Source organism: Sceloporus occidentalis, unplaced genomic scaffold (genome assembly GCF_023333645.1).
Source record: "Sceloporus occidentalis isolate IW3139 unplaced genomic scaffold, rSceOcc1.0.p SCAF_106, whole genome shotgun sequence".
Classification (NCBI taxonomy): domain Eukaryota; kingdom Metazoa; phylum Chordata; class Lepidosauria; order Squamata; family Phrynosomatidae; genus Sceloporus; species Sceloporus occidentalis.
Window position 1 is genome coordinate 2773887 of NW_028317086.1, and position 72089 is coordinate 2845975.

Genomic DNA, 72089 nt, shown 5'->3' on the forward strand with positions numbered 1-72089 from the left:
ATCTAACTTTATGCTTCACTAAAATCTAAAAACACATGTGCCAGCAGCTGCAGGTTAAGGATTGGTCTCAGTTCCCGGGGCATTTCACTCACATTTAAGGCTTTTTAAAAAGATTTTCTCTGGAATGTTGAAGTCCAGCTGGAGACTCAATGGGTGGATGTGTCCTTCAAATGTTTTTTGTAAAATACCTTTGTAATAGTATAGATGCCCTCAACATTTAAAACTTAGATAATACTGATACACATGAAAGGACAGGGTGAACCAGGCCATGATCCTTATGGTTAGGCAGGCCATGTGCTGGTTTTCGAAAACAGCTCATTATTATGTGCAACTGATAAGCTGACATCTTTTTTGAAGAAAAGTTCCTAGATTCTTTTTAATTCACATAATTCTCTTAGCTGTTTTGTATTTCATTCTACAATGGGTCACAGGTCAGTTCTGTAATGTGTAAGAATATGCATATGTAGTACATAAAGTACAAATGTACTACTCTGATGTAGGAGATGGAAGCCATTGACTGTTAATTATGTATTACCTGGAGCAGAACAGTCTAGTTCTGTCTTCACAGAACACTGATCAGTCAAATTCATATTTTTTCCTTCTTCACATGCAATTAGTTAATTAGCATTAGTACAGCCAGGAGAATGTATTTTCTTTCTTCAGAAACTAGAGGGCAAAAATGAAGGCAATTCCCTAAAACTCCTTCTGTTACAGGGAAGTATTTCCTACTAATTAAGTGCAGCACATAAGAATCTGGTTGCTACGACTTACAGGTTCCCAAGCACCTATTTAGAAAAAAGCTTTCTTAGAGAGCCACCAGTAGCTACACCTATTTTATCTTCACAGTATAAGCCGTGTAGAAGATAGTGGCCAAGTTAAAGGTGGTTAAAAAGAAAAAGGGACTCTGCTTCTCCTTGATGTTGAAGTTAATAATATATATGGTTTTGCTGTGCAAATTAGCCCAAACATGAATATGACCAACCATCAAATGCAACTTTTAAATGATCATTTATTGAAGGTAAAGAGTTAACAAAAACATAGTCACGTGAAAAAGACTGGACACCCTCTTTGAATTCTCGGTTTTACATATCAGGATGTAATAACAATCATCTGTTCCTTAGAAGGTCTAAACATTATGTAAAGACAACCTTGGATGAACACCACATGCCATTAAACCGTGTCATGAATTATTTTACAAAAAAATAAAGCCAGAATGGAGAAGCCATGTATGGAAATATAAGTGCACCTTATGATTCAATAGCTTGCTGAACCATCTTTAGCAGCAATAACTTGAATTGTTTTCTGTACAACTATCAGTCTGTCACATCGTTGTTAAGGAATTTTGGCCCACTCTTCCTTAATGTTGCTTCAGTTCCTTGAGGAGTGCAGGCATTTATTTATGCCCAGTTCTATTAAGGTCCTACCACAGCATTTCTGCTCATATAGGTCAATGCCTTTATTCCTTAATTTCTTAAGGTGTTTCTTCTTGATACCTTTTAGGCTACTTCACTTTGCAAGACAGGTTCTACTTAATTGATGTTTAGATTCAATGGGGCTGGTAGTAATCATGCCTGTGTGTTTCAAGTGAAATTCAACCCAATTATCAATTCAGTTTGGTTCATTGGTTGATTTAGGAAATAATGGGCAATTACTTTATCACACAAGGCCAAATAGGATTGGATTTTTTTCCTTCTATACACAAAATTTAAAAACTGCATTTTTTTTTTAAACAGGTTATTTGTCAAATATCAAAATTAATTTTATGATCAAAAACATTTAAGAGTGACAAATGTGCAAACAGAAGAAATTAGGAAGAGGGCAAATATTTTTTTCATAGCACTGTGTATACTATATATACACACACTACCTGTTACATCGAATATTATATAGAGCATTTTTTTTTTACTAAATAATCCTCTGCCAATTTGTCTAACGGGAGATCTCATGTATTTACAGAACTGTTAGCCCCCCAAATGAATAAAGATTGCTCATATTTGTTTTATTTGTGGCCTTTGTTACTATTGATAACTTTTTTACATAACCAGAATTAAAAGGATGTATATGCAATTATCTTCCATTCCACTGAATGCTATATTCTAATTATTACAAGGATTTGCTGGAGGATTCAAAAGGAAACTCTATTTAACGTTCAATAAACGAGTAACTGCCAGCAACTGATTGTGGTTACTGCCGGGTAATAAAAATAATATTCCAATCTAGAGCTAAAGTTAAAGGTATTTCTGTTTATCCAATACATACTTGTGTCAGGCATGCATGTTCTGCATTCATTTTCTGTAGATACACCTCTACTCTAAAAATGTATGGTGGGAATTGTAATCCCCGGGCAAATGACAGGAATGCAGAGAGTCTCTCTCCAACTGAACTACAACTCTTGCAATTCTCAGCAGGGTCTGGTCGATACAGGCTGTTTTAGAATTACAAGAGTTTCCTGAACCTTTCTTTCAATTTTTCTTCTTGCCAACTGCGTTCGTACACATGAATTATATGTGTGCTTTTTATGTATTATAAAAGTAGCTTAACTATTTGCATTAGCAAAATAAACTCATATTTTACTTCACTTTCCAAAAAATCTCCCCTTTGAACACATTATCTCCATTATGGCCTATGCAGTTTATTTGTAAATATCAGTGGATATGTAGGAGATTGATTTTGCTGGAGCTTGGCAAATGCAAATACAACCAATTTGTGACAAATTGGAAGAATTCCTCTCCAAGCTCTTACAGGGTAATGAAGAATGCTCATTTCTACTGAAAAACATGCTGCAGAGAATTATTGCTAAAGACAGGGGTTGAAAAGTGATCATAAAAGAGCATTTTTTTTCCAGCTTGAAACAGCTTTGCAAATAAGTATTTCTAGAGCATCTAGTTATTTTCTTTGGGAAATATACAGACACACATTATACACATAGACACGCACATATATTTACATAAACCTTATATACAACATATTCATGCACACACATGATTAAGCACTGCAGATGTTCATTCGTCAATTAATTTGTTAACGTGTTGCATCCAATTAGTTTAGGTATACTTAGAGCAAAGCCTTTCTTATCGTACTTTTCTATTTTCTTTGAGGTGAGACAAATAAAAAGGGAAAGAACCTACATCCATCATGTGTAGAAGGGCACATTAATTAGGACTAGGTCCATCATTTGGCCTCACAGGTGTGAGGATTAAACCCTTCATAGCTAAACCCACAGAGTACTGCAGATAGAAATCATTGTGCAAATGGCAGTCCTTCTCACCACAGGCGCCCAGTGATGAAAAGGATAAATGTGATTGCCTATTCATTTTGGATTTAAATACATGGCAAGCCTGCACTCATTTCATTTGCCCAGCACACACATTAAATAGAAGCAGGTCTCCATAGGAGCTCAAACTCTTTTTGAGGTTTGTTCTGATCAGTACGAGCCTTATTTAAGACAGACCTACACCGTGGAATGCCCGCTTTTGTTTGTCTCACTAAGTGGACTTTTTAGGTGGAGAAAAGTATTATTGATATATCCACTAGAGCAGAAAGATTTTCATACATGTGACAAGATGTATTCATTCACCTGGGCAGGAGAGATGAACATTTTTGTCCCCTCACTCCACTTTTACAATTCAAAGGGCCAACACCACTTAGCTTCGCTTCACTTAAGGTCTGAACTTAACATTAACAACTGTGCTGCACAGGGATAGACCAACACCCTCCAGACCCCCTGGGCCCAAACACCTACGCGTTGAAAAAATATTGGTGCTCAGTGAAACAGGTCCCTGGGGTAGCTTGGTACCCTCCAGCGTTGGTCTTTGCTCCATGACTGCATAGTGCTCCCCCACCTACTGCTTACTTCTAGATTAGTGTAAACATTCCATGTTACCATATGACATGGTGTAGAATACGTTCTACAAACATTTTAGCTATTTAAAAAAAACACACCTATTTTAAAAAGAAAATAAACAAAAAAAGTCTTATTATCACATCTCCCGGGACCTGACATTTTCCTGCTTATAACAAAAACATGACATAAAAAAAAGCAAACAAAATAATGCATTATGCTCTGAAATGTTTAAAATGAGAATATTTAAATGTCTCAGAAAAAAACTTTGGTGCATTTCTGGGTAGAAATCTTAGCTATTAAACTAATTCATAGTTAGAATATCAAATGTTCAGTACAGAACAATTCCAGTTTCAAAGCCACACAAATTATACAACCCTATTCCTAGAAAAATACTATATTAAATTCACTATGTATATAGGACTAACGTGTTATTATTTCAAAGTATGAAAGTCACTATTCTGCAACTGAGCTTTTAGCCACTAAAATAATGGATAAAACCTTTTCTGTTTGCTTAATTGTTATACCTGAAAAGGTCACTCAAATGGCATGCCATGAAAATTATAATGGCTGCTACATGCTATGCATATCCTGTTTTATTTATGAGGAAATGCACACCTATATTGTCACACCTAAGTCAGATCAAAAAGATTTAGGACGGTGAGATTTTTTTTTTTTAGTATCAATGTTTCTGGTGGAGGACTTACAAGAGGGTCAGAGAGGGCATTTGGCCCCCCGGGCTACACTAATTAAAAATGTGATTCTTAGACCTGGCTCTCAACTTTTTTGTGCAACTTTATATTGGTCTGTGTAGGTTTACCTCTTTTTGGCCTTGAGGAATCAAGCTGGCTTCCAAGATTTGTCTGTCTGGTCCCTAACTTCTTGGCAAATCTGCAAAGGGCTACTTTATTACTAGGCCACTTGGCTAAACCTGCCTCATGGCTGAATGTTACCGGCAGTCTTATAGTCAATGATGCAGGGAAGTCAGAAAAGGGGTTAAGGTAAGATCAGTAACTAGTTCCAGAACCAAAATTATTCATTAGACTGACCAGAAAATAAGCCTACCCCCATCAGCTGTATGCCAGCAGTGGTCACACTGTTGAGACCTCTGGATTCAGCAGGCAAATTCTCAAGCAACGTTCTGCATCCCTGCACTACTAGCTTGGAAGCTCCCACTACTTACATGGAGGATTGGAGTGAAGTGCCTTCCAGAAACTATTTTTATTTCTTTGTGCGTAGGGGTCTATGAAGAGAATCCAGAGGGTCTTAATCTAGCACTACAGAGCTCAGTCACTTTGTCGCAATTGCATGGTTTGAAATAACAGGCCATAAAGACAATTAATGAATCCACCCCAAGGAATTGTATGTATACCTTTATTTACATAGCTCCATCAAGTGATCTACCCAGCTCTTGTTTGTAAAGCACACATAGTTCATATTTTTTTTGCAGGGAAACATAAGCCAAACAGTCATTTAAATACCTTATCACACACACCAGGGAGATTCACAAGTAGGGTGACCCCATCGGCCATGTTTTCCATTACACACATTTTTACATATTGCTGACCAGCCCTGATAAAATGCTGCCCTGCAGTATGGGGAAATGTATAACCAACTAATTAGTTCCAATCCATAAGTCTATACATCCCACATACTGCAGGGCAGCATTTTATCTGGGGTCGCCAGCAATATGTAAAAAATGTTGTGTTCTGGAAAACATGGCCGATGTGGTCATCCTAATCACTAGAAACAATGTGACCAATCAGGTTAGTTACTCAGTAGGTACTTAGTCTTTGTTCCAATTTAATAACACTAAAATGAATCACTAGATAGTTAAAAATGTTTGTCCATACTGCACTACTTTGTCTCAGACATGAGAGATAATGTAGGGACTATGAGACTCTGTATATGACAGATGGAGCTGCCACACCTAATTATATCAGTAGCTTAGTGTGCAATCTGCCATGCTGTGTGCCATATACAAATACTTACACAAACAAATCCTGTCCAAAAATAGGAAGCAACAACCATATAGTAGGTCTGGTCAGACTGTAAGCTTCTGGTTTAATTCTTATTGCTAGGGGTCAGCATGCTTCCTGGGGTTCTTATTTTATTCCGCATACAGGACTTCTCTTGCCAGCACCAACCCTCTGGAACTCTTCCCTGTGCTGTCCAACTCTCACCAACTCTACCCTCCTTCAAAAGCTCCCTCAAAACTTCTCTTCAGGGAAGCCTACCACTGACATAAACATCAAAACTTCTCTCTCACCCACTTACAACCCTTATCTCACCCTACATTAACATCATTCACTACCACACAGTCCTCACCCCCCGTTTCTCACCTCTTATCCACCTAGATTGTAAGTTCCTGCGGGAACAGGGCCGTTCATTCCTCTTGTATCTGTATGTCAGTTGCTCTATTGTACTTGTTGTTGTCTGTAACATTTTCATCTTTGTACAGCGCTGCGGAATCTTGATGGTCACTGGAGCTAGCTGTCTTGAGTTGGCTTCCAGTGCTGTCTTCCAGACTCCCATTGAGTCCTGATGACTGTATAGCTCCAGGAATTCACAGATCCATGCGCGTGGCATTGAGTCTATATATACTGAATATATATTATATATATTTTCACACACAGTATATGTAAAGCTAAAGTATCTATAGACCTTATGGGTATTCCGAAAACGACGACTTAATTTTCTGTGCTAGTATTACATAAAAGTATTATGCAGGTCAGGTTAAAAAAACAGACATGAATCCTGAGATTAACAGCCATATGTTTATTTGCAGTGAGAATTTAGACTGCGTTTGCCCGTCTCATTACTCCAAGCAAAATTATTGGCAGTACAAATTCCCTCCTAGTTATGACACCCTCGACACTTTATACAGAAGTTTCTTAAGGTCCGATGTTGAAAGCACATCATTCAGTGCAAATGAAAACAGCATTACCTCAGAAAAGAGGTAACCAGTGTTCCTCAAAGGCCGCTTAACTGATGTAAACATTCATACAGCAAGATATATAAAACCAAGGAGAGCGCACACTGTCATATAACAGAAATGTTTCTTCCTAAAACATGTGCCTTAGTGCTAACCTGTTAAAACTCCAAATTATAAATGATTAAAATGTGGAAAAAAGAAACCATTTCACACACAATCTATCCACTGCTTGTTACATTTCAGTTTCAAAGGGAAAGACAGGCAATACTTGAAGTTGTTACTTTTTCACATTTTAATCTAACAAAGCAACATGCCGGCCCCTCGGGCTTAGAAGAGTTTACTCGCTCTCAAGAGCCACTGAATTTTTACACCTCAGTAATTCCCCTCTGCACCCCTATCCCTGACATGTTTATGACCCCTTGGGACACCCACATGACACAAACAGTCTAAATAAGGTCTTGCTCATGGATAATGATTGTGATGGTTAAAATGAGATCCCAGTGTGACACTGAACAATATACGCACCTGTAGGTTTCTTACTGCTCTCTAGGGGTCATTTAAATTGCTCGTGTCAGGTTCATCTCTGGCAAGTAATGTCTAATTCACTCCCTTTACACTTTCAAAACAGGAATAATAATAAGATTGCTTTTCGATGGAAAAAAATCAATTAGGAAGTGCGAGATATATATAATTTTAATAGAAACTGAAGAGTGATGAGAGTTCAGTCCACAACTAAAACTGAAATATATTGAAATGTTGTAATAGTAAATTTGTATAGATGCATTTTTCAAAATCTAAATGTTGTAGCTTAAAAGGAAACAAAAAGAAGTTACAAACGTATACACATACACTGATCAGCCATAGCATTAGGACGACTGACAGGTGAAGTGAATAACACTGATAATCTTGGGACACCTGACCATTACACCCACAGACTTTTATGAAATTGCATTCTACATACATAGACGTTAATGTGCAGTTTGTCCCCTCTTTACAGCCATAACAGCTTCCACTCTTCTGGTAGGCTTTCCACGAGAAAGTGGTTATGGAGTAGCAATGTGAGAATTTTTCCCCATTCATCCAGTAGAGCATTTGTGTTGTCATGTTGGACAAGATGGCCTGGCTCACAATCTCCGTTCCAGATGGTCAATACTTTTTGTCCATATAGCGTGCAATGGGGTTGAGGTCAGGGCTCTATGTGGGGCGGTCAAGTTAAAATCTTTATGGACCGTGATTTGTGCACTGGGCACAGTCACACTGGAATAGAAAAGGGCCTTCCACAAACTGTTCCCACAAAGTTGGAAGCATAACATTGTCCAAAATGTCTTGGTATGGTGAAGGGAACATACAAAGACATTTTGGACAATGCTATGCTTCCAACTTTGTGGAACATGCAAATTCGCAACCTTTGAATGCTTATTTTTTTGGGAAAAAAGCAAAATAAATAAATACTCAATTTCAGTAAGCTACAAACAAAGCTGCTTCAGGGCTATAAATAAAAATGCAGTTTAAGGTGGAAATATCATATATATATATATATATACACACACACATATATATATATATATATATATATATATATATATATATATATATATATATATAAATAAATAAATAAAAAACATGCCTCTCTTATACATTAGTGATATAAAGGTTTATCCATGGAAACAGCAATGATTTTTCTAAAGGCACAAATCATATTTTTCAGAATACCTTCCATGTCAGTATATCACAACTGCGACCACAACAGGGGATAGGAACATGCTGGCTCCTTCAACAATGTGGATTATGTGTCCATCACTTGACACAAAGCTATATAATATTGTAGTAACTACCCCAAAGTGGAAAGGAAAGGGTCAATAGACCATGCATCCATGCATCTCTTCATTGATTTGTGTTATTATGTAATTACCATTTCAGTGAGTATATGTCCCCTAATTCAAAATTGTGGCTCATTTGTCAAACAAAGAATAGTATTTCCTGATTGGATCCCCTAATTCAAAATTGTGGGTCATTTGTCAAAGAAGAATAGTATTTCCTGATTGGGAATCCAAGTCTTTCATGACTGATTAACTCAAATACTTACCTTTCAGCCAATTATTTATTGGCTGAAATCTAGAAGACAGAGGTACTCATATCATATTAAAGATTCCAATATTATTATTTAAAAAAAATCTGAAACTATGTCATATTAATGGAAAACATTGTGATGTATACATTTTTAACACTTAGGGGAAAAAATCTTATGTTATATTATTTCCATAAACAAAGACTCAGCCTATTCAGATGACAAACCTCAACCTTTCAAACTGGTCAACCTGTCCAAAGACACAGAGTCTCCCCATATTTCCTGCTGGGAAAAAATTAACCCTTGCTTGTATTTAATTTTAAGGATAGCCCTATGTCTGCCTGACGCATATTTAAAACTTTTTTTTAATGGAATATGAGTAGATTTGGGCAGTTTTAACTGCTGCAGAGATAACTAGACTTGGGCGCCAACCAACTCTTCGTGCTAGTCTTCGTGGGGGGAAAAAAAGAATCTCAGATCTGGTCCCTTTACCCCGTCCTTGAAGCTGCCTACGGCAGTCGGGACATGGTCACTGGTAAACCAGCGATTGCAGGGTTAACATTACAAAATTGCTCTCACAGAAGTGATCATGCAGCCTTTTCATGGAAATAATGCCCTGCTGTATGAGGAAAGGTTTTCCCTCAATGTAGGGCTAAAAGCTGGAGAAAGTGAAAGTAACCTGTATATCATAAGGGTTAAATACCCTCACCTCTACCACTTCTGCTGTTTAACTTATCTATTGCCCTCAGTAAAGTAAAACTTCCTTACATTGCATGTAAGCGCCTGACCCTCTAGATTTAGACTATGACCATCATATCTGAGAACTTTCCCTGTTTGGCCTGGAGAGTCTCCGGGTCAACACACGGATCCTCCGGGTCGTGGGAGCGGGATCCTGACAGGCCGTTTCCCCTTTAAATGGGGACATCAGTGAGCAGTCCTGACCACGCCCCACAAGGGTAGCTCCGGGTAGCCAGAGCCCTCAAGTTGCCAGGTATGATGACCTGGGAACCTTCTGGCTCCAGTTGCTTATGTAATATATGTTCCGATCCTTAACAGATCATTTTTAACCTGCAAATTATTCACCACTGTATATATTATATATTCCATTTATGAATATGATAAATGCTATGTAATAAATCAAAATAACCATATTGATAGCTTATATGAATACACAGCGCTCTTGGTATCATTATGCACAAAGTTCCTTTGTGTCTCTACAAATAAATACGGAGCGGATGTCTGTCTAGCCCAATAACTTACTTTCTTTTGGAACTCTACTTATTTTCTACATTCTAAGAATTCTATCCATGGACCTCCCATGAATTGTGTTGACATATTTTTGAAATGTGGGGTACCAGGAATTGCCTCTGATTAGGGCTGGGGTATGCACACCTACTTTGATATTGTCTAATAGATTGTAAGCTTGAAAGAACAAAGACATTTTCTCCTGCTGTGACAGTATGTGTTAATGTGCGCTAAAGTTACTGTCAGTTTTAAAGTTACTGGTAAATTTACCATCACCATTGAAATAGGGCTACCGAACCTGGTGGTGCTCCGTAAATAAAATGCATTAGTAATTTGCAACGACTTTAAATTCGTACCGCCTTAGACCAAACAAGATAATATGAAAGCACCCTAGGCAGACTGTATATATAATCTATTGTGAATTCAGACCTATAATACAATAAACAATTCCACATTTTATATATATATATATATTTTACAGCAGGTTGTAGCTATATAAGCTGTCCTTTAAAACAGAACTGAAAAGCTCAGGGGTGAAACTACTTCATTTCAATAGCCTTATACAGCTCACACTTGCTAACATTTCCCACTGCCTGTTTACACAGAGCAGAAGACCTTGCAAGTTAATATGGAACGACTGATTACGGTAATGATGACTAAATGCACCAATACGGCTGATGCAACGAGAGGGAGATACTTTGCAAATCTCATTTATATAATTGCAATTTGGAATTACAGTAAATGCGAGGTCTGGCATTACCCAGCGTCCTCACGCTGTGCAGTATGGCTTTTCCAGGACAAGACGAACGGCTTATCTTAATGCTATACTTCACTCATCTATACATACCATTAACTTTCAGTTAGTGCTTGGTTTGTTAGTTAACGTTTTCTCATTTCTGTTCTCCAATAACTCCTACAGTTTAAATGTAATTAATCCTTCTAGCTCATGCCCCAATTAGAAATAAAATGGATTGCAGAGGCGTGACAAGGCTTATGTGAGGTCTTTTGTAGGTAGACATATTCTAAACAGTATAGACCAGGTTCAAATGTTTCTATGTCCAACAATTGAAGAGTAAATGGTGCACCACATGTAAATCATGTAGTAACCGACTTCTCAAGTACAGAAAACTTGTCCATGTACATGCTGGTATATACGGTGTTGTCTACAGTGACCATTGCACTTAAAGAAAGCAGGCAGACAATCTAGTTGGAGACATTGAACTAGGCTTGTGTCACTGATCAGTTATTTCATGGATAATCTGCATTAGAAAAAGATAAAGTGTAGGCCTATAGCTAACAAACAGGATGTATGTTTGACAAAGAGGTAATTATATTTGTATATACATACGCACATAAATGTTACAAATGTGTATATATATTGGTTCCATGTCTCCAATGAGAATCTCCGCCTGCTTTTATTTTTAAGCACAACAGTCACTGTAGAGCACTTTAAATTTAATAATATTAGTAAAATGGCATTTAAAAATTCCCACAATATTCACCCAGCAGCTAAGAACTTCATAACAAAAAATTAAAAATAAAATAGAATGTATTTTTTCCCTCCATTCTGCTACTAATAAACATAACGGCCCATAACCCCCCCAAAAATATTGTGGATCTAATATATAATGTAAGCAGAAAGAATTTGTTGTTTTTTTTTAAACAAAATGCATAAAATTTGCATACGATGCAATTACAAAAGGCTTTTTTTATTTTATTTTTTTTTAATCAAGCATCTTTTGCCAAAATAATTTGAAATATAATGAGTAATGAGTATCTCAAAGCTACTGAAGTTAAAGCCAACCTCAAATCTAAAGGAATGGATGATAATTTAGGAAGGCAATAGCCATTAAACTAAGCAAGTATGCATGAACTGTAAAAAGTGATTCCTGTATATCGTTGCCTAGCCCTCAGCTGTTAGCAGGTGTGAATCAGTCAATTGTACAATTCATTTGTCTACCTAATTGCACTGAAGATAGGCTTTTACACTGCCTCTAACATCACGCTAAGCTTTTCTTTTTTTTTTCTTTTTTATTTTTTTAAAGCGTTATCCAACTAATTTATTCTGGTTAACTTCCTTTTGCAGTGCTGGTCTTTTTCATTTAACCAGCAACAATCCTCTAAGTAAGTAGCACTTCTGCTTGGTCTCAACTAGATTATCCCTTTTTCATTTAAAGGCTGTAATGATTTGCCATGCCCTTCCAATAGTCATTAAAACCTTTGGCTTGCGTATTGAATAACAGCAATTTCCTGACTCCAACGGGCTTGTTCTGTATGAAGGAAAGGAGAATGCTAATAAATTGCCAGGCAGAATCTCTTCTTCATTCAATGCTATGTGCTTTTCTTTTGCAGTAGAAATTGCAGTTAGGTGGTGAAACGGGTTTTCTGGAAGGCCCCCTACCTTCACCCTGAGTGAAAACAATAAGAAACAAGCCAAGCATTCCCTGCTACTGTGATTACAACATCCTTAAAAGTGATTATATGGCTGGTGTAATCAACTTCAATGAAAGCTGCTTGTCAGAGCTTCAATAATTACTCATTTCTGTTAACAGCTTGCATTCAACTTCGCACTCTGGGACAGAGGGGGGAAAATGTATTATCTTTTCAAATGAAAGAATCTGTTAAAGTTTGTGCTTGTAATAATGATGTTTGCTGTTGCTTAACAGAAAGGGGACATTAAAATGTTGTACATCCAACTTTTTTTTCTGGTCTTTTATTGCCTATCTGGAGTTTCTAAAATAAAAACAAAAGTTCATACAAGGTTCAACTTTTTTTTTTTAGTTTTTTTTTACCGTGAATAAGCAAAAGGATTTTATTCCCTGGAAAGACACAACTGCAATGGAAGCAAGGTTAGTGATTTTCTGCTATAACCCGCTATTAATTGAGAATAGCCAGAATCTCACCATAAAGTTATCCAGGTCTGTGTCATCAGCACCACTTTTTTTTTTTTTAAAGACTCTGGGGAAAATAGGAAAGTGGCTTTACACTAACCTCTCCCACCTATATGTTTTCCTTCTAATTTCTAACCATGGACCACCCTTACGACCATGCCAGTCCCTGACATTAAATTGCGTTCATGCGATCGCATGCATGTATGCTGCTGCATCCAGCCATGGACCACACAGTGAAGGAATGGATCTGGTTTGCAAGATGGCCAGGTCGGCACATTGTGATATTAAGACAAACCATCTCTGTATATGGTTTGTCAGGCTGTAATATCCTTCTTTATATCAATTATATTTTATTAATATAATGGGTAAAGAAAAGGGAAACAAGGTAAGGAAGTCTGTGTGGCGAGTTACTTATTGAAACATCTCAATCAGTAGAAACAAGAGATTTAATGTTAAGCTGCGTGTTCCAACAGAACACATCTACAAACGCAATTTGATTTCAAGAACGGCAAGGAGACTGTTCATGTTCTGTACTAGGTGCACAGCTCTGGAATGTCCTCTCTCCACCTCAGGACAACAGAAGACCACTGTTCTGTGGTGGAATGTGTTTTTGTCTCACACGTGGGGGAAATCGCGTTAGCAGAGAGGTAGATAGGAGGGTCTATTAAAGGCCAAAGAAGACCTACAAATCAGTGTTTTATTCCAGTGGTGGGGCCCTGCTATTCTTCTCCGTATTGGTCCAATTTTTGTACGACTTCTTGTCAGCACAGATCTTTCTTTTAATGTCAAATCACAGAAGAAGAATAATATGTTACTAATAATCTTAGTGGATACTGAATTTTTGCAGCTGCCTTCATCCACACATCTCTAATTTAAACTACATTCTTCTCATGGAAAGGGGAGTGCCTTAAATAATAAGGTTCCGTCACTCAGCGTTTTACCTTTCACGGTCTGTTAAGTGTAGATGTTTGCTTGCTAAGAATTATTAAAGTCTACTGTTAAATAACTCTGAGCACTAACGAGCCTTACTAGATACGCATCAATGAGTTCAATGTTAGGTGGTAAATGTACAGTATGACATGAATATACTTTCATCTTACAAATTGAATGCCCTCGTGGTATTTAGTTAAGACATAATCTGCAAAATAAAGCTTGTATTTTAACAGGATCCTGCATTCATCTGTGTAGAACGGGTGTTCTATGCTGTGATAGCTCATGCCATGTCACTAAAGTAAAAGAAGATATCAGCATTTTCCGGTAAATGTCAAATAATGCACAAAATAGGCTTACGTTAACCACAAAGTTATTAGAAGAAATAAAACTTATTCTAGAGCAGTAGAAAGACATCACCTGGTACTTTGTCTTATGCGGACTACAACTCTCTGCAATCCAAGCTGAATTGAGGAATAAACAAACTGTCACGGCAGTAGAGCAGGAATATGTATCAACGGGCTTTGGGGCAGATCTCTATTCCTCTTTAGTAAGGAAACAGTGCCCGTTTCTTCTCTTGGTATCCAACTTTTACAGGTGCTAACTAGATCTTGCGTATGATATTCTGTAGCACAAAAAGCCACAAACATGTATATAAACAGCAGGAAATGTGGTAATACATTAAAATGTGGAACTACATTATTCTTCCAAAAATATTATAGAACTACATAAATATTAACATACAAAGCCCTGATACAAACACTGGCTGGTGTGCTTAGGTTTTGTTTACCCCTATAACAGAGGGTCATCCAGCGACCTACCCAAGCAGGCTGGCCCTCAGCTCTCCCCCTTTTTGCACCTTTTAAAATAATGGGCCAATGGATCAAGTAGCCTAGATTACATTCAGTGGCGTCGCTACAGGGGGGTAAGGGGGGGGTAATCCTTGCCCCCCCCGTTGCCCCCCTGCCGAATTTGGAATAAAGTCGCAATGCGACTTTAAATCCCGGGTTTTTGGGGGTTTTTTTTATGCGGAGGAGAGAGAGGGTGCTGCCCGCGTAAGATCGGCAACCAGGGCAACCGATCTTACGCGGGCCACACCTCGAGTCCTGCTACTTACCTGTGGGAAGGTCTTCTGTACTGCATAGAGGAAGCGGAACCTAGCAGAGTTCACATGACTCTGCTCCAGTCCTGCTTCCTCTGTGCAGTACCAGAGAACGCAGAGGGAGGCCGCGCCCTCTGCTGAAGTCTGTGAGCGGCATCGAGGAGCTGCAGTGCAGGTAAGGGGGTGGGGAGGGTGTTTGAATGAGTATGGGTGATTGAGGTAATTAATCTGTGAATGAATGAGTATATGAATGAATGAGTGTGTGTGATAGCATGGATGTGTAAGTGCTGGAACCTAGGCATGATGGGACTGTGATTGCTGTTAGCAATCACACTCCTATCATGCCAAGTCAGCCAGTACATGCTGAAACCTAGCTAGCTACCCCCCTTGTGTATTGATGCTGTCAGCAGTATGGGGTCTACACATCACTTACAGCCACCCTGTACCAGCATGTACTGGCTGACCTGGCATGATAGGAGTGTGAATGCTAACAGCAATCACAGCAAGCACAGTCCCATCATGCCTAGGTACCAACATTTACTGGTTGCCTGGGTATGATAGGAGTATGATTGCTGTGTGGGCAGTGTGGGCGCCAGGGCTGGCTTTGGGGTGTGCAACCTATGATCTATGCCTGTAACTTAGGGGGTTTTAAATATACCTTTTAATGACGTGTTTTTATGCGTATTCCAATTGATCTATACCTGCAAAGCTGGGTTTTTGCGTTATTCTGTATTTCCATATCTATATATTTCCATACATTATTTATGTATACCTGCAAATACAGTGTTTGTATGTCTTATTCAGTTGATTAATACCTGCAATGCTGTTGCCATGTATTTATTTGATCTATACCTGCAATGCTACGTTTCATATACTATTGTATACCTGCAAATACAGGATTTGTATGTCTGATTCTGTTTATTTGATATATACCTACAGTGCTGAGATCACAAGGGAATTTCAGTTGATCTATACATGCAAAGCTTGGTTTGTGTGTTAATGTGTTGATCTTTACCTGCTATCGGCAACTCGGGCTAATATTAATATATATGGGGAGCAGGGGCATCAATACAAAAGTATCTAAAGTAACCAATTTTGTTTATCAGTGTAGCAGAGCCTGTCCTCGGGTGTGTGTGTATAGGTGTTGGTGTGGCAGAGCCTGTCCTCGGGTGTGTGTGTGTATAGGTGTTGTTGTGGCAGAGCCTGTCCGGGTGTGTGTGTGTATAGGTGTTGTTGTGGCAGAGCCTGTCCTGGTGTGTGTTTGGGTGTTGGTGTGGCAGAGCCTGTCCTGGTGTGTGTGTTTGGTTGTCAGCGTGGCAGAGCCTGTCCTAGGGTGTGTGTTTGGGTGTCAGTGTGTCAGAGCCTGTCCTGGTGTGTGTGTGTGTTTGGTTGTCGGTGTGGCAGAGCCTGTCCTGGTGTGTGTGTGTGTGTGTGTGTTTGGTTGTCGGTGTGGCAGAGCCTGTCCTGGTGTGTGTGTGTGTGTCTGGGTGTCGGTGTGACAGAGCCTGTCCTGGTGTGTGTGTTTGGTCATCTGTTTCCTGGCACAACTTACAGTAGGAATTATTTAATTTATATTTATCCAGAGATAAAATGCCCTCCTGAAGTTGTAGTGACTTCAGGGGACAAAACGTTCAAGGCCCTGAAATCATTTAGTGGAAAAGTTATTTATTGTGTTATAATATTTATTTCAAGGATTAGTCGCACTCAATTGTGGCTTCAGGCTTCCCATGTTGAATGATCAAGTATTATTTTAGCCCAATAACAAAAGTATAATTCCATAGCACATTACTTTTGGAAATTATGAATGCCCCCCCAGTTTGACTGTGGTATCTTGTGTGCCCCCCCTATATATTGTTTCTAGAGTCGCCACTGATTACATTATAAGACCAAGACTCCCGAGAAGTCTTCAAAATGTTCCAGGTATGTTAATCATAGATTATAGCAATAGGGGTGCCCTCCCATGGGCCACTGATTACAATAAAATACACACTGCTTGGGGCACTCAAAGTTTAAGGTAAACTAATATCCATGACTTACTGTTGAAGCTATAAACTTCATCCAAAATATGAAAATGAACACAAATCCAATAAACACAAATCCTTGCCAACGCTGTGTGCCTCTTCATAACTGTAGTGGTTTTATGTCACATGTGGGCAGAGTAATGCCATCATTTTGTGTCTCCATTTTTTTTAAAAGGTCTTTGGTTGGCAGAGGACGCTAGGAACTTTAACCTTCGTTAGCTCAATGGGAGTTGAGAGTTTTCATTCAACGTATCTTAAAGCAAAAGTTTTGCTGCTCGACTTTGAATTGAAAGACGTGAGTAAAATGGCCAACTGCTATATCAACATTTTGTTGTTGTTTAATTTGAGTAATTTGTACTGATTTAGGAAATGTTTGCCAAATTCCTGTTTTAGAGGAGCAAAGTACTCCGCTTTATGCCTTTTGTTTATGCGAAACAAAACCGCAAAAGGAATTCCCAGCTAACCAAACATCTGACTTAATTGCAAGCTTGTCAAACACAACTACTTCAAATACAGTGTGAAGTCTTCGACTGTAGCTTGCCTGCAGTTTGGAAATTTTTAACGGAGTAGCTCTCGCAAGCTCGGATCAGAGGAGAAAAAAAATTGCATAGAAAGAAAATGTATTTTTTTTTTTTAAACCAGTGTGTGAATTTACAGCTGTTTCTCATGTCTTCATTGATAATGACCTCTCTTGGGTCCGCCTTAGAATTTTGCACTGTTTACCTGCTCACTTTGTCTGGATATTATCCCTTGAGGCTCCTCCTCTATCTCTGATCATGGACAGCTTGGTGAGCATCTTTGTGAGGTTCAACACAAGATGCTTCGAGCTGCTGCCCATCTTTAATAATAACTGGCAGGGATTCCCTTTTGTGTACAACAATGTGGAAGTCGAACCCACATGGTGTGCGGCAGACGCCACATAATTGCCTTTTGTTAACGAGTATTAAAAAACAACAACAGACTCACAAAGGATACTTTGCAACTTAGCATTTGTTGCCCTAAATGCTATTTTTAGCTTGAATAATAATAAAAACAACATGGTGCAAGGCAGAAAATATATTTACAAGAACCCCATTTATATAGATTGTGTACAACTTGGAGGCGTTGAAGGTCAGTAATTTATAAATAACAGTGGTATTTTAGTGGAATGATTGAGAAGGATCTATAGTTTGTGTTAAATGTTTAATATCTCTTTAGGTTTGTTTCAGGGAAGAAGCAATAAAAATGGATATTGTTTAACTCTTAATGCTTGCCCCAAATGACAACAATGATTTCTGTAAATTATATGTATTTGCAACTTAAGTAAAAAATAATTCTGGCAATTGGTTGATGCCAGAAGAGGGCCCTGCAGGCAACCAATATAGCCATTCGCACGGCCCTTTAACTCCTGACGGCGAACCTATGGATTTCTGCTCCTGTTAACCCCTGCGATGACAGGAGTGGAAATCCATAGGTTCACTGTCAGGAATTAAAGACCTTTAACTCTTGGAGCAGAGAGACAGGCCAAGTTCCCCATCAGGAGATAAAGGGCCATGCAAGAGACTCTATTGGTCGCCTGTAGGGGCCTCATTGGTTGATGGCAGAGGAGGCCCCTGTAGTCGCTCCCACAGACTTTAAAAAGTGACTAATAGAGTTGCTCATACAGACATTTAAAATCCCGGGGCCAAAGCTGCTGTGTAGTGCATACTGCGTTAACCCCGTATTAACCCCTTCTACAAAAAACGTCAAAAAACGAAGAACGAACACGAAGAATGTACACAAATATAGGCCCGAACCGAACACAGAAATGGGCGAATATTCGTGGAGTACGAAGATCCCCCCCCACGAAGACGAACGTGAAGACAAAGAGTTGGACGGCGTCCAAGTCTAGTTGTTACCCACATATGTCGTGCAAACTGCATGGGAAAATCATAAATCCATTGTGATACACTGTCCAAGGTCTGCCTTTGATTTAATCCTTATTATCAGCTTTAGCAGTCACAATGGATGCTGCACACTCACATTATTCATATAAAAACACACACAAATAAGCCCACAAATTTGTAAAAATGTTTGTTTTTGGACATGCATTTACCATTTTCTGTATGCTTTTTACTATGTAAATGATATATTAGAACATTATTTAGAAAATAAAAAAATATGACAGGTAGATAACAATGCAACCCAATTCATAAAATCAAAAGAAAAACATATGCCTTACAATCTGGAAAATAAATGGTAGGTCCTCCCAGTGCGCTATCATTACAATTGCCAGCAGATTTCATGTCACATGGATGGCAACTTGTTTTGATCTTCTGTTATTCTCCTATCCCAAAAGGCTGTACTCTCCTCTGAATTGAGCACTTACTACATCAGTTAAGATGATTATGTACGCATGGGAAAAATACGAGAGGAGCCTTTAATTTAAACCACAAGTGCATCTTTTGCAATTAAGACAAATTCCCTTTTCAATTAATTTACCCACAGATTTTGCTACCTTTTGAAGTTCAGGTTACGTGCAAAAAGAAAGTGGATCTTCTTCCAGATGTAAAAGGAGGGCAGATGGCAATATTGCAAACTCCCCCAAGACCATCCTTATTTCAAACCCTCTTGCAGTCATCTGGTCCCAAAGGGTACTGAAAGAATTGTAGCTTCTTTTTTTTTTTGTTATACACCTGTATTCAACCTTACCCTTTCAGGTTAACCTTTTGAGGGATGCTACACAATATTCTGGCAAGCAAAGTGTTAAAGGTCTAGCATATAGCTTCATTCCAAACCAACCATTAAAACCAAGATGATCCAGAGATATAAAATGATTATTCTTTAAGTTTAAAATGCAACGTAGAACATTTTACTCAAGTGTTAGAGCAATTTATTTTAGTCTAAACAAAGTAAAATATCTTTGGCTCTGACTCAAACCATTTTTAAAGCACATTAGTGAGCCCAACAATCTGCAGCTATTGAATCAGTAACCAGACTTCCAGACTTCTTCATATTTATTTTAGGATTTAATTTAAGTACAAAGTGCTGATTGCTCCCGGTCACAGACAAGAGCAAGTTGGTGATATCTTTTCAATGTATGGTTTCCATAGTGCATTAACCCTTTTGTTGCCAAGGAGGAAAAGCAATTCCAAGGATTGGTCTCCAACTCTGAAAATAGATTTAATTATACACAGTTGGGGAATACTGTGCATATGCTTGCTATTTGATAAAAAAAAAATAGAATGATGCAATATTGCGATTAGGGTGTATCACATGTAATCTTTCATAGTGGCTTCACAGATCAACAGAGAACTTAAAGGGGGATCACTTTATCCAAATGCTACATTTCCATACACTTAAATTCTATATCTATAACGTGGGGAAGAGTACCTTAACTTTTATACTTTTTGTCACAATCTACACGGTTATCCCTTCCCTATTCGCTTAGCTCTGCCTGGTTGTTAAAAAGGCTACCAACTAACATCAATTTAAGTGCAGGGTGAGGAGTAGGGAGAATACTTTAGGACCAGAAATGTATTGGATAATGCTAGCCCTGCCACCCTGAGGCTCAGGTACAGGGCCGGCCCAAAGCAAAATGCCGCCTGGGGCGAATTTTAAAATGCCCCCCCCCCTTATCTACCCTTCCTCTCCCTCCGTCCCTAAAGCCCCCCCCCCGGGTACTTACCTTTCGGCAGTCTTGTGGCGAGTCTCCCTGTTCGGTCTCGGTGCCGGCTTGTAATGCTGAGCGCCGGAAATCTTCCGGCACTCAGCATTACAAGCTGGCACCGAGACCGAACAGGGAGACTCGCCGCAGAGGAGAGAGAGAGGGGCGCCGAGCGGGTACTGACAGCTTGGTAAACGAAAACCACTCGGCGCCCCTTTCTCTCTCTTTCGCTTTAAAAAAAAAGAAAAAAAAAAAAAAGAAAAAAAGGGCTTGGGGTGGCCCCTTCAAAAGTGCCGCCTGGAGCGGTTGCCCCACTCGGCTCCATTGTCGGGCCGACCCTGCTCAGGTACACTAGACAGAGACAGTATCAGTATTACTCAAAGATTTTTTTTTTTTGCCCTGCCTCTGTTATCTCCACAGTGGTCAATCAAGAGCTTAGCATGTGAATAAGCTTTTGTATAAACCATTGAAATAGTATGTTTAATGCTGTACAGAATTAGTGACATTATAGTTTAAAGCATCTTGAGCACCTGTACAACTTGTACAATGGTATATTTAAAGTGTATTTGGATATCTCATTATCAATTACATTTATTCTGTGGATTTAGCCACGCTAATTATCATTTCACTTACTTCCTGGTAAGCTTTAGTTGAGCAAAGGTCAAGTGGGACTGATCTAAAGGTTTGCTCTCTGCAGAGAAGATATTAGAAAATTGCCCATTTGTAGATATGTTATCAGTAGGATTTTACTGCTTGTCTACCAAGGAACACACAGGATGAGCCATGGCAAATGTTATCAACAGTGCGTTAACATAGTACTTGGAAAGCATTAAGGATGCCCTATGAGAGGGGCTCTGTGTGGTCTTTGTACAATGTGATAAATTTTTTTTAAATCTTAACGGGATGGAATCCAACAATAAGGCCCTAACAACATTGTTTTAATAATGCTGGAGCAGGGGAAATAAATATCTGCGTGAAGCACTCCACCTGTTACAGTACCACAAAGTAAGCACCTCTGATGGTAAAGTACCAGGAGACATAAGAAGAGATACACAGGGAGCTGTAGTATTTGCTCGGATGCGGAGTGTAGTTGACACACGTTGCCATCATTAGCACCACTGCCTATAATCGCAGTATTTCTTATAGTCTACTAGATTAAGAATAAACATTTTACTAAAGAGTTCTGAAATGGATCTAATTTCAGTGAATTTTTAACACACAGCCACTTTCCCCAAGGCAAGCCACATGGTTCCAGCAGAATTTTAAAGACTCCACATAAGCCAATTGGGCATGAGGAACACACCAAGTGCCCTGCCTCAGTTATTTCCATGGTGGACAAGAAAAAGCTTAGCATATGAATAAGCTTTTATATAAACCATCAAAATATAAGACTATTAACATGTACGAATAATGCTGTACAGAATTAGTGACATTACAGTTTAAAGTATCTTGAGTATCTGTATCAAGGTCCAAACATTCACGATCAATAAGACAGTCCTAACTGTCAGGCACCAAAGATTTCTATATGATGAAAAAATAAACAGAACATTATATAGAATCACATCCAGAGGGGAGTAAGCATGTACCATAGTGTTTATGGCTGTATTCTGGCCTAGGTCGACTAGGCAGCAATTGAGCGAACAGGCTCCCTGTAGAACCACTGCTCGATGAGAAATGAGAAGGTTAAATGGGAAATCATAGCGTTAAAGGGCCAGTTGGGGAGATCAGTGGAGGACTGTGGATTATCATCACATCCTCTATAGTTTATTTTTGCTTTTGTGGTTCAAAGGCAGAGCATCAAGGACAAGACGTCATAGCCCAGTGCTCTGCAGCAAGGACTGCAACGTGGAGGGATCGGCTGCTAAAGCTACCCTGGTCTAGAGAAGATCTGAAGGTGAATAAGCCACTGCATATCATACATGTTAATTTTAAGGTCCATAGGGATGGAAACCGTGTAAAACAACACCAATGATTATTAGTATACTAAATGACCCCATGCAAGAATAAGCAGTAACAAACAAAAATAGAGCAATCTTAAATAGCACTCAGAATCAAATAATATAGAATACCTAATGGTAATTTAACCTAACATATTAGGTAAATATTGCTTGAGTCATTGTACAGATTTACAATTATTATTCACATAAATTGATCCCAGAATGGGGAGAAAAATCTTCACGTCTGACATTTACTCTACTAAATACACAATGAACAACATATGGTACACAAGGCTACACTATCCCTAAGGACAAAATAAACTTACAAAGAACAAATATCCTGCAAGTGGAGACCTTCGCTTATTAATAAATTATACAGCTGGACTTATATTTTAACAATAACACATTTTCAGTCTGTTCGGGAAAGAATATAAGATTGAGCGAACCAACATTTTTTGTGATCTTTGTTGTAAAGGTATTTGTAAGAAGCTCAGATCTCAAAGCAAACAGTAGAAACCTTCCATTGTTCTATGAAAATATATTTTTTAAAAAAGGAAACTAGACCATAGATTTCCCTTTAGAAACAGAAAATGCTAACAACTACAACAGCATGGTAATTATTAATATAGGCCCATTTCTATAGAAGCAGTCAAAATTTTCCCAGTTATATGCAAATTTTCTTCAGCAGTGACGGAGGATTCTGGGATATGTAACAACCAGGAGATTAGGCATCACTGGACACTAATTGTTATTTAACCTAATTGTAAACTAGACGTAGATTCAGACTAAATCTGTTTGAAATTGCCCCATTCCCCTGCTGTTGCCCCAGCCCTAATGGAAATATGTACCAAATGTGCACTGCATAGTACTTTTTTTGTTAATACAAGGAATTTGAAATTCCATTTGCTTGTGTGTCAACTGGCATGTTTAAAATAGCTGTGTTTTTTTTCCTAAAAACAAAATCCATACATATAATAATTTCAAAAAAAGGAGACCCACCCCTTCACTGGAGAAATAATCCCACAAATGCAGAAGGCAATCTAAATTCCATTACCATTTAAAACACTTGAATATGTTTCTTTGTGGCTTATTAACATTTAACAGTTATATTTTTGAATACAGTAACAAGGTCAGTTATGCATCTGGTTTTCAAAATTCTTTTTGGCAGATTCAACAGTTCACGCCTTAAAACCTTTTCATAACACTCAAGGGAGAATTGGATTGAACAAACTACCTTTTGTATTCTGAAAGTTAACATTTTAAATTAATGCCTCTTCTCAAATTATGGAGTCAGCAAGCTGCCCTTTCTAGTCCATTACATTTTTACTAGAATTTGGAATTAATTAACATGGCTTTTTTTCTAGCCAAGGTCCTGTATGAAAATGTTTGGCATTTTAAAAACGTTACTATACATTTTAGAATGTCTGATAGAAAGATGCTGTTCTTCTAACATCACAACAGGTCATTGGTGTAGCTTGGATAACAGAAGCGTGGCACACGTTAACTCTATAAAATGCTTTTACACACACAGCAGTCTTTAGGACAGATGGCTGACCATGGAGACTTCAGTGATAGACACATCTGTAACAGGATCCATGAAACTCAAACTCAAAGCATTTCATAAGCATTGAAATAAAAAATCTTGTCAAAAAGGATCTTTCACTTTCCCTACCTTGGGGGCAGACAGCCTTCTTAGGCGTTCAAGTCACCTGGTGTCTTACTGCATAATGGGCCAGTTATAAGGGGGATCTACCCAACCCATCTATTTACACTATGAAGGCTATGCTGGCTGAGCACAGCTTCCATAGACTGCCTTAAAAGGTGCTGCATCCCTTTAAGATGTTGGAATATGACATCTTATCTTGGCACTCTGTGTCTTAAAGGCACCTTTTAATGTATTCTGGTTGCCAACCGCGTAGGGGGCAACTAAGAGTGCTGCCCTAGGTCAGCCCCAAAAGGTAAATACACCACTGCTTACAGGTCAATATACTTAAGTAATGGTACTTATTTAAAAAGTAAAAAACCCAAAATAAAGGTGTCATTCAAGAATACATTGATAGAACCGCTCATTAAACAAAAATAACCAATCTGTCAATTTAATCAAATAAAAACATTAACTTTTTAAACACTATCTGTTTCTTGCCTGATTTTGTATCACATGGAAATTAACATATTCCCTGAGGAATTCTGAATGAAGCAACAATTCTCACTATTAAAGAATAAATCCTGGGAATAGTTTGGGTATGGAAATATACTATGTTTGACATTTCAAATGTTGCATTCGGTCACAGTTGAACACCACCTTTAACCACTTTAGTGTCAACCATGTGATACATGGTTGGCAAAAAATGTCCAGACCCCCAACTACCTCCATACATCTGGCTCTCCTCCATTCATAATCAATAGAATCAATAGAACTTAATATTGATATCAAGCTCAGTCATACAATACACTCCTCCATCTTCCCAACATAAACTGAAGCCCAAGCAAACGTGAAAACTTTTGTTAAAAGCCCTCAAAGCCTGCAATACGCTCCTCCATCTTTCCAACAACACCCGCCCCTGTGTTGTCCTAATATATAGACAGTTAATCACCTGATCTATTTAAACATGCCAGTAGAGGGCACCAACTCTTTGGATCCCTTTGATACCCATTACTCCCCATTAAACCATTCCAAATCTTTTCCCTCTCCATTTCTCCACCTTCACGGCTACCCCAGTACCTCAATAAACCTTTATATGTGAGCCCTGCCTGTGTTTGCTCTGCTACTTCTGCTCACCACATATTCTCCTCTATTCCTATTACTGTCAACCAACATGCGCAACCTAAACAATCTTATTCCTATCATCATTATTATTATCTTTTATTTATATAGCGCCAACAGTTTATGCAGCGCTTAATACAATACATAAATTCAAGGGGTATGACAAGACGAGAATTGACAGACTAAGACAAACTGATACATTTGGTGGAGAGAGCCCTGCTCGCAAGCTTACATCTCCAACCATAAAGTCCCTGTGACGGAAGCCTCCATCACTGGGGCCACTGGAGAAGCCTGACTGCCAGCCTCCTCCCTATTGACTATGGGCCCTGGGTTTGTAGAGACTTCTGTGGCTACCCCCAGCAGTATCATCTCATCACTGGCTGAGGGGATTATCTCCGGCAGACAGCCAGGATCTGCCACCAGGGAGTGACCACCATTCTTTGATGTTTAATGTTGTATAAATCAGTCTCCCCCCTATTGTATTGTTAATCCCGTTACTGCCCCTGTTGTCTCTGAGAGGCAGATTAAGGGGGAGGTTTGTGTCCCAATATCTTGTTTTATGTTAATGTGTGTTTTGCTGGATATATCCAGCTCTGTGTGTCTAAAATAAATGAGTCTTCGTTTGGTTTTACCCTACACTGAGTTTCGGCTAGTGACTGGGGAACCGGGGAAAGTGTGTTTTCCCAGGCTAAGGGAGCACAAGACAGCGGAGGTAGTCGGTCGGACTAGCCAGCTCCGTGACAGTCCCTCCCGTCTTTCAGATTTCTCCTGCTCTCCCTTCCCTCGGTCTGACCACCACTAACCTTTTCTCCAGTGCTAAACCATAACAAAACAAAGTTGTAGCACTCACCTCATATTTGTAGGCCATTACCAGATAATACCCTTACCCAACTGTCAGCCTCACTAGAGCCTCTCTTACCTTCCATTTTTACCCTTTCCTGCACTTTTTATTACAATACTCTTGCCTCCTTTCTCAACAGCATAGCTCCAATTACTATATGTTACCCCTGACAATTGAAACGCCAACCGTGGCATACCAAAACCACACGGTTTCTTCAGAAGTGCTACTGCACGGCTGAACACAACTTCAGAAAATCCAAATCCAGCGAAGACTTCACTCATTATAAATTCATGCTCTGCACCTACAACTCTGTCTTCTCCATAACCAAACAGCTCTACTTCTCTATTCTCACATCCTCCCTTTCTTCCAACCCGTTTTTCTACTTTCAACTCCCTTCTCTGTCCCTCCATACCCACACTCTCACTGCCCAAGATCTTGCTACCAACTTCAAAGACAAGATCGAAACTATTAGAAAAGACCCCTCTTCTTTACAACCCCCCCTACACCACCTACCACCACCCTCTCCACCCGTCCCATACTAACTGCCCTTTCCCCTACAATTGAAGAGATAGCCACTCTTCTTTCTTCCTCTCACCCAACAACCTATCCCCCCTTGACCCCATCACACCTCACAAAGTCTCTATGTCCATCCCTTGGTGCATCACTTACCCACTTATTTAATCTTCCTCTATCATCTGGAACTGTACCAACAGCCTTCAAGCATGCGCTAATCACACCCATTCTAAAAAATCCTTCCTCAGATCCCATCTGTCTGACTAACTACCGCCCTATCTCTCTGCTTCCTTTTACCTTTAAGTTGCTTGAACGGATTGTGTACAATCGCCTTACTAACTTCCTATCCTCCAATTCCCTCCTTGACCCCCTACAGTCTGGGTTCAAACCCCTTCACTCTACTGAAACAGCTCTAACAGTCTCCAATGACTTGCTCTCTGCTGTTTTTGATACTGTTGATCACCAACTTCTTCTTGACTCACTTGCTTCTACAGGCATTTGAGATACAGCTCTCTGCAATATCTCCTCATATCTGTCAACTCATTTGGCCTCTAGTATCATCTATATGCATTTCCTCAAGATTGTAAGCCGACGAGCAGGGCTCTCTCCACCTAATGTATCGGTTTGTCTTAGTCTGTCAATTCTCATCTTGTCATACCCCCTGATTATATGTATTGTATTAAGCGCTGCATAAATTGTTGGCGCTATATTAATAAAAGATAATTTTTATGTTGTGTAGTGGGCTGTTGAACAGCTCCAGATCCAATCACGATAGCAATCATCCACTCCCTGCCCAATGGAAGTCTTGTATGTTAAACAAGAGATTATTCCTGCCAATGATTGGTTAGTGCTTTTTACTTCTCCCATTTTACAGGTAAACAATGCATATTAAGTTAAAAAGTCTGCCTTTAAAAGTCTCTTATGTTTGCCAGTAAAATGAAAAGCGGTGTTTACAAATTCCCTCGATAAAACAGATGATGACCATATGCCTGCCCATCGACCTACTTTCTTAGTATATCAATTGCAGTATGATGGTTGCATTGAAGATGTAGAAGGGACACTGCTTGAGTTGCCAACAGCTTTTTACACCGTGGAAACTAATCAAACAGGACCTAGCTATTAAATATAGATACATTGTGATCCACTGTGCTGAAAAGAGAATTTGCCTCAAGACTATTGGAATGTGCTGACCACGAGACAGTCCTAGATACACACTCAAAAATTAGGGGGTCAAGTGGTGCTTTGCAGCGCTGCAAGATTAGAAAATGTATGCCGTTGCAAGCAGACAGCTGGGTGCCCATCCCTTGTGAACACTGCAGTTTTTTGCTCGCCTCATTAGAAACACTGACCTTGGTTTTTTTTCCCAGATAATAGTTTCCAATTCAGAACAGAAGTGGACAAGCTTCAAATAGATCGGTCTGGTCTGCTGTTTTCATTCAGATGTGTACAAATTACCCCAACATGCCCTTTTTTTTCTAGAAACCGTAAGGTCTGAAAGAAAGTCTTGTTATATTGCTGCCACTTAAGGTTTCACTGAGCCTGCATTATCTACTCACAGTTTTAATGACTTCCTGCTGAGAGAGGCTCTGTAGAAGTCTTGGCAGCCAGGCTAAGAATAGCATTAAATGCAAGGTTATCTATGCATTACATTCAGTGTAACATGCAATTAACTCTCCTCTTCCATTTTCATTACACAATTATTCATTAATGTCAATTTAATTTTATGCATTGTTCTACATGACCGAAGGCTGATTACGGGCCTTTTCACTCCAATATCCCAAGTTAACTGGTGCCAGCCTCACTCAGGGCTGCCTAATTGCAATTTAGCCCAGACAATTCCTCCCATTTGTCCCCTCCAGTAATGGAACAGCAGATCACAGCCAGGTAAAATATTAAGGTGGAAATAAAAAATCAAACCCAAAACGCTCAGCAAGACAATTTCATGATTTTAAACAAAATAATGAAAAGAAAAAGGCGATTGTGAACCCTGAATGGTAACTGCGGTTTTTGTAAATTGACCTCTTTGTCCCACAGGGATTAGATTAATTATATAATACCCCCATTTCCCAAATATCCTTCACAGCAGTTTTTCCTGTTAATTTAGGGGGACGATAATCTACCTGTACAACAGAACATTCTAAAGTAGTAAATTTCCAAAGATCCAGGTATGTTATAATCCATGCCTTTTTTAAAGAAATTAGACAGAGAAATGCTTTTTAAAAAAAAAAAAAAAAAGTTTATTTTCTATTTATACATTTTATGATTAGATAGGTGTTCACAATTAAAAATTTATAGTACAAGTTTATAGTAAACTGAATAAACACCCATGCGAGCTATGATTGATAAATATTCCAATTAATATACAGTAACAACAAGAGACATAATTAAACTCATTTCGCTTAGTGGGCTCCGCTAGATTTTGTATTGAGGAGAGCTTGTGCTCCATCAATTGTGCTCCATCAATGCATTGTCCCAGAATGAGTCTGAGTGAAGGAGGTCTCAGCCAATCAGGAGAGACTTCTCAACTCTTATTGCCTGAGAGTTCAGAAGCTTCTCCTGACAGGCCGAGTCCCTCCTTCACACCAAGCTCAGTGTAAGCTGCAGCAAGCACCAGGTATGTGTGTGTGTGTGTGTGTGTGTGTATGCAACTGTTTGTCCGTTTGTCACTGTGTTTGTGTGACTGTGTTTGTGTGTAATGTCTGGTAATAGGAGTTAATTCTCCGAATCTGCTCATGCCTGGTAATAGATGGGTTAACACTCTGAATATATGTCTGTAATGATTGTATGTATGTCATTAAATCTGAAATCAACATGGTTTCCAAAGATTCCTAATAATTAATATATAATACTATATGTGAGATATATAATAAAAAATGTATTTTATGTGTACGGTGCGCATATGTAAATCGGTGTATATGGTATATATATTTATATACACGCCTGTGTGTGTGTGTGATCTCATCCGCTTCGTAGTTTGACTGTGAACGGCAGAAATAAAATGGTCACCCTATATACTGGAGCTATAGAAACGAATACACACATTCATGCACTCAAAAAATTTAGTTAAATACTCTTAAATGTTATTTAATGTGCACCTACCACATTCTCTCTACTAGTGTTTAGCAGCTAAAACCTTTTGCAAGCTTCTACTTCCTGTGCCACAGAGCATATTGAGGTATTGCTGTACCTCCTAACTTGACGATCAAATAAAAGTGATATACTTCATCACGTTAAGCATAGTTATAAGCTTAAAATAAAGTCTTCGCGTTAAGTAGAGATTCAGAAACTAATGAACAGGTTTTCAAGCGACGGAAAAAAACCTGCAGATATATGCGGGTCTGTTGCAGTGTACACAAATTGCATGATCCAAATTTAAACTACATTTAGGTTTTAGTCTTTAATTTATATGTTTCTAATAGTTTACGGCTTTCTAAAGTCTTCTTGATTCATGCTCTGTTTGCTTTCCCACTATGAGGTTTATAGCCATGGGACCTAATTTGCTGGTTTCATTATGTATGTTAGACAAAATCTGTATTACTAACAGTGCTCATTTTGAGTCTAAAAACTTTATGTATCAATTTAGGTCATTACTGTGAAACAAATGGTCACTCAGAAGTTTAACTCAAGTGGTCAAATTAAAAAAATAAATAAAAAAAAATTAACATTTTATTTCCAAGCTTGAAAAGAAGTTAACTCGATGCATTATTTTAATAATCGGGAAGGCTTGTGGTAAATGAAAGAGTATCATTATTTATCCATATTTATAAAGGCGAATTCTGGAGCCAAGTTCTACAAAAGGAGAAATCTGCATAAACATTCCATTGGTTTATAATAGCAATCCATTTACAAATTTTATTTGTACCTAACCTTTAAGATTTGACATTAAAAATAAGTTAAACATTTTGAGTTTGATTTAAAAAGAAAGGTCTTGGGTGTGTGGCATTAGTCTTAAGCGCTATATTAAAAATATGTGGTTCAATAAATTCCAGTGTGTATGCATATAGAAGTGCACCGAATTTAACCACAAAACCCAAAAAATAAAAATTGCTTAATAATGGAATACCCTATGCTAAGCACCTTGTAGATGCAGAAGACCTTTCATACATGATATGCAATTTATACTTCCAGCAGGTCAGGTAAAAAAGTCACACCTGACATGGCAATAAAACCCCCTACAACTTTGTTTTAACATTTATTATAAGATCTGGTAGATTTTTTTTAGGATAGATTTGCTGGTACATGAGTTGCTGGAGGCACCTTAAGCATTTGTGACAGACGTTTGCCTGATGCTCTGTTACTAAGAGAAGACCTCTATAAGCCTTGACATAGACACCAGGTGTTCAGGCAGTGCCAGATGAAAACGCTTCAGGGCCCATAGGTGCATGCACATATACCGGTCAGAGAGGAAGCTCCACCTTTTCCACAAGGCAGGAGCTGCCATGCTAGTACAGTGGACCCCAATGGACTACCCAACATTGCTAAGTGTCCACATCCAGGTAACTGTGATGCAGCTGGTGGAATGATTATACACTAAAGCATCAATGGTCCTCCACTTGCCTAATAGATTTTGAGGAGAGACCTATGCAGAATGCATAGCGAGGATGTGTTGGCATGTAAAAAAAAAATCCCAGCTAACATTCTCAGCCTTCATATAAATTAATGTGCCTATGAATGCTGGAGTGTAACATTAATTGGTGCTGAATACAGCAAAAAGGAAATTGCTTAGGTGAATACACAAAATTTTGAAAGGAGATCGAGTTTCACATAAGGTAGTATAAAACTGTTTATTGTAAAGATCTCATGTGTGCCATATTATGTATTAAAATGTAAACAATATATATGCAGTTCTTAATGCAGTCTTGGTTAATAGCCAAACTTACTTAGGTCTAATTTAAACCTATAGGGGGCTGTGGTTTTTGAAGCTCAATTCTATAGATAGCACATTTATTGGTAATGAGAGTAGCTACAAATGAAAACATCATTACTTAATATTCTGATGCCGTGTGAGAGTTGAAAGATTATTTCAATGCTGGTATCGGCCAAACCATTCAGAGCTGGCAATGTCTTCTTTCTTGATGAAGCTTTAGCATGCAGTCTACCGATAATCGGCCGTCCATTCTGTCTTGCACAAGTACCAGCAAAAAGTTCACTATAACAGCATAAGGCTAGGTTTCAACTTGGGTTTTTTTTTTTTTCAAAAACGCCCATAATAACGCCAATTCAGCCACACAGCGTTTTTTTAGTGAAAAACCGCTGCGGCCAGATGTTAGCTGTTCTTCAATAGGAAATCGCACAATGCCATATCCACTTGGCGTTTTTCTGTTTGGCGTTTTTTCAGTCCTCTTTGGCGTTTTACTGCTTTTTTGGGCTCTGTGGCAGTTTTTCAAAATCGTAGCATGTTGACACTCTGGTGTTTTTTGCAAGGAAATCTTGGCGTTTTTCTCCAATAGAAGTCTATGGGAGAGAAAAAACGCCATGAAAAAGCCATGTGGGTTTTGCCTTGGCGTTTTTTATGGCGTTTTTTCAGTTTACACAAAACAAAGTTCATATTGAACTTTACACCATTTGGAACAAACATGCCATTACAAACATGCCTTACAAACCACAGAAAAGAGAAAAAAAGGGTCCGCCAGGGCGTGTTTAAGTAGAACTCTACCAAGGAAATGACATCAGGAGAGGGCAGATACTTGCCATTTTTATCCTAATCTCTTTTAGCTGGGTGTCAATTCTAACGTGTAAAGGCTGGAAAAACTGCCTAAGGTCAAAAAAGCAATTTCCACAGAAAGGCTAAAACGCCAGGAAAAACTCTAGAAAAAACCCCCAAAACGCAGGAAAATGCAGTGGCAGTTTTCTTGGCGTTTTGTCATCAAGAAAATAACGCAGGACAAAAACCCAAGTGGAAACCTAGCCTATCCATGCTACAACGTGAAGAGTTCTATAAAATTATAATCTGCACAGAAGACAATGCAGTTGCATTTTTAAGTCAATACAATCTTCTGGATGCACCTTGTCATCAATGAGGCCGTGATATGCAAGGAAACAGAAAACATGGCAGAGGGTTCCAAACTTCATGTTCTGTTCTAACAGGAAAACACATTTTTCCATTATACGGATATAAGCAACACCAAATTACACTTCAACTGGAGTTTGTGCGAAATTTTAGAACTGGTTTTCTTTTTTGTAATGGAAATACCCATTAACAGTGATTCGTCATAAAATTAAATATAAAGCAATATTGTTCATTTTTTATGATACAGCTTGGCTAGACTGCTCGCTAAAGTAGCACGGAAGTTGTTGTTTAATCAAATGTTGGTTTGCTCTTGATCCATAAGGCTTTCTTCACTACAACAGCAATTTCACCATCTTGGTCATTACATGGGTTTTTTGTAGAGGAGTCTACAAGCACTAAAACAAGTCTATAATCCTTGCAGATTGTAAAAGCTATACTGTATATATCTACAACTGTTTTTAATGTACTTTCTGCTTACTCAGTTTGCTAGGTAGGGTATGAACTTTAACATTGTAGTTAAAAATTAAGTAACATGAACTACTTTTACAACCCAGTAGGTATATGGTTACTGCCTAGGCACTTAAGTCAATTATTCTGTGTGGTTTTGTATGTTAAGAATAGAAAATTATCCTTTTAAACCAGCACTACAAGAAGATTAGATAGATGTGTAAGCAAGTAGCACTTCCATCCATTAGGAAAATGACACTTGTAAGAGGGTGAAGATACTACTCTTGCAGAGAGACATTCACATTATTATAAAGAGGTGGCCATTGGCCAGGTTAATATAGAAGACACACAGGGAGAAAATAAAAATTGGAAACACTCACAGATCTGAAAATAGAAGGTTTACTGCCACAATATGCTTTTTTAGTTCATTTTAAAAGATCTACTTTCTAAAACCCTAGTCTATGGTATTATATATAAGCATCTGCGCAAGGATATCTGTGTCCATGATAAAGCTTCTAGAAGTCTATAGGTTGTGCTAATATGATTAACAATTTAGCAGTTTCAGCAAATAAATTATAATTAGTTTCCAACTTAGCTGCTGTTACAATCTCTTAAGTACAAGTAGACTTTGTAATTATAATGCTTTACAGTAGTGGTGGGTGAGCTGTAGTAGGAGTGGAGGTTGGGCCAAGCCAGACGCCCCCCCGATGCCTTTTCAGAGCTAGAGCCAAGGTATAATTACTCACAGATATCCTTGTGCAGATGCTTATATATAATACCATAGACTAGGGTTATAGAATGTAGATCTTTTCACTGTTCCTTTCGAATGGGCCCAATGATCCAAATATGGAAGGCGAAGAGCAGTTTTTAGGTAGTTCATCAATGATTCATCCTCCTTCCCTCCTGGTGAGTCTAGCTGTTGCATTGGGCACTAGCCTGCACTTGCACCAGCCTAACTATACTTTCCATTATGGCCTACAGTTAAAAGGAGTGCTAAGCCCTTTTAATGTCCCTTAAAATTGTAGTTTCTATAGCAAAATTTAATCATCAAGGCAGTAAAAGGTTAAAAAAAAACGTTTAAATTGCACTAACAAAACATATATATCTTTGTCTTCATACACCAGACATATTAAAATGCAGTCTTATATTCGCATTACAAAGTAAAATTGTCACAGGGAAATATCAAATTAGGTAAAAATATTCTGGTTCTCTACTATATTTAGATGCTGGCATTCATCACATATAATTAGCCATCAAAAATACACCAGTGTATCCTGAAATCCTGAATTCAAATTATTGGTTAAGGAAGCCAGTGTAAAGAAATGTAATGATTTCTGTTAGAATCGGGGTAAACCAGAAATGTTTTAGAAATAAAAAAAGCTATCCAACCCTACCTGGCCCGTGAAAAAGTAATTGCCACTTTAGTTACTAAATCAACTAATTGACCAAATGTAATTGATAATTGGGTACAATTTCACTAGACACACCCATGACTTGAGATAATATTTTGTGGACCGATGAGTCAAAAGTAAAAGCTTTCTGGAAGACATGGGTCCCATCAGGCATAAAGCTAAAACAGCATTCCACAATAAGAACATCAAACACAGTGGTGGTAGTAGGATGGCGTGGGGCTGCTTCAGGACCTGGACGATTTGCCATAGTTGATGGAACCATGCATTCTGCTTTCTACTAGACAATCCCAAAGAGGGATGTCCGCCCATCAGTTTGTGATCTATAGCACAAGCACAGTTGGGTTATGCAGCAGGGTAATAATCAGAAGCACACACGCAAATACAGCTCTGAATAGCTCAAAATAAACAAAATGGAGGTTTTGCGATGGCCTAGTCAAAGTTTAATCTGATTTAAATGCTGTGTCATGACCTTAAAAAAGCAGTTCAGGCTCAAAAACCCTCCAATTAAAACAATTCTGCCAAGAAGAGTGGGCCAAAGCTCCTAAACTACTCATTTCCTGTTATATTTGATCGCAACCTTTCCACCATCCCAGTAAAAAGGTATTAACATAGCTTAAAGACTCCATCACAATGAAGGTGAGGATTGGGTGGGCTCAGGCAGGGCCAAACACTTCCACTCTGATAAAATAGAGCTGCCCCAGAGGTCTGGTAACCAGCATATCTGGGAACTATCCAGGTTTGACCCGGAGATTGCTGGGTGAGAGCTGCTCCTCCGGTTCTCCGGGTCAAGACCCGAATCCTCCGGGTCGTGGGAGCGGGGTCTTGACACACCCCGCTCCCCGCCAATTTTTCCTTTAAATGGGGGTGTTTCCTGCTGACGCCAGTGTGCAGTCTTGCCCGCGTCCCGCAAGGGAAGGCTCTGAGTAGTCGGAGCCCATTAGTTCCCAGGTATGGTAATCTGCTGTGATACCTGGAGCCTCCTAAGCAAAAACAGAAAATCCCCAAGTCCAACAGAAAAAAGGATGGAACTGATATTGAGACATGAAATATAACAGAGGTTAGTGGGAATCATGTTTTTGGGACATTTTGAAGGCATGATTAAATGGGAGGGGGGTAAACACTAAATAAAAACATTCTTTAGACAGCTAACAGTTAAGAAAAAAAAAGACCCAAAGGCATTTGTGTACAATGGTCTTCACTTGCTTTAGGAGGAACATTAAGTCACCAGTAATCAGGTACTTCTAATCAAAACATAAAAGTACTTGACTTGCCATTTCCACGATGACATTTATTTTTTTTCTTAAATCACATCAAATTAAACAGGTTGAAGACAAGTTCACACTAAATGTAAAAATATCTGTCAAGTTCCTTTTTCCCCCCTTGTTTGCCTCTGAAAGTGGCGCTTTGATTGTCCATTAGAGAGTTGTTTACATTTCTCCAAAAGCTCCATTTAGTTTTCCTGACAAGGTGGAATAAGTGACTGGTTGTGATGGATAGAGGCACCTGTCCTAATGGCTGCTCAAACTGTGCCCACCAGTGCACGTTACATTGATAAATTGACAACAGTTGGGACATGCTCTGCTAGCAGCAAGAATGAGGCTACTAGGACAAACACAGGCGGTTAGGCAGTCTGTTTTAATATTCCTGGGAAAGGTATACAAGGTTTTAATCTAGCACTGCAACATCTGCAATGAGAAATTAGCATTCAAGCAAAATTTCTTTGTTAACCGTAAAAATGTTGGCGTATGTGTGGCTACTTGTAGCTTTTCTCCAAACAGATGACTAGTAGTGGTAATAATTCGGTTTTATAAAACGGATTCTTTTAAAACAACTCTGCCTACGACTGTTCATTATTCCTCCTCTTCAGGATTGCAGAAAAGAATCCAGATTCTCTGTTCTAGATGAATTAACAGTGGAATGCGAGATTTTCTGATGAATGTCCCAATTACACTAATTGTGAGTTTTAAACAAGACTTTAACTTCATCAGTTCTGTGTTGCTTTGATCAGATAAAAAAGATGTGTAAAGATCTGATTTCTTGTCACTCCCTTCTACCCCTATTATCCCCATTACTAATTTATTACAATTTTTATAATTAAGGCTTCAGAAACGGATATCTTAGATCTCAAAACTGATCGTGCTGTTCTGTATTTTGTTATTACGGTGCCAGATTAAAAGGTAATATGTCTCTTTTCAGCAGGCAGAATAGGTGATTTATTAGGATTGGATAATGCAAACTATAATGTTGAATCCGGCAACTGTGGTCAATGGGAAGTTCTGTGCAATGCTGCCTTATAAATTTAATTGATATGTGACTCACATTACAAACTTGGAAACCAGGTTCTCTATGGTTAAAAGAATGTAAATTACACAAAAATAAAAAGATGTTAAGGAATGATGATAAGACCTCTCCATGCCTAATGTCACTCATTTCATAAATCGCATTAGCTTAAGAGCAGTAGGTTTAAATATGTTAAGGAACAAGGAGTAATGAATAATAATTCAAATGTTGCCACATCAGACCTGTAGTCCACTAGCAGATAACACTGCTATTTAACAATATACAAATTAACAGTGTGAACAAAATAGAAGACAAAAAATTTACAAAAGTAGATGAGGGTCCCGCAATATGTACAGGGCTTCATATAGTTACTTATGTCATTAAAATAGAGTTACCTATTTCATTACATAATCTGGAAAATCACAAATCAATAACCATCTCTTATGTAGATTAACCAAACCATGTTAACAAATTTCTTTAAATGATTCTTTGCAGTTCCCTGGTATCAAACCAGGTTATTGATTTCAGTTCATGACACAACAAAATGGAAAAGAAAATAAGTAGATTACCGATTGCGGTCTACTTCTTTTTGCCATTCTCACATCCAGCGTAAGATCAAAAGGAAAAAAGTGATGCCAAATCTGTAAGTCAAATGCTTAAAACTAAGCATGGAGACTGTCTGCAGTTTTAAAAATACTCATCCCTTAGAAAATGAAATGTTAGATATTTTCACTTCATTACATCACATGACATGCAAAGCAAGCTCTTTCTTGCCTTTTTCCCTGTTACGAACCATTCATTACCCAATTACCCGTCCTATACACTACTGACATTATTTATGACTTCCAGGTTCAGTGCTGTGACAGAAATGCAAGACAAATATTCATGGAACTGAAGAGCACAAATTTAATTGGGACACTAGCAAATTAAATATCTAACTCTGCAACAAAGGCATTCCAAAACTCCCACCACATCTCAATGCATGACCTATACTGCAGTCCTCCCGAGATGTCCGAGTTCTGGTCTTTTGACTTTTAGGTCTATAGATCATAAAGACAAATGTGCTGGTGTGTCAGACCTTCTTAATTGCATACTATAATAGTAAGTTTTGAATCAGGATTGGACTTGTAAAACATGAAAGGCAGTTTGTTAATGGACAGTAAATGGTAAGGGTCTCTACCTATTTTAAGTCCCAAACATTCCGCCATGTTTTCCAGGACACATATACATTTTTACATATTGCGGACCAGCCCAGATAAAATCTCTAGGTGAAGCCCTTCCTCCCTGGGCCAGTTTCTTCTTGCGCCTGGTAAGGGGGCAACATTTGGTCCTGCCAACTACTACTCACCCACTTTTCTCCCATTCCCCACCTTATAAAAGCATTCTGTGAAAGTGACAGGGCTAACTACATGTGGTAGTGGGCTGCCCCCAGAAGGAGTAGCTGGTTCCGGGAAGTTCCCAGGTATGCTCAGTATTAGGCATATTTATACTTTGGGTAAAAATCTTGCCAGTAGGTTTCACTATTGACAGTACTGGAACAAAGTGTCCTTTTTGACTGAAATAAAGGTCTAAAACAATTTGTTAATTCATCTTAAGACCCTCCCATATGTATGGTCTGGTTCTGGTATAAACATCCTTAAACAGTGCTATCTATTTATACCAATGTTGAATTATATGCAATATCTTTTTTTCATTAAAGACATGCATGAACGAAAACCACAGCCTACTTTTAGAAAATGCAAAGAGGCTTCAGAACTAGAGAACATAGTGTATTTGGCCCTGCGTTGATCCTATGTTGAACTTTTGCCTCATTGACAGATGATATGCTTTGTAAGCAGTCACAGACCTTTAACAGATGATTCGGGTATTTCATCTGTTGTCCTGCATCTTGACCCTGTACCTAGTCAAAGAGCAGAAAGTGTCAGAAAACATGATCTCTTTCGTCTCTACCACAGCTGAGCTACCAGAAATCCAGAATTTGGACCATTTCTTAAATTAATCAATTTCAAAAACACTACAATGTAACAGTAAAATAGATTGGGCACATCTATACATTTTCCCATGCCCCAGTTAGTCTCCGTGTAATAGACTGCTTCTTTGCCTCTTTGATTTGCAAACAAAATGCAGCAATTAACAGATATCATATGCTAGTCCTTCACATGAGACAAAAAAAAATGTAGAAATCTATCTAGTTCACTGTAGCCTTAGAAATAGGGTGTCTAAAAGAGTTTGATTTAACTCTTTTCATACAAAAACGATAATTAACCAAACGACATGCCACTGAAATGGGTGGTGTCATGAAATCTAAAATGGGCAAAGCATTTTTACAATGCATTTAGGAACTATACTATATAACATTAGTAGCATGCCGGTATAACAGTCGTTTTCATTACAAAACTAGCCCTAATAATCTGCATAGAACAGCATTTTAAATCAAGAATACAATTTTTAAAGTTGGCTACTAAATTAAAGCTCCCCACCTCAGCTTCACTGTACGCTGCAAGGTGTTTTCACGTAGAACATTCTCTGGTGGACACCTAGGGCCAGAACAATGGCAGGTGGGTTCACACCAAAAACCATCATGCTAGGAGAGTGCAGGCCCAATGCCTGCGCACGCTCAATGGCACTGTCCCACCACTAACAACAATTATTATATTCCTTTGCATAGTTCTAGCATTGGATCCCATTATATCTTAAGAATTCTAAGAATCATGTTACCCTCTTGTGCTTTGTTTAATCTAAGTTTCCATAGTAGACTGTAACCTTCCAGAGAAATGTACAACTCAGGTTTAGTAAACAAAAAATAAAAAAAGGTGAATACAGAATATTTTAAATAAGAGCTAAGCCAGACTCGGCAGCAACAGAAGAAAATAGGAATTGTCTGAAAAACCAATGATTTGAGAAACAACAAAAACTAAAAAGTTCTGATTAAATTATCTGCCATGAAAATAAAAAAAATAAAAATATATGTATATATTATATATACATACACACACACACACATACATACATAAATCACACAGACAGGAGTGCTTTGGTTTCTAAAAAACATTTTTCATCCATAAAAATGTTCAGAAAGGGAGAAGACAGATATATGTCTTTTTAATACAGATCAACCTAGAGCCACATCTATAAAAAAGCTAAAAAACATTTAAACAATAGAGATTATAACATCATATCAGGAACCTCTGCATCGTTCTATGCTAGGGGGTGGTGATAAATAAAATATTCTGAATTGGTTTTGATCTGGAGGGAGCTAAAAATTGTTTGTGCTGAATTCAAAACAAACAAAATGGACTAGGTTTGACACTTTATTTATGCATTTAATTCGTTTACATGGAGAAAAGCAACAATGAGGTAACATCTAATTTTCACTAGCTGAGCAATCTGATCTTTAAAGGGCAATAATTTTACAAATACGGTTTAATGTTTAGACTTGTGTTATCATAAACACAGAACATACTGTGTGTGGACAGTCAGTCTGACTTATAGTACCTCGACTCAGCCTGCACAAGATAACCAAGAGTAATGGCTTTTGATAATCATGCCACAATATTAATATAACATGAACCACAAAAGCCTTTTGTGATGTAGGTTTAGTTAAGCCTGCAAACCTCATTGGAATATAAAAGAGACAAGTTATTGTTTATTAGTAGTTTCTGGAAATTCTGTACTGGAGCATAAACACATCTGTAGTCGCCCCCACCCAAAGTCCGGTTCAGAGACAAAAACTGCATAATTGCCAATACCAGAAGACCTCTACCTTTCTAAAATACCAAAAAAAAAAATTCCAAACATGTGCTATTATCTTCTAAAGGAGAATCTGCAGCATCAGCAATAAGAAGGGATTTAATCATGAAAGGTCGATCTGCAGAGTATACCCCCGATCGAGTTAAAAATGTACTCATGAATTGTGAAAAATTGTGATGATCTCTATTTTCTTTCACATCTTGGCTTGTGTTTGAGACTTCTTTTCTTAATTATGAAAGCAATTCAATTTTAAATAGTCTGTGGTGTGGCATACTTAGGCCTTGTAATAGTCTACTATGAGAGCAGATGGTAAGCAGAGCCGAGGGCCCACAGCTTGCAGTGGCATAGGGCAAGGTTGAATGAATAATTTGCCCGATGGGAAACTTGCCCCCACGTGGGACAACTCATGAAGTTACCGTACATTCACAACAGAGTGCACCAGGGTTGCCCTTAACTCGATACAGATACAACGAAAGTGACCTGAATTAATTATTTGTTTTATGCTTTACGAGCAGACATAACACACACACACACACATATATATATATATATATATATATATATATATATATATATCTTTGTGTTAACTAGAACCTAGACAAACATACATGCACAGAGTCCTGGTTGTTTACATTAAGTTAAAGATTGCTTTAGAATGCCAAGTGAAATATGTTGTAAAGTTAACATTAAAAACAAAAATAAAAAGCCCACTATACAAAATAGACTGCGTACAAACCGAATACTGTGCTTTTATCCTACGGCCAATAGGCAAGTCAAAAGCCGACCGTGACTACCAGGGGCCAACTTAATTGGGGGGGGGGGCTTGACGCTGGAGGAGCAGGGCCAGTTGGGAAAAGCATGGATCTTCCTATGCTTCAGTGCCCCCTCATGATGTGTGCAGTGATTGAATATGATGCCATGTAGGAACAGACCTTGCACTCCTAACATGGGAATCAAGAAGGCAGAAAAAGATATGGACAAAAAGATAAAAGATAGGGAGAAATTATAGTGGGAATAGAAAAAAGGTAGGGAGATGAGAAAAGAGACAGGAGAAAAAAAGAAAAAGAGGAGACATAATGATAAAAGGGGAGAGAGACTGTTTTGAGTTTGGGGGCATTTGTTTATGCACAGCTTTATTAAGGTCCAGCCACAGAATGTTAATCGGGTTGCCATATATATACCAATCTGCGTGTGCCAAACCCACCACTGGTGTTTATTGCCAAAAAGTTCTATTTTGGTTTCATCTGACTAAGACCTTGATCTCATTTGAGGTTCCAGTAGTGTCTGAAAAAAAATGAAGACAGTTGAGTTTGTTTTCAGACCAGAGTAAAGTGTTTGTACGTTAGGGTTTGTGTGTCTAAGGACAAGTAAGCATGCGGCTGCAAGAGCAAGCATAAGCCGGGATGTTTGTGTGTAAGGGTAAGTGTGAACATGGGTGTGCATGTATATGCGTGGGTATGCGTATCCATTACTATTGCTATTTTGGGCTTAAAGGGAATAGTTGATTCACGACCATGCCTATACCTGGTTAAAATGACTGTATTTGTGTTGGTGTACAGGGTTAAAATGCGTGTGTGTAAAATAAGAGTGTAGAGGGTGACAGTGTACAAGTTAAACTATGTATGTTTCAGTGTACAGAGTTAGACTATGTGTATCAGTGTATATGTTTGTGTGCGTGAGGTTACTGTACTGTACTGTTACTGTTAAAACATGTTACTGTAGAGTGGTACAAGGGCTATGTATGTGAGTGTACAAAGTTAAACTGTGTAGTGTCGCCTAATGGTGTTAAAATGAGAATGCGTTATTGGGGGTCTCAGTGTACAGTTTTTGAGTTTGTGTGTTTTTTTGATAATGTCAGTGTACACTGTAGCATGAATGTGTAAGTGTGCGAGCATGAGCATGGACTTTAGTGGCGTGAGAGGGAGTGTGTGTTAGGGAGTATGAGTAAATGAATGATTAAGAATATCTAAGCATGTTTGCGTGAGTGTGTGTGTACATATATGTGCCAATGTGTAAGTTGGGGGGGGGCGGCAGAAGGTGCCAGCCTTCCCCTGTGTGTTATAGTTAGTGTGTATGGGGTGTCCTCTCATAGTGTTAGTCTGATAGTTGTCAGTGTATGGTATTAGAGTGAATGTGTGTGTGTGGGGGGGGGGGGGGGGTGTCAGTATAAAGTGTTAACCTGGGTGGAGTGTCAATGCAATAATTTCCTAATTGTTTTGCTCCAGACAGCTTCTTCACTGCTTGATCCTGCTAAGTGTTAAAAATATTGCCATCTATGTAAAAGAATGGGGAAACGTCCAACAGAATATTCTTGCCTGGGGTGCCACTTGGTCAAGAACCAGCCTTGGACAAGCCTCAATTATTATTGCTGTGCTTGTTAATTGTCAGCCCCAGGATATTTTGCATTTTAATCGTTATGATGGCTACAGATCACAGATCATCAGGGTGTGTTTTCCCAAAAGAGGGGGGTAGCTAAAAACTCCCCGACTATGCAGGTGAGAATTATCTACAGTTATGAAGAACAATAAGGACTTGTGCAGATGGTTTGCCTGTGTTATCACCATTTAATGGATGCCTCGTAGGCAAAAATGCTTAAAAGTCATGTACAGAACCATTTTACAAATTGATTTCAGGTTGGAACAGCCACTAAAGTATTTCTTCTCTTGAGCAAAATAGATGCATGTTCCTATCTAGTGGTGACCTTTGTTTTGATAAACTTCTCTATCAGGGAAGTTGGCCAAGAAAATCGCTTTTCCTCCACAATGTAGGAGATAGGCCACTGCTAATTACTTCTTATGTTGAAAATGTGAGAAAGCCAAGTAAGGGCGGTGTGTAAGTCACCGTGCACGGAGTGCTCGTTTTCAGAGTAAAACTTCAGCTAAGCTAGTTTTTTTTTTGTTTTTTTTCCCTTTGCTTCAAAATTGGAACAGCAACATGGCAATGTACATTTGCAGTCCTTTCATAATAAATGGCATCTATAAACAGATAATGAAAACATAGGATAATTATATAAATATGTAATTATGTAATTATGTTTTCATTCCTCTTTGTATAGGTATATCAATGTTTTTCTTATTTGTGTTTTTGGATATCTTAATAAAGTCCCAATTTATATGGAAAAGCCCTGGCTCCTGGAGATCAGGAATAGAAGTATTCAGAGGGTGTCACAAACACCATTTAAACTATGAATAGGGCAGAAAGGAGCCTACTGATGAGCTTACAGTTTGTGTATGCTACACCTACCTCATGGGGGCTTCCCAGAAGGGCCACCTATGTTAATATAGTATTGGAGACAAACAGCAGGATGGAAAAGAGTGTTAGTACCTAGCGCTGCTCAGTGTTGTAGTTACAACAACTTTAGCAGTGTGGACGCCACTGAACCTATGTGCACTTGGTTTGGAATGTCATAGAAGTTGCCCATAACGAAAGCTGTGTTTTTTTTATGTGTTCATATGTGTTTTTTTATATGTCCATATATACAAATACCAGTGGACCAATATAAAATGGAGATTCAGTCTACAGACTAAAAATTCCCTGTGCCATGATCACAATAGTTCCAATAGTTGTCACACAGGGCAGCTCTCAATACATCATTTACTTAAATATATCAGATGAGAAAAAAAAAAAAAACAACACAACCAGAGGTATAAGAAACCAGTGAAAAAGCAGCCAATCAAGAACTGCTGTGATAAAGCAGCCAATCAAAAACTGCTGTTTCGTGAGTGTCCAAAAATTTATTGTTTTTGTTATTTCTGAGACTATAAAGGTCATAAGCAGGATAACACCAAAATGGACACCAAGGTCTAACTTTACTCCTCACTTCACATATTTATACATGTTTCCATGTATTCTAACACAAGGGTAGGCTACCATGCTGTAAGAATATCCCAAACTATGCTCCTAATTTCTTCATGTTTGATTGGACTAGGGAGAAACAAGCAAGCTGTTGTGACATGCTAGTTCATAGTTTAGCAAGATGGCTGCCTGCCAATTCAATGCTCTTGTCTAAATTGTATGAGATGTATGTTCGAAAGAAAGTTTTACTAAGTGCATGTAATGGATTGCAAATGTGATTAGAGGAGTGTGTTCACCCAAGTGTTTACATTGTATCCCTGTGTAGAAAGGTTCCAAATCTGTTGTGACAATTGCAACAGTAAAATATGCCAGTTGGTAGTTTAAAGCTACATGACTTTGTTGTGGAATGTAACTAAAAATGCATAAAAGTGATACAATATATAATTGAACAATTGGCAATATATTTTTTATATTTGTAAACATTTTGCCTTTTTTGTTTATTAATATTGGTTATAATTTAACGCTCTTAATTGTTTCACAGTAAATTTATTTTTCTTTTAATCACAAATTGTTACTTATTGTATGTTTGCGGGAAACAATCATACAATAAGTAACAATTTGAATGTAGTTTACAAAGTTAAAAATAATCTTTGTAAATCACAATTTCAAATGTAATGTTAGCATTAGACGCTTTCTAAATAAAAAAAGCAAAACCAAAAGACCAACACTTGAAATATCAGGTAAGTAGACCTATAGGAAAAAAAATTAAGATTCCGCAGGAATAAACAGGCTACACAGATCAATTGGGTGTCCTCTAGCCCCATACAAAATGTCTATTGTGACAAGAACTACCCTGGGCTGGAAACATGGGGATCTAGACGTATAGCTGGGATGTGTGGTCATCACGTTAACCCCCTGAGACTGAGGACATATGGGGTAGGTCTGAGTTTAGGAGGGGGCCATGTCAGATTCATGGGGAAGCTCTTTTCTCAGCTTCCCAGTTCCCTCTTATGTCCAATACATCCTGCGCGTATTGAGGCAAAGGATTTCTGGGAAACCCAGTCTGGCCTGCCCAATCAAGAGTTTATTATTATTATTTATTGTTTTATATAGCGCCATCAAATTTCGTAGCTTTGATTTCCTGGAACGGTTTGGCAGCTGTGCTGAACTTTGGACACGATCCCTAGAGCTGCCTGGTGCCCCATCAGAGTGCCCTTCTAGGATACGTTAGACTCACAATGGGGCACAGGATGGGTTGGTTCCAGAGAGAAAGCCCACCTAGGAAACCCGGTTTTCTTCATGTCATCTGGAGACTGGGGTTTAGCAACAGCAGCGATGGAACGCTTGTCAGACTATATCAGACTGCAGCCAGGGCACTTTCTATTACTGTCACTTGGGGCTGTGCCCCCGGATCAGGGTGCTTTTTGGCTTGGGACCCCGAGCTATCCATCTGTACCTGACGGGATTGCCGCTGCTCCATCGGGATCACCCCAAACTCAGTGACTTGTGTGGGTATGGTGACCAGTCTGGCTGTCTAGGCAAGGTATTGTCTTAATGTAATCATGCTCATAATAATAATAATAATAATAATAATAATAATAATAATATGTATTGTTTTCTATAGTGCCATCAAATTCTATAGCGCTGTACAATGGGTAGACAGGACATTAGTATATAACAATTTAACTTACAGAAACTGGTGAGGAGGGCTCAAAAGAGCTCACAATCTAGAGGGAGTTAGGGTGTATTACACAAAACATAAAAGTGCTGTTGGTAGGGATAGAGTAGTCACACTAATATAAGTATTGCAGGGGAGGGACTAGGAAATGTGAGCTAAAGGAATATGGGAGGGCGACCTGATGTATTTCTGGAAGACTGTGTGCTGCTAATAAACTCAGTTCCTGTTTTAAGTCAAAACCGATTCTGTTTCATGTTTGGGGTCATGTGCTATAATCACTATTTTTTTCAATTAGCGCTGTATTTCAACTCTAAATATATGGGGTTCCAGTCCTGGGCTCAAAGAGCGCTCCTGACTGTGTATTGTTACATCTATTAAGTGCAAATCTTTCTTATGATTAAGTATGTGTTCTTAATATTTTAAACTGGAGTTCCAGCTCAGCCACGGTAGGGGAGTAGACGTTTGAAGACTGAAATAAATATAGACTAGTGTATCCTATATGTCTATCCAAAAATCAAAGACTGATTAAGACCTGAGTGTTTACATCTGGAAAATGGGCAGACTACTTGGACTTAAGGGTTCTTATCTGCCATCAGATTTTTTGTTTTTAGGCCAATTAAAACCGTTGCATTACTGAAAACCTTGAATATAGACAAACTGGGATTCTGCAACTCCCTTAAGCTAGCAAATGTCACAACATTGTTTAAATAAATGGCTATATGTGACGGAACCCTGTTACAGAACAAAATCTCAAGGGCAATAATTTTCAACATGGGAGTTTTAAATAAGGCTATTGGTTTCCAAAATATGTTTAGAATGATTAATACTTGAATGTGTGGTTGATTAAAAAATGTAAAAATAAATAATCTTACAAGCATCAGTTTCTACTCTCTAGATTATGGCTAAAGGTCTTGTAACAGTGTTTATTTAAACAGTAAAGTACTACCAAGTGGCTAAAAGCACAATGTTTGTGTAATAGAGGCTCTTTCGGAACAGCGTGGAAAACACACTAATGATAAGAGACATCTCTACCAAATGTAAGCTCCATGTAGTGTCATTAACACAATTATGTCAATTCAGTCAATCAACACATAGTTTTGACCCGGGCTCTTGCGTATTAGATGAAATGCATAGAACAAATATCTGGCATTGTATAGTTCTGAAACCATCTATTAAAAGGCCATATGAAAAAAGTAAAATAAATGTTCACGCATTTAGAATATTACAAGAAAACTGATGCCTCCAGCCCTTTAGGTTCATTAAACAATGCCTTGTTATAAAGAGAGAAACATATCCCGGATAATATACGTGTTAAAAAACAGAAAAACACAAATATAAAGAGAGGAGGCAGCTGACAGTATTGAAGTATTTAAAAAAGTTACAAATCAAGAGGCTAAACAAGAGCAAAATAATGTCAACATAACATCTTACAACAGACAGAGCACCCCAAAATGCAAAGCAACAAACCTGCAGCTTATTCAAGGGCAAATATATAAAGGCAACACATCCAATGCAACACAAAGGAAGAAAAACATCCTCGAAAAGCTCTAAATAGCCAGTGTTTGGGGCACCATGCCAACCTGTCAGGGCCAAGCATGTAATTAACAGAGACTGAGGTACAATGTTGAACTTTTTCAGTGCCAAGGTACAAGGTTGACAAAATGGGTCTTGTATACCAACCATGTAATTAGGGTACCTTATTAGAGATTGCGTTTCTTTAGGGTAGTGGAGGTAACTGCCAAGCTGAATATGCGGCAGCTACAGTAACTCAGAGGGTAAGGAATCAAACACGCACATCCTTGGTGAGATTCTTCGCAAATGGAAGAAACACAAAATAACTGTCAATCTCCCTCGGTCTGGGGCTCCATGCAAGATCTCACCTAGTGATGATCATGAGAACAGTGAGGAATCAGCCCGGAACTACACGGAAGGGTTAATTATATACATGTCTGATTAGTAAAGTAAGGTTGGTATAATATAATTCTAATGTGTTTGGGGTAACCCAAGACGCCCGGATATAAAAGTCTTGGTGGTGGCAGCAAATTGTATACTAGGGGTATAGTGTAGGAGGGATTGTTGGGGTTAATTTAGTGGTTGCTGGGACTAGCAACAGGTAACCAGGGATCTGGTGTCATTAACCCTTTCACTTGTACACTCTCCCCACTGTCTGAGCCGGGCCAATAGCCCGTGTTCGTGACAGATGGGGCCATGTACTGTCAAATCTTGGGTTAGAACCTCCTTCCCTCAAGCCAGGACATTGAAAATGGGTCGTGGATGGGTATTCCAGCATGACAATAACCAAAAACACACAGCCAAGGCAACAAAGGAGTGACTCAACAAGAAGCACATTAAGGTCCTGGAGTGGCCTAGCGAGTCTTCAGACCTTAATCCCATAGAAAATCTGTGGAGGGATCTGAAGGTTCAAGTTGCCAAACGTCAGCCTGGAAACCTTAATGATTTGAGAGGATCTGCAAAGAGGAGTGGGACTAGATCCTTCCTGAAATGTGTGCAAACCTGGTGGCCAACTACAAGAAACATCTGACCTCTGATTGCCAACAAGGGTTTTGCCACCAAGTACTAAGTCATGTTTTGCAAAGGGGTCAAATACTTATTTCACCGAGTAAAATGCAAATCAATGTATAATTTATTTCAAATGTGTTATTCTGGATTTTTTATTGTTATTCTGTCTCTCACTGTTCAAATAAACCCACCATTAAAGTTATAGACCGATCATGTCTTTGTCAGTGGGCAAATGTACAAAATCAGCAGGGGATCAAGTATTTTTTTCCTTCACTGTAGGTTTGTTAAACATGTTTGTTATACGCACACAATAGAACTAGTTGGTTTGAAAAAAAACAAAACAATGGGGACTGGGCAAGCTAGAGAAGGTCTATTGGTCTATCACTCAAATCAGAAATCCCATTTTGGATTCTGTCCAGTCTGTCCACTGTTGCCGTGACAGAGTCTGAGGAATAAAAAATTCTGGTAGTGAGGAGAATTTATGTGCCATTTGTTATGTCTATTGGTGTGAACGTTGAATTCAAGAAAATGTTGGTTTAGGCGCAGTTTTATGTATCATTTCCTACCTGCTACACCTTTATACAACTCTATCTTGTTAAATACAAAAGTGATCTATCGATAACTATGACATAAAAAAACCACACAAATGTGGACAATATCTGACTATTTTGGTGTCAGCCAGTAGTGGTGTTGGTGGCCTAGGATGAAATATCTGATGGGGATAGTATCCTGTAGCACAATCAGGTTCCATGGAGGATTGCTTAAATTAATGGATTGGCTGGGGAGATCATAGATTTGCCTTGGAACCTGTCTATTTGTACTATGGAGGTCTGTGTAATTCGGTTTATGGGATGTCATGCCCTGGCACTTGCAATAGAGTGAATGGGGCTAGAGGTAGGACCTCGGACAGCCACCCCTTAAATACATCTCTAATGCCAACAGACACTTTTACAAATCTATTCTAAAATGTAGTCTGTGGGCTTTACCTAATAAAACCAAAGAATATTACTGCACATGTTTTGGTTGCCAGGAAAACAGGTCTCATTTATTTGTAACAAATATTTTACTTGCCCTTCAATTTGTACTTAAAAACTTTCAAGCCAATTTTCTATTTCAGTTCTTAAAACTAGGATATTTCATGATTAGGATGCAGATGGATTTATTATATTTTTGTTTATTTGGGAGTTACACAGTATGCTGCTGAGAAACATTATGAGAAAGGAAGAGCGAACATTAATCAAATTCTCTAGGTTCCATTTCCCCCAATCTACATAAACTTATATTATTTCATAAACAGGATTTAGGATTAGTCAAGTCTACTCCATGGTTCATTGTAAGTAAGCAGACTTCAAAATATGCTTTAGTTGAAATAGTAATCTCCAGTAAGGATTTGTAATGTACCAGACAAGGCTACAGTGTGGCAGATAAATTCTTAGCTTAAGTGCTTTCAAGTGCTAGTCCTTAGGGGAAGAAAAACAAAATTCATAGAGGATACACATCAAAAAGAAATCATGTACCATTTTATAATTGACATTTTCTTTTTAAAAGTAGCTTCTCAGCAGACCAGGACTGGTCGCTGGTCACACCAGCGTCCTACATAGTTTCTCCAGTGGCGTCTCCAGCTTTCATATTTAGGGGGGGCACATGGGGGGCCAGGAACCAAAGTATGGGGGCCAATTATAAAACGGTACATATACACTATATATATATATGTATATATATATATATATATATATATATATATATATATATATACACACACACACATATACACACACACGTTAGGCAGTTATTTCTCATTCTTTAATATTAGCCCCTGCTGATGACAATATATAGAAATATTACACCCTGCTTCTGATATATATTAATATTAACCCCTGCTGCGGATATATATTGATATTAGCCCCTGCTGCGGATATATACTTATATTATACCCTGCTGCCGATATACATAAAAATTATACCCTGCTGCCGATATATATTAATATTTGACCCTGCTACCAGTATATATTAATATTAGCCCCTACTGCCAATATATATTATTAGTCCCTGCAACCAATATATATATAAACTTAGCCCCTGCAGCCAATATATATTAATATTAGCCCCTGCTGCCGATATATATATAAATACTAGACCCTGCTGCCAATATGAATATAAATACTAGACCCTGCTGCCAATATATGTTAATATCTCCCTCTCCCTCCCAATCTATCCTAACTACCCCCTCTCCCTCCCAATCTATCCTAACTACCCCCTCTCCCTCCCAATCTATCCTAACTACTCCCTCTCTCCCTCCCAATCTATCCTATCTACCCCCTCTCTCCCTCCCAATGTATCCCTATCTACCTCTTCTCACTTCCTATCTACCTCTTTTCACTCTCTAACCCCCTCCTAACTTTCTACCCTCCTCCCCCCTTTGAAGTTCACTTACCTTGGGTTTGTAGAAGTCCAGCGGCGGGATCGCGAGGTCTCTGTCTTCCTGGTTCTGCCGCAGTGTGCGCGGCTTCATTGCTGAGCGCCGGATATGACATCATATACCGGCGCTCGGCTTGAAATGCCGGCACTGCGACCAAGGCAGAGGCCTCGCGGTCGCGGAAAAGAGTGAGAGGCGGCGAACGGTCGCTGAGAACTTATTCCTCAGCGACCGCTCGGCGCCTCTCTCTCTCCTCCGGATCTATTTAAAAAAAAAAAAAAAAAAAAGACGGCGTTTCAATTGGGGGGGCACACCATGATTTAGGGGGGCCATGGCCCCCTCTGGCCCCCCCCTGCCGACGCCACTGAGTTTCTCATCTACCTTTAGCATGCGGCTGAGTGCCTGTGATTTATCGCCCACTGTCCTTAAAGTGCCAGGGCCTATTTCCTTCCTCTCTAGTCTGGTATAGCCATTCAGTTTATTTATTTAGGCCAGTGGTATGTCCAGGAAATTTGGTTGGTGTCTTTAGATTACTGTATACCTTTTTGGAGACAAAATGCCAAAATCCATGCTTACCCCACAATTTTACACTTTGATAGAGAGAGTAGAAGCCAGTTTGGAGAGGAGATGATGTTTATAGTGTATTGAACATGAGCAAACGACTACGGCAAGAAATATATAAATGACATAAAGCCTATGTTACCACATCCACAACAATAAAAAAAATCCCCCAAAACATACAAATTTGACAGCATATATAACTATATAGGGACACAGGGTGCGGGTCAAAATTTTGTGTTTTACTTATTGTGACAAAGAAACAAAAATGTAAGAACACATATATTCAATGTTATGTTATAGTCAATGTTTTAAATGCAACGATAACAACTAAAAACAGCAAACGAGTTTTTTTTAGTGACTTCTTCATACATTCCTAAGAAACACCTGTCCAATCTGTCCATTTAACATTCCAACAGGAGCATGATGATATGGTATTACTAATCTCATTGTACACTCTTTCACCTCAGGGGGTTAGAGGCTCATAATTTACTGCTCTGTAATCAAATACAAAACTAATAAGTAAAAATATGCTTCTTGTAATAAATTTCCCAGCACCTGGACAAGTGTTTGACAGAGAAATGGGGGATACTCACACCAAAATCATTTCACACAGCTATTAAGACGTTATACTTGCCAATGAGCATTCATTAAATGAGAATGAACAATCTCTATGCCTTTTTTTCTATTCAACAGACGTTAATATTTTAATGGAAAGTACAGATTATTTATCTCAACTCAAATCCGTTAATGTTTAAATGTGTTATAAAGAAACAAGGAGTCCTTTTACAATTCCTTTCATAAAAATCCACTCAGCAAATGCTTCACATAAGGCTTTAGAATTTGCATGTGATTTTGCCATACTTAAACATTATTATTGCAAAATGGGGTAGTTAAGCAGTAATGAGAGTGTTTATCACTATAAAAATATTCACTTCATAGACAAAATGTGCATTTTGTGGGGTGGAAAGTATAGCAGGCTAATTTGTTATTTAATGTAAAATCCAAATATAATTTGGAGTGTTTCCTTGTTTAGGACACTGGTATAGGTGTGTACGTAACCAGGAACTCTTGAATTGCTTCACTTATTCACTAAAGGGAGAATTGTCAGAAGAGTTTGCAGAAGACTTGTGGTTTTAACTCACTTCACTGTTCATTATGAAAAGCCAACACTGGTAAGTTTCTCCGGCAAGAAGCGCTGCTCTATACAAAGCATAATTCAATGAGTGAGGCGACTCAAGAACCCTCACTTATTTAACTATGTATAACAAAGGGCCAGCCAAGCTCATTGGAGTTGGCTCTTAATGTAATGTAATGCAAAATAAAGGAACTGAGACTGTCTCAAAATGTCTCCTGTTATCGTTAACTTTACTGAACAGATACCAGCGGCCCTGGTTATCATAATGAAATATAGGCTTCTGATGAGGAGTTTGGTAACTGAATGGGGGTGGAGGGGTAAAGCTGTCCTACCTTTAAACACATCCTTGTCCCCTTTCCAGCTTTCGTATAAATTAGCAAGGGGGGGGGGGGGTCTATGAAGTAAGCCTTATGAGACTTTCCCAGACATGAGCATATAATAAAAGGAAATTAGTTTCTGGGTGCCAAATGTAAACCCCATATGGATAAAGATTAACAACTGAAAAAAAACCAACATATATACAGAATTTCACAGTAATGTGTTACAGGTCAACTTTTTCCAATATAGGCTCAATCCCACCTAGAAAGACAGGCACAAATTAAAGGACACAAAAAAAAGTACAACATTCCGAGTAAATTGATTAGCAGGAAAGTCACAAGTCTTGTTAGTAAGGAATCATACTCGCACAGATATAATCAGGGGTCTGGATAACTTGGTCAATGAACGTAAACTACCCAGAGAGAAGGGTTTCCAAGATCTCCTACAAGCCAAATGGCCGGGAAAGGGGCAAATGCATTTGCAAGATGGACATTTCAAGAAACTGGAGTATCCCTTTAATACAATTTACTGCATTCCTTATTCACTCATGTTTATGTTATGTCACAGAACTCAATATTCAAACATTATTATACCTTTGCCCTGGGACATCATATTAAATCAGGGGTGGCACAAATATGATGTAGATTTCTATTCACATTTTCCTCCATGGGAAAATACTTAACCCTATCACTAAATCTTTTATTTTATACACTGATCCTTTAACATTACACATATCAAATATTTCACATGTCAACACACGCTAGTCAAGGGAAAATAGTTTAATTAATTTACTTACGACGCTTACTAAATCTATTACAGTGAGAAAGTACTTTTATTATGACTGACAGTATTGTAATTAAAGCATGTACAATAATCTTGGGAATTGCAAGTCTTTAACCCCTTTGTATGCCCAAAGGGTAAAGATTCCTCTGCTCTTCGGTACTCAAGGGGTTAATACTCTTGAATGTATCATGTTGTCTAGTGCAGGAAGCACAAAATCGCCTAGGTTTATTCAAATGACAATGTATGTATGTATGTATGTAGACTTCCTCAAACCTTGAGCAGATTATGGTGTAATTGCGTGGATGCTTTATATACACCCGGCCCACGCAAGACCTCATGAAATGTCCCATCAAAAGATGTCTTGATTACGGATCAATGAAGAGTCACACAGAAATGTTAGGTATAATAAAAAGCTTGGGACCACCCCCGCTTGTTTCAGCCCATGCAAGTTTATGATGGTATCGACTTCTAGAGAAAGCACCATTCTAAGGCCTTCTACAGTTTTGCAGATGTTGGATTGGGCGCATACCAGACAGTTGTCGGAGTAGGTGCACTCAATGAATATCCTGAACAATATCTCCCCAAAGAGAAACCTTATTGAGTCTAATATCTCAAAAAAATAAAAAGTAAAAATACAAACTAGGTTAAAAAACAAAAAAACACACAACATGTATTCACCCGCTGCCCCCTCCCTAACAAAAAGCTAAGCCGACTATGCAGCAGTCTACAGCAAAAAGTGGGGCTGTCTATATATATTAAAATAGCTTGCCATCTAAGGAAGCTTCATACTGAACTAGATTAAAAACCATAAAAGCTAATGAAGATTCCTCCTTAATACACATTTCTTTTTTACCAGTTTGGACTTGAAGTGACAACATTACAGAAACACCCTGCAGGGCTTTATTTAAATAGCATCGTATAAAACAATGTCCTCTTGTCAGTCACCACTAATTCAGAAGACGACAAAATATAAATCTGTCCAAAGGCCATCAAAGTACTTAACTTGGCACATCACTTAGAAAATTAGGAATGCAAGGTTTTTTTTTGTTGGAACAATGAGACTTAACCCATTTAAGTTTGAAGGAGCAGCTGATATTTGCAAAGTAATGTTTTACAACTCCCCTTCCAGAACTGAAGTGGTTTTAAAAAAGGTCTTGCTAAGATATTACGATTTTCGCTTATGGCAACCATGTCTAATGTGGATTGGTATTTTCATTATAACACACCCCACAGCACTTCCCGGTAACATCTCAGGTTTCTAAATTGGACAATAAATTTCTACACTTTCTGACACAATATAGAGTGGAACAGCTGAAATTTTATGACTAAAGATTAGCACAGTTTCACATACTTCTGGTCAACAAAGTCTTTCAAATGATGCTGTACATGGACTCAAGAGGTTTGGGAAAAGACAGGATTTTACTTTATTGATCTACAAAATGTGGGGTTAGACATATTTGTAGACTACATTGTAGCTACAGGAATATTATCTTAACTTTATTGAGGTGGAATATACTTAAAAGGATATAGCAACATTGCTTTTATGCAACAGACACAGAATGGGTTATTCACTAAAGGGAGAGTTGGCAGGAACATTGTGTTTCAATCCCCTCACATCACTATTCATTATAAAGGGCCAACAATAGCAAGTTTCTCCAGCATGAAGGGCTGGGCTCACCCTATATTATCCATAATTCAATGGTTGAGGTGACTGAAGAAATCTTGCAGACTTTACACAGTAATTTACTGGGACTGATGCTTCATAATGTATAGTGAAGTGAAGGAACTGAACCCCATCTCTCAAGATAACTTTTGCTTTAGTGATTAAACCCTAGGGAATACATAAAGAATATGGGGGTTTGAGAGGAGATTGTAGAAGAATGGAGGAGCAGATGGGGAAATAATAAAAATAAAAAAAGGATGAGTTAGAGAGCCACACTAAAAATGTCACTCTAGAGAGACAATGTAGTTGAGCACAATGTTTTATCTACCTTGCTAAACACACGATTGTTCCAAATAGGCCTAGGGAGATTTGCCCATTCACTATTGACACTTGTTTTCAATGCAACTTTATCCCTTTAGTCCATGGCCTAGTAGCCTATGCATCTGTGAATATGGTAGCGCTAACTGCTGGTCATATATAACAGTGACCAAAGAATATTTATTCTTTACTAAATTCTGTATAAAATTACACTTTTCCTGTGTTTTGGGCTGAACCCAGAAGCATTAGTAACAGGTGGCTAGAGGTTAAAGCCCAAGTATATTCTGGATGGCCACAAATCTGGCAGGAATATAGGAAAATGTGTAGTGTAGGGAAGAAATGTCTGTATAGTATTTATACTGTGGTGTATGTTGTGGTGCCATTGCAGGTTTTAGGGGTTATCTAGGGTTTGCAGTACATATATAATCTGATTTTGTATGGTTCAGTTGAAGCTAGTATGTGACCAAACCATGAATCTTGTATTAACCTAGCAATATCCTTGGCTTCTAAGCTTTATTCATTTAAAGTGTCTTGATTTTTACACGGTATCTTAGGTCGTGATGTCACAGAACCCCATCTATGAAGATATTTTGAGAAATGTGTCCTTACGTCTCCTCCCAGACCACATTAGCAAGTCTAGTTTCTATTCAATCAAATATTCCTTCAGGATTACTTCATCATACTTAACATTTTTTCTATTTTTGTATTGTTATTTATGCTCTTCTTTTCTTCCTGTATTTCCTTATTACTCTTAATTGATTGAAGATTTTCTATTATACTCTTCTCCAAAACATGTTTTACAGCCCTTTAAGTTCTCACTAATATTCTTTTATGATTTCAATTGTGCACAATTATGACTCATGCTAATATTGGATATATTTAGTTGATTTTTGGCTTATCACCACAATTGGAATGCCTTTGTAAAATTCAAATGTTTTAATAAATGACTTCAAGCCAAGGAGAAAGTAAAAATCAACTAATTATATACACTTTTAGGCCTAAAGAAGAAATGTGTGCATGCTTTGTATAAAAATAAAAAGAGGGTACTAGTTCCTTCACAGCATTTAGCATAACTAAATATATTAAATAAGTGCTACCTATAGCTTGTGACTAACGTAACTTAGGTAATTACGGAATCACTTTAAGACAACATGGCTACCCAAAACCGAAGCCGCAAAATATAGGGTAAACCATCAATTCACCCAGTTGGTACCGTTTTAGTCTTTAGTGTAATTATGCAAGACAATAATAATATTCTTGTATCATGACGTTACAGTCCTTCTTGACCTTCTGTTTTAGTGCCAATGAAGAGGAAAGCAGAGAAACCAATGTTAAAATATTTAAACCACATATAGGAGTTTGTCTCATTTTTTGGAATCTGTGACTTTCACTAGAACTTCAGGGTCATGCCCTAGTTTAACCTGCAGCAACAATTATGCTGTGCCTTTTAAAAGGACCAGCTATTAATCATACTTGCCTTTGGGAATTTTCAGTTTAAATATCCCAGGTAATTGCTTCATAACTAAAATACAATGAAATTGATTACCTGCTACCGCCATCTTCAGAGCAGCCAATATTACCTAAAATATAAGAGTCTGAAACGTGTTTCAGTATTTGACTAATCTTAGAAAAAATTAACTTTATTGAAGTTATAAATGAAAATATAAAAAAAAAAAAAAAAGGAGAGCAACCTAAAAAAAGTCTAAAATAATAAGCTATTGTTGTACCTAAATAGATGCCCAAGTACCCTGACTTACAAATAAACAACAATTGCTAATAAATATCTTAATGGGAACATTATGGCATAAAGATCCTGACAGCTTCACCTAAATAAAACCGTCACGCACCTATGATCATACTGCTACATTAGATGCAGAGCGCAACGGGAACGCAATACCCTCTTCTGAGGACAAGCTCTACCGCCATCTCCAAAACTTGCCAGAAAACTCACTGCTCTATTCCGAATCCCTTGCTATCGTTGGAAATGCGGTAAATGCCTGCGGAACTAGGTTGTACTATGGAGGAGGTCTGTGCTTGCTAATCACTTCCCTGCCTCATGATGTACTTTTCGCCACTGGGCACGGCTTCGACAGTGTCTACAAGAGGCTTTTTAAAGAAGGCAGGCAGAAGATGCTACCCGATTTTACGGTTATGGATATTTATCTATATCAACCACAAATCACGTTTCTAAAAAAGAAGAATCTGATGACAATGTAATACTAAATATAAACTATGTATAAAAAAAAAAAAAAAAGCATTTTGTTAGTTGGTTCATATGAAATTAATGTATATATGAAATTTAAAGTGAATTTATTCCAAAAAAAAATTAACTACAATTCTACACCTTAAAAAAGGAAGAATAATTAAAATTCTCCATTGAGACCATCTGGGGTTAATGTTCTTAATGTAGACATCCAAAAGGATTCTCTTTGGAAAAAAGTGGTTTTTTTTTGTTTTGTTTAATTAAGGTCATGTCTGATTGGTTTGTCCCATATGATACATTTTTAAATGTATAGACCATATACACTAACTTGCTCTTTTTTGGGGTCCTTATTTTTAATATTGTAATTTACAATAAATTTTTAATTTTAACTATTCTGAGAGGCCATTTCACCAGTGCTTGCATTTATTCGGCTTCCATTGAGAGATTAAGTTTTTGAATTTATAGTTACAGTTTGTAGTATGAACTAGGGTCTCCACATATATGTTAAATACATACAGGAGAGCTAAACTAATAAAGGACAATCGTAGGGAAATTGAGGTTTGAGGACAAGTGAAATTTAGTCTTGAGACAAGATTTAGAAAGGATAGATTCTAAAGTGAGCCTGTAAGATGTTCATTAGCAGGGAATTAACTGGCAGGGAAAACTTGGATTATGAACTTTCCTACAGCTATAAATGTAAAGGGCATTTTAATGCTAGTATGATCATTTCAAATCTTCTTCTGGCTGGTGTGTTTGGTGAAAAAGTACATCAAAAAGCGGACAATGAAGAAAGTTGGCTTTTTATTTTATTACTTAATACTTGTTCAAGATAGCTTAATGGTAACGGCTAAGAAAAAAAACCAGGGTCTGTACATTCTAATGTCCTAAAAAAACAGCAGTAAAGGGCACCACAGAAAGAGCCCAGCATACTAAATTATCATGGGAGATTTGTTCTGAAAGGACAGTGCCAAAGAAGAAGACTGTCATCCATAGAAATGTGCAGCTCTGCAATCTTCCATGCATACCAGTGGAAAATGTAACAAATAAAAATAATTATCATTGTCAATCCATTGTACGGGCTGCCAACTAAAATGCACTCAAGAACGGCCAGTTACCCAGCCTCCACCATATTCACCCTATGGAGATCGTGCCTTTTGTTTGAGATATATGAGAGGTAGAGAAATGAGTCAGCAGTACATCAAAGTTGTGCTTTTGGCAAAACGTTTACTTACCATTGATGCTTTTGAACCTTTTTGACATGTAAGCACCAAGGTGGGGGTATACTTCACAACGCGACATCTAAAAAAATCTCCAAACTCCAGGAACCTCTACAAACTAGAGGGGAACGCCTGATGTCATGGTGTAATCACGAAGTGGTGCCATTAATTTTATTGTATATTTTGAATTTATTATTATCTGATCACAACACGTTTCTGCCCAGGAAAACTCCCATATGGAATAAAAAAAAAAAAAAAAAAAAAAAAAAAAAAAAAAAAGGTTCCAAGGTTGAGTTTCTGCTGTCTTTATAACATTCAGGAAACCTGCATGCAGTATGATGTCATTGGGTGGTTACACCCCACTTTCAAGTTCATCTCTGCTGGAGTAACTTTGGAGGAAGGCAAAAAAAAAAAACAAAAAAACCCACAAAGCTCTCATTAATTTTCGGATCCTCTCGAAGACTCGGCCCTGATACCACAGGAAGGGAATGCCTGAAAACAAAAAACTGCACCTCTGCATGTCAGGATACAACGCACTACTGTCACCTGCCTATGATGCCCCATTTCATCTAGGTATCCACCATGTCACATTTAAAACTACTACATAATTACGGGACAAATTATCTCCAAACTCCAGGAACCTGTATTTACAAATACAAAAGATACTTTATATAGGGGCAGGGTCTTCTGAATATCAAGTCATAATATTTAAAGTTTGACTTTAATTAAGACCGTTTGAACCAACATCTTAAGGAATACACCAACTTAGGATCTCTTAGTAAAGCATTTTGATATACACAGCAATCCTAGAGCTTCTGCTATTACTCAGCAATAAGGCAGATGGACTGAAGTGCATCATTAGAATGCATTGATTAATATTACGTTAAAATGAAGCTACAAATTTTTACAACGGTTGTGTACTGAGCACTGAAGTGACATGAGGGGGTAGGCATAAGACTATGGATGACATAGGAAAAAAGGTAGAAATGGCATATGACAGTTCAGTAATATAGCTTTATGTATCTCCCATCAGTTTCAAATTATTTATTTATATATCAACATACATAGACAAACTGTGCAGTAGAAGACAGAATGAAACAGGTTAACTGACTTGGGCATACTAAGCTTTTCTTTTAATAAGATGCATGTTATTGTTAATAATGATGTCAATGACTAGATACGAATGAATGATGACAAGGTTAGTATCTGTAGTTTTCCCCACAATATGGCAGCGGCATATGTCTGTTATGTAACCATGAGTCTGTCAGGCTGCCAAATTTTCAGTTGCTTAAAAACTATAAGGTGGTAAACTAAATATGCCCATGACTACATAGATCTGGCATAACTATATAAATGTTAGTGTTGCTTATTATTAAATTCCAAAATATTTGATTACACAGTTTGAAGAAGTCCTATCAAAACACATTTTGACAGAGGCAAACAAACAATAAGTTAAAAAGGCTGGAAATGTATTTGGGCCTAGGGAGGTCCAGGGGAGAAGCCCCACTGCCACAAAACGAGGGGGCACATAGACCTCTTGGGCCCACAGTGTGCCCCTGCTCAATGGGCCGGTTACAAATGAGTACTCCAGTCTCCACAGGCAGGCCATTTACACAAAGGAGGACTGTGCCTCTATAAGATGCCGTAAAAGGCTCTGTCACAGACATTGAGACTGCTCATGACATCACAAGATGCGTGATATTTCAAGAAACCTCTACTGTGAGGTCACTTATTGCAGTGGGAGCAGATAAAAAGGGTATATTACTTGCAAGCAATGTACCTTAGTTGACATTATGAACATTCAAAATGGGACCCCCATTAAATGGTGTCACAATCTTTTCAACTGTGATGTCTGGATGAGGTGTAAGGTGCAATTTAGTTGGGCACGTCTATTTAAATATGTAATAAACCCATTTTAATTCCAGTTTTATTTCTATAATGAGACTGCTAGAGTAGCATATCAACATTTACAAAAAAATGTGTTCTTGTATATATTTGCATGCAATTATGAAGTGCTCTTATCTCCAGTTCAAACACATCCTGAAGAATAGCCCTAGGATTAAATCACACTCCCAGAATGCCTTGCAGTAGGGTTATTCGAAAAACAGTCGGACATTCACAACTCACCACCTGCACCAAAAGAATGTCGTTAATAATATATATGTATTGCCTGGAAAATATTAAGCAATTAGAAAATCCCAAACTAGCTTCTCTTCACGCTAGTGATATTTACCGTGTTCTTTCAGCTGCTGGCAGAGAAAGGATTGCAGGCAACAAGGAAAAAAAAGTTTAAGAAACTCATTAGGAGCTGAGGAGTTTACAAACAAAACTTGAAATCATAAACCACGTCTATTTTTAAGATCATGCTGCATCACATTTAGCTTTTCCAGTAGAGAATTTATATACTGTAACTTAAAGATAGACAAGAGGATCGAGAAAGCAAAATTGCTATTTTTATTATAATGTGCCCTTTTGGGGCTATGCAATAAACTTCACATCACTGACACTAATTATTTTGGCATCTTATTGGAAGTGGAAATTGAAAAAAACCCTAAAAATAAAAATGAAATGAATAATCCAAGGGTAGCAAAAGTTCTTGGCTCTGTCTATCTACTCTCTGCACACTACGGCTTTATTTACTGCTAAATTAAAACTGGATGTCAAAACGTGGGTCCTTCATAACAAAATCTTAATAATTAATTGGCTAAATTGAACATGATCATTTCTGACACACCTACGCTGGTAATTATTGCTTTGAGGCCATTTGCTAATGAAATTAACATATTCATTGCCCTAACAAATTAGCTTAACTCACAAACATTGTCCCATGTTTTAAGAGCAAGCTGGGGGGGGGGAATCTTTGTTTCTATCTACATCCAGAGACAAATGCTAAATACAACATGATCACTACGTTGTTATAAGCGGGAATCCTTTTGGTAGATTGTATTAGAAGAGATAGAAGAATATTTTTCAGAATAAAATAAACAATATGACCAAGAGTATTGGGACACCCCTCCTAATTATTGAGTTTAGGTGTTTCCGGCCACACCCATTGCTAACAGATGTATAAAATAAAAGCACACCTCCATAGCAGGACCTGGGAGAAGGGTACGATAGTCAGGCCTGAAAAGGAACACAAAAGGCTGCAAGATCCCAGTTCTTCCACCAGGAGGTTAAACAGAGACGCCAAGGCCCAGTAACATACAGCATCCCAACTGGTGCTTTATATTTTTACCTTGTGCCAAAGCATGGTTATGGCTTTTATTACAAACGTTTATCACATAGAAAAGGGTTAATATAATATTCATGTTTGTTTAATAGTTGTTGAAGTTCAAGGATCTCATGATAAGATCACTTAAAACATTGCCAGGTATGGTAATCAGATTAATTATGAATCATACAGTATAACACGGTTTTGTGCCCCATGCCAAGTCAAATTTTTCCGCTGAAAACCACACAAACAAAAGCAAGTATGTATTCATCCCCTGCAAACTATTATGATAAAATAGAACATATATTCTCCTAATTTAAATAAGATTTAAATTGTTTGTATATGAAATATTCTATTTTTTACCCTTGATTGGGGATGCTTTAACTTTGATCTTTTTGTATGTCAATATAAACTGTTGTATTAGAATTTATAAATCTCATTAACATTTTAATATTGAAGACAATTCAAAGACAATCTAAATGCAATATACAACATAAGACAATACATAATATTAAGTACAGCAAACATAACCTTTGAGATACCAGGTTTCCCACAATACAATTAAAAAGGACTTCAGGTTTTGGTGCAAGATTCTCAGGGTCTACTTTGCTCACTCAAAAGTTGAAAGGATGTACACCTTATATTACTATAAATAATGTATTCATGTTAAGCAACGTAAATCATTAAACTATACTGGGCAAAATACCCTAATTCTAGCATTAATTTATAATATATAACCAGTTAAAAATATTAGTTTTTGTAAAAATTTAGTGTTTGTAAAGGGTTGCCCATGCCACGCAGTTACTATTGTAATTAGATTCCACCTTTACCTGAAATAAATGTAGCCTTCGGATGTGCCTGCAGTAAGGAAGGTTAGATAGTCGCCATATTGGTTTCTATGTAAACAGAAACCCTGTTGTGGTACTAATCCCAAAACTACTATTCTAAGAAAACTTGGTGAAGGTAAAATATAACACAGCCAAAGGCATTTGAAACAAGATAATTTCCTACTTACCTTAGCTGTGCATGCACTGCATCGCTGTCTATCTTCATTACCAGACCCCTGTTATAGAAACAATTTTGTAAGAATAGGAGGAGATTTAAAACTATATTAACTAGGGAGAGGAAGAACACAAAAATATTCATTATTCTACTGGCAGAGTAAGGTAAACGCTGAGCCAAAACAATAATGAGAAATGAATGTTTTATTATTTCAAAATCTGGTTCACATTTGACAACTGGCAATTTTATTGCAGCCCCCCCCTCTCATTTTTAAAAAGTTTCTAAAACAATATGGATATATTGATGGTTTCATAAAAGGACCAATGCAGACAAGTGTCTGAACCTTGCTGGAACAGATTAATGTTTGTTTATACTTGTGAATCTCCTCAACGCACAGAATGATGGGATCACAAAAAATAAAAATCTCTGCTGAATTTAGTTTGTAAAATGTAACTTCTCCCACTCTACTGAGAATTAACAAAAATATGCTTACATTTATGACCAAGACCAGATGTCATGGCTATATGTACCGTTAATCTATTTATAAATGAAATATTATTTAGGTAAAGGCACAAGCCAAGCTGGGGCAGAGTCAGACCATGGCTCAGTTCATCACGTCACACTTGTCTGCAACATAAGGATTGGCCATACAGAAGCTTTCAAGAACCACATTGCCTAACCAGCATGCTTGCTCTGCTATAGCCATAATATGCCATCATGGCATCTGTAAGGCATTGAATGTACATCTATATTGAGGTACATGGCCTCTTATTAGACCGAGTCAATTTAGGTAAAATCCCTGAAATTATCAGTTATTCAAGAAGACTAGGACTCCAGCTTTAGGGTTTAGTCACACAGGTTCATTATAAAGAATTTCTTCTCCCCACCATTATAAAATAAAAAATAAAAAAAAAATACTGTATTCCAGATTTGGTATTTGATAAACAAACACCTACATAGTTCCTCCGCTCATTAAGTAATCGATGCCAACCCTCTGCTCTAATCTCTATTTCTCCTACTTGTATACAAGCCTCTTCAAGGCTTGTCCCCATCTTTTGTAATGCCTAATCTGTTTTGTCAGTCTCTCCTTGCCTCTAGTCCTAAATTTAAACAAAATTCCCTTGAGACCCACTTCTACAGGGAAGCCCATTAACTGACATTTAGATACCTTATAGTCTGTTGAGTGTCTCCCACCATACCCTATGGTGCATATTAAAACTATGGTTTACTAGATGTATAAATGGAGTCATAAGCAATTCAGACAAATTTTGTTGGTTTGTTTTTGGCCCATTCCTTTTTTAGGCAACAAATTACGTTCCCTGCTCATTCGGTTTGTGCGAAAATCAGGGTGGGAGGGCCTTTTTTCAAGTTCAGGAACAAAATTTGTTGCCTGGTGCCAACATTCACGCCAAAGGTTTCCCTACCGTCTCCGCCGCCTACTTCCACATCTTCTACCTTTGTCCAAATCTCCATGGACATTACCTTGCTTGAACTTCAGCCAAAATGGCTGCGCTTCCGGTGACATCCTCTCCATCAATAGTCCAATCGGTGAAGAGGACATCAGCACAATTATGGTGATTTGGGCAAAAGTTCACCTTAGGGCAAAATGGTTTCATCTTCATTCTGATGCTTTTGATTTGTTTCCAGCTGCTGTGTGTGTGTGTGTGTGTGTGGGGGGGGGGGGGGGTCTGACCTTGTTTATGTGGCTTCATATGAATTGCCAAATTTGCCAACATTCAGTAAGTTTGCAATTCTTACAAATGCACAAGTCTAATGTGTAAGAGACAGTTACATTGCTGCCGTAGCACAAACATTTGCAATTTCCATCCTTGTAACATATCGCATCTTACTAAATAGTAAGCTTGTTTGAGCAAGATAATTGAGAATTAGACTGTAGGTCTAAATTGTTATGTCATGCACTATTTGTTAATTCAGGTTTACTTATGGTACAGTGCTGCAGCATATGATGGCACTATATCATCAATAAATAATAATGGTTTTCAGGTAATTTCAAAAGTCCCTAAGGGGATATTTGGACATAAATCCAGCTCATGATTTATATGTATGATTTTACATAATCAGTAGGTTTCTGTTTAGAAAGGGCATTTTTATACATTTGTATTTGTGCACAGTGCAAATATGAAATTTACTTTCCATGTAACTTCAACTGAAATCCCAAAACAGCCATCCCATTATATATATATATATATATATATATATATATATATATATATATATATATATATCCCCAATTTATATACTTTCGTATACAATGCGCATATTTAGAATTAAAACACATGACATGAGTTTGGTAAAATAAAAACCTAAATCAAGAGGGGGTTATGGTCCTCAAAGACAAGCTGAGCGAGCAGCAGTAAATCTAAGTGACCTATGCAATCAGACAGATGCCTACTAGGCATTTACCCTATTTGACAGAAGGGCAGTCCCAGATCTAATACATGCCCCTTCATGAAAACTTGCAGAACATAGAATGCACGCATTAAACAAAAAAGGTTATAGGATTTCCTAGTTCTTTTTTTAAGAAAAACTAATCCAAGTAGTCTGCATACATGGCTAACATTTTGCTATTGGAATGTCGGAGTTAAATTACTTTGGTAAAAAAAAAAAAAAAACCACACACTATTTTTCAGTTCATAAATACAAAATGTGTCTTTCATTTCAGTTAATTTAAAGAGCCGTATTGTAAGTGTTCCCTGGTGACATCTGAAGAGCACTTGCCCAGAAATATTATTGAATTTCAGTGCTTGTTTCTGCAAATGTGGCGTGGGACCATATTAAAAGCACCCAACACATGAACCATGATCAGAATGGGTATAAAAAGAACTTTGAGCAACACCGATTAATAATAATCAGCTTTAAAATGATCTGCTGTCAGGTCATCAGCTACAATAACAACGATACTTATTTAAAAATTGAATTTTGCTAATTTGCTATTAAACTATTCATTATGAATTAGCAATTTAATCATTTGTATTTTTGAAAATAGAGCATTATAGTTTAGGGTATTGGGTTTGCAACAGATGTTTTTGGCTGGGAAGCCATTTCCTTTCCACCTATGCCTAGAGCCAAAAACATTGTGTGAATATCTTCCTTTCCATATATCTAAGTTAAGTAATTCCTCGTAATACAGTACAGTCATATGAAAAAGAAAGTACACCCTCTTTGAATCCTATAGTTTCATACATCAGGACATAATTTGGTCCTTAGCAAGTCTAAAAATTAGGAAAATACAACCTCAGATGAACAAACACATGACATATTACAGTGTCAATGATTTATTCAACAAATATAAAGCCAAAGTGAAGACGCTTACTGCTTCAATGGGAAGTAGCAGACATGTACTGCTAATCAAATGCCATCGATTAATCGATCATCAGCAAGTGCTAAAAACCCTATAAAAGCATAAACAAATTCCTGTGAGCTTTGTGACATGGTGCATTATCCTGCTGGAAGTAGCCATCAGAAGATGGGTACACTGTGGTCATAAAGGGATAGACATGGTCAGCAACAATACTCAGGTTGGCGCGTGTAAATTATGCTCAATTGGTACTAAGGGGCCCAAGAAAATGTCCCCTCACACCACTACCCTGAACCATTGATACAAGGCAGGATGGATCCATGCTTTCACGTTGTTTAAGCTGAAATCGAGACTCAAACCAGGCAACCTTATTCCAGTCTTCCATTGTCCAATTTTGGTGAGATTGTGCAAATTGTAGCCTCAGTTTCCTGTTCTTAGCCGACAGGAGCGACACCCAGTGTGGTCTTCTGCTGCTGTAGCCCATCTGCTTCAAGGTCCGATGTGTTGTGCATCCAGAGATGGTATTCTGCATACCTTAGTTGTAACGAGGGGTTATTTGAGTTACTGTTGCCTTTCTGTCATCTTGAACCAATCTGCCTATTCTGCTCTGACATCAACAAAGCATTTTCATCCACACAACTGCCGCTCACTGGATATTTTCTCTTTTTCGGACCATTCTCTGAAACCCTACAGATGGTTGTGCGTGAAAATCCCAGTAGATCAGCAGTTTCTGAAATATTCGGACCAGCCCGTCTGGCACCAACAACCATGGCACGTTCAAAGTCACTTAAATCCCCTTTCTTCCCCATTCTGATGCTCAATTTGAACTTCAGCATGTTGTCTTGCGCACGTGTACATGACTAAATACATTGAGTTGTGTCATGTGATTGGCTGATTAGCTATTTGTTAACAAGCAATTCAACAAGTGTACCTAATAAAGTAGCCAGTGAGTGTATATTATATACACACACTTTTACAGAGGTTTATTCAGTGTATAGATCAGTATTTGGGATAAGCCACAGTTTTGCTTTAAGCTCCTGTACCACTGGACTGTTTGAATACATACAAACTAAACTGGTGTTTTTAGTGGTTAGACTTGTGGTACAGTTCCTTTCTCCCGCTATAATAAAAAGTTACATATTAAAATTTCTCTCACCTTCAGCTATAAGCTTTGTTTTATGAAACAGTTTTTTAAAAGGCAATAGAAAAGGCAACTAGATTCATTGTTATATCTTCAATGTTATTTAGGTCCTTTATTAGATCTGAATATGCCGAAGCCCAGCTACTCTACCCTTCTAGTTCTATGAAACGTCTTTTTTTTTGCATGCATGCACACAAAGAAAATTACATCAGTTTGATGCCAACATCAAAATATTAACACAAAGACAAATAATTAGTGTGTTAGCACAATACAATACAATATATGGGCATTCTTGGCATATATTATATTGTTTAAATATTAATAAGCACCCTGTTGATATGAGTGCTTAGGGTACAGAAGATTTTCGGACATTACATGGAAAAAATATATCTCTTCCTATGTAACCTAGCCCAGCGGTATCCCTTTCTCATACTGGGTGGTTGACGACATGAATTGGAGGGCAGAAGGGAAAATGTTGGTGGAACTGGGGTAGGACTGTATTGCTTCGAAGGACATCTGTACATAATATTTAAAAGGCATATTAAGAGATGATTTTGCATTTTATTTAATTACAAGTTAACTAACTTAACAACAACATGTTTGTACAAACACATTAGGAGGGATGCAATTTTAGGCAAATTCTGGCACAATTTGTTAGGTTCTCTAATCTTCATCTTCAGATATGCCTCCTTAAATCATAGTAGGCCCTAAGAAAGTACACTAATTGAAAAGCATATAAATGCATTTCCATTTTGTTATTTCATATGCAATATCAATTTAAAATCTAAAATGCACACTTTTTTGAACCAACTTACAAATATCCCAATATTATAAACTGATCTGTTTTTCTGCATCAATAATATATTTTATTAGGGTGATGCTTAAAAAAAATATAAAAAATGTATTATGTTGAAAATTAGAATTATGCTGGCTATGCTAAATAGTCGCTATGGCATTCAAAGCAAAAGATGTAGATTTAGATTGTACATTTTAATGATGGGTAATTTGAAATTGTGACCCTCAAATTCACGAGGACAGAAGCCTCAATCTGGGGGCAGTCTCCTAAAAAGAATATATCTGTTCACCTTAAGCTAATGGGGATACGCCAACACTTACTTGTACCATTTGTCATAATGTAGAGCTTGTAACATCTGGCTTGGTTTCAATATGACTGGCTGCTTAATGAAGGGGTAGATTGTTGGAACACAGACACCACAAAACAGCTGTGGCAGACGACATGCGATGATCACTTTATTGTAAGCATAAAAGCTACTGCTTTGATGTAAACGTCATTCGGGTTTAGCTTGCTGCATAAAACTCCATTAAGTTATACTGCAAAACGCCAACAACTATTTCAGTTTTGTGGCAATAAAGCATACCAAAATTATTAATGGTTTTGGTTAATTCTGCAAAAGAGCTTCCTCCGAAGCGACTGCTACTTGCATACAGACTGTGCTGCATGGCATCGTTTTGTTAAAATGTTATGTTTGTTAAAAAGTCAAGAGTCATTCCAGAATGATTATTCTAAATATCTGTAATTATTGCACAATTTTTATTTAACCTTATTGAATTTGTAATTTTTGATCATTGTTAATAATACAGCATCTTATTTATTTATTCAAGGGCAATGGAAGGGAAAAAAAAGTTTAAAAAAAACAAAAACAAAAACAAAAATAAAAAATTGACAGACTAAGAAACAGATTCTTTCCCCAGAAGAAAAAAAATTGGGCCCCCACTTGCTGTTTTGAGGGCCACCATTCTCCATGTATGTGTATCCTGCACCAATAGATTTCACTAGCATTTCTTTTGGGAGCCTTTGTAAAATAATTACTTGTGTGTGAAAAAAAAACAAAAAAATAAGTACCAAAGTTCTCTATGTGTGTGTACACATTAGATAATCGGTACTGCTCACCTTTTGGATCCATGTTAACAAGCACTGATGGTGTACCGCTAAATCCGTGCAATCACAGTAATGTTGTAAGTCTCCTTGTTCATTCTGGTCATCTCCACGACAGATAAAACATTCCTTTTCTGGTTAAAATAAATAAATACAGGGATCATCATTTTCCTATTAAAGAACATTTGGTTTTTGTTACAGTAATTAAAAAGTTATCTTCTTAAACAGAAAATACCACAACCTGGGATTGAAAACATATTGAAACAAGTTTCAGGTCTTTTTGTATTTAATAGGCACAGCTGAGCAAGCTTCTGCACACAATGTGTGCAAATGGGTATGTGAAAACAATCTGTCAGGAAAAATATGTTTTTAATCTTCTAAAAATCACAATTCAATGAACATCTATCTTTTTAGAATGAATAAACATTCCAGACTTGCTAATCCTTAATAAATTAGGGATATGAATATGTGAATTGCCATGGGATACAAATAAATTAACGTTTTTCCAAGTTCAGAATCAAGTTTGAAGAATATAATCCAGAAGGCAACAAATGTTCCACATACATATAACACACACACATTTTATATAATATGTAACAAAATTAAATAGTTTAAAGGGAATTACATGCACATACAGAAGTATTTTAACCAGGAATCAAATCGAAAAAAATTTACCAGTCTAAAATAATTTGTGGTTTTATACCCTGATAAATTTAAGTTTACCTGTAATGATTATGATTCAAGACTTTTTCAGTATACATTTTGTAGTACACCAGGTATAAAGAAAAAAAATAAATAAATGCCTATTTCCCTAAGTTCCCTTTAACTAAATACGCACACACATATACATAATTAGTACGATATGCAAGCCTTTTTGTATGGAGCAGCAACATTAAATGTCCCATTTAGAGCTGTCCAGAAATTCATCTCTTGTTTGGGTTTTCACGTGCTTTTATTTTGCCATTTCGTGCTAAGTAGCAGAGGAGAATGCAAGTGACATTAGCTATGCGTTCTGAATACTCAGTTGCTCACGTGCATAGCAAATGCCAATTAAGCCATACAAACCAGAGCACAGTTGTGTTATGCACTGGTAGCAAGCATCATCTGTTGTACAGATATGAGGGATGTTACTAGCCATGGCGTGTGCAGCCATAACCAAAGCTAATTTACATTTCAATTCAACAGACTAAAAAATGGACCTGAGTTGTAAAAAGAGATATAAACAAACATAAGCAGGAAGTTTAAAAACCAGGAAAGATGTTTTGGGGTTTTTTTCTTAGAAAAAAAATAAAATATTCCTCCTTGAGAATAAAATGCTTTATGACAGGGGCGTCCAACGTGCGGCCCTCTAGCTGCTGCAGGACTACATCTCCCATAATGCCTTTTCAGCTAAGGGGCTGGCTGAGGAGTATGGGAGATGTAGTCCTGCAGCAGCTGGAGGGCCGCACGTTGGACGCTCCTGCTTTATGACATAACTTAAGTTAGTATGGACAACAATGGCAGACCTGGATGCTGCGATTGTTGCCAGCAATGTGATATAAAGATACTACTAATCAAGTCTGTTCCTCCCTGGCGTAGACATTTACACAGTCTCACACTAACATTTATGCTATATACTCATGCTAACACCTATACAATCATTATAACACACACTTACACAAAATTTATCCCTACAGTAAGTAAAGTGACAGGAAACAGATGACCAAATACACATCAGGACAGGCTCTGCCACACCAATACCCAAACACACACACCAGGACAGGCTGTGCCAAACCAACACCCAAACACACCAGGACAGGCTCTGCAACACCGACAGCCAAACACACACACACCAGGACAGGCTCTGCTACACCCAAACACACACACCAGGACAGGCTCTACAACAACAACACACACCAGGACAGGCTCTGCAACCACGACACCCAAACATCAGGACAGGCTCTGCCACACCGACACCCGCATCAGTACGGGTTAATCTATACAAAGCATAAAAAAATGCTTTTCACACTTTGTTTTTTGTGTGTTTCCCCATGTGCATTGATGCCTCAGCCCCCCCCTTTGGTCAACAGAAAACCAGCAATGTGGGCTTGTGCTGACAGAGGGGAGTCTATGCTGTCAAAAAGACTGCCTGATATCCCAACTAGTCACAGGGAGATCTTAGCACCGGTACATTTAAATGCACTTTTAAGCCTGGTTTTTCAAGGATGTACTGGTACAGCCATATGTGCATACCTGGGAACTCTCCGAGTTTGACCCGGAGATTGGCGGGTGAAGCACCACTTCTCCAGGTCAAGACCCAAC